Genomic DNA, 72089 nt, shown 5'->3' with positions numbered 1-72089 from the left:
TACCGAGATTTCCTGATATGAACGTTATATGCTTTATTGCTCGTCACTACTGCTCAGTCTTTATTTATTGCTATTACTTACTGAGTTGGCGTACTCACGTTACTCCCTGCACCTTGTGTGCAGATTCAGGTATAGCTAGACATGGTAGCGATTATTGATTGTTCTGGTTGCAGATTTTCTTAGAGATAGCAAGGTAGCTGTTTGGCGATCGCAGCCCCTGCTCTTCTCCTTCTTATCTTCCTCTAGTTGTATTTAGCTATTTTCCAGTCTGAGTTAGCCTTAATATTGTTAGATAGATTGTAGTAGATTCTCATGACTAGTGACACCCCGATGTCGGGGTTTTCCTTCCGCACTTTTATTTTGATTGGAACTCTTTTACGGAGGTTTTTTTGTTAAATAACATTAAAATTTTCTTTGAAATGAAAATATCAATTGTTTTGGAAATGAGTCGGCTTGCAGTTCCACGATAGGCGCCATCACGACAGGGGTTAGTTTGGGTCGTGACAAATTGGCATCAGAGCCTAGGTTACATAGGTCTCACGAGTCATGAGCGGGTTTAGTAGAGTCTTGTGGATCGGTACGGAGACGTCTGTACTTATCTTCGGGAGGCTGCAGAACCTTTAGGAAACTACACATTCTGGAATTCTTGTTGTGTGAATTTGTTGATTCTAGTAACTAAACATCTGTTGTTTCATTCTCTCATAGTTGGTGAGGACTCGTGCTACCGGTCAGGAGGGCCAACCACCAGTACCACCAGCCAGGGCCGCGAGGGGCCGAGGTCGTGGTAGGGGCAGAGGTGCAGCCCGTACAACAGCTGGGGCAGTACCTGCAGATCCACCGGTTGTCCTAGATCAGGACCAGGTTCTAGTTGTTGATGCACCAGCTCAGCACCACCTGTGCCTATTGTGATTCTAGGCCTTCAGGAGGCCCTAGCTCATATTCTGACAGCATGTACCGGCCTTGCTCAGGCGGTCTCTATTTAGATAGCCGCAACCACTTCTCAGGCCAGGGGAGGCACTCAGACTCCCGTCGCTCGCACACCCGAGCAGGTTATTCAGGGACTTCAGACACCGGAGGCACCACCAGCCCAACCGGTTGTAGTTGCTCAGGATTATGTGGTTCCTGCTATGACTGAGGATGATCAGCGTAGGTTGGAGAGGTTTGGGAGACTCCAGCCACCATCTTTCAGTGGCACGGAGAGAGAGGATGCTCAGGACTTCTTAGACAGATGTCAGAGGATACTCGGTACTGCTGGTATTCTGTAGACTTGTGGGGTCTCATTCACTACTTTTCAGTTTTTTGGGGCTGCACTCAGATGGTGGGAGACTTACAAGAGGCGTAGGCCTGTTGGCGCAACACCCCTTACTTGGCAACAGTTCTCCGTGGTCTTTTTGGAGAATTTCATACCTCGATCCCGCAGAGAGGAGCTGCGCAGACAGTTGGAGCGGCTTTGTTAGGGTGATATGTTTGTGACACAGTATGAGATGCGGTTCTCTGAGTTGGCCCGTCATGCTATCTGGTTGTTTCCCATGGACAGGGAGAGGATTATGTGGTTTATTGATGGTTTCACTTATCAGCTACAGTTGCTCATGACCAGAGAGAGGGTATCGGGTGCTACTTTTGATGATGTTGTCGACATTGCTCAGAAAATTGAGATGGTTCGTGGTCAGGAGAGGGTTGAGAGGGAGGCTAAGAGGCCTCGTGGTTAGGGTGGATTCAGCGGTGCTCCTTTTGGGGGTCAGTTCCAGCACGGTAGAGGTCGTCATTTCAGACAGGCTCAGTCAGCTTGGCCATTTCATCGGGGTGCATCATCTGGCCATGGTTCTCACAGTTCTCATCAGGGCCACTCATTGCTTAGTGCCCTTCTAGCTATGAGTTCATCTCGTGCTCCACATGTTCAGGGCTCTTCCATGCCAGGTTCTTCTACCAGTTCATCCCGGTGCTAGGGGCTCCCTTCAGTTTTCGCCACCAGCACCAGGGAGTTGTTTTGAGTGTGGGGAGCTTGGGAATATGTGGAGGCATTGTCCTCGTCGTCATGGAGGTCTATCTCAGCAGAGGAGTTAGCCTCCAACTACAGCACCAGTTACCTCAGCACCCGCCCAGTAAGCTCGGGGTGGAGGTCAGTCAGCTAGGGGTCGCCCTAGAGGGGGAGGCAGATTAGGGGGTGGCCAAGCCCGTTTCTATGCCCTCCCTGCTAGACCAGATGCTATTGCTTCAGATGCTATGATTATAGGTATTTTCTCAGTTTGTCATAGAGATGCCTCAGTATTATTTGACATTGGTTCCACGTATTCATATGTTTTCTCGTATTTTGCCCATTTTCTGGATATGCCTCGTGAGTCTTTAGTTTCATATGTACATGTATCTACTCCTCTGGGCGATACTATTATTGTGCACCGCGTATATCGGTCATGTGTGGTGACTATTGGGGGTCTGAAGACCCAAGTTAACCTTTTGCTGCTTAGTATGGTCGACTTTGATGAGATATTGGGTATGGATTGGTTATCTCTATGTCATGCTGTTCTAGATTGTCACGCTAAGACGGTGACGTTGGCTATGCTGGGAATTCCGAGGGTTGAGTGGAGCGGTTCTGTAGATTATGTACCAAGTATGGTGATTTCATATTTGAAGGCTCATCAGATGGTTGAGAAGGGTTGCCTATATTATTTGGCTTTTGTGAGGGATGTTAGTGCAGAGACTCTTGTCATTGATTCTGTTCTGGTGGTACGTGATTTTTCGGATGTGTTTCCTACAGACCTGCCAGGCATGCCGCCTGCCAGGGATATTGACTTTGGTATTGAGTTGATGTCAGGCACTCAGCCCATTTCTATTCCACCGTATCGTATGGCACCGGAGGAGTTGAAGGAATTGAAAGAACAGCTTCAGGAACTCCTTGATAAGGGGTTTATTCGACCTAGTGTGTCACCTTAGAGTGCACCGGTTCTATTTATGAAGAAGAAAGATGGTTCCATAAGAATATGTATTGATTACAGGCAGTTGAACAAGGTCACAGTCAAGAACAAGTATCCTTTGCCTCGTATTGATGATTTATTCGACCAGCTTCAGGGAGCGAAGATATTCTTCAAGATTGATTTGAGGTCCGGTTATCACCTACTGAAGATTCGGGATTCAGATATTCTTAAGACAACCTTTAGGACCCGATATGGCCATTATGAGTTCTTGGTGATGTCTTTTCGGCTGACCAATGCCCCAGCAGCGTTCATACATTTGATAAATAGTGTATTCCAGCCCTATTTGGACTAATTCGTCGTTGTATTCATTGATGACATCCTGGTGTACTCTCGTAGCCAGGAGGAGCACGCTCAGCATTTGATGATTGTATTATAGAGATTGAGGGAGGAGAAACTTTATGAAAAGTTCTCCAAATGTGAGCTTTGGCTCAGTTCAGTAGCATTCTTGGGGTATGTGGTGTCCAGTGAGGGTATTCAGGTTAATCCGAAGAAGATAGAGGCGGTAGAGAGTTGGCCCAGACCATCCTCAGCCACGGAGATTAGGAGATTTCTTTGTTTGGCGAGTTATTACCGTCGCTTTGTGGAGAGATTTTCATCTATTGCATCGCCCTTGACCAAATTGACCCAAAAAGGTGCTCCATTCAGGTGGTCAAATGAGTGTGAGGAGAGCTTTCAGAAGCTCAAGACTGCTTTGACCACAACCCCATTGTTAGTTCTGCCATCAGCTTCAGGTTCTTACACCGTGTATTGTGATGCCTAGAGAATAGGCATTGGTTGTGTTTTGATGTAGGAGGGTAGGGTGATTGCCTATGCCTCGCGCCAGTTGAAGACCCATGAGAAGAACTATCCTGTCCATGATCTTGAGTTGGCAGCCATTGTTCATGCCGTGAAGATTTGTCCCCATTATCTGTATGGGGTTCATTATGAGATCTATACTGATCACCAGAGTCTGCAGTATCTGTTAAAGTAGAAGGATCTTAATTTGCGTCAACGGAGATGGTTGGAGCTTCTTAAGGACTATGATATCACTATTGTGTACCATCTGGGGAAGGCCAATGTGGTGGCTGATGCTTTGAGTCGCCGGGCAGAGAGTTTGGGGAGTTTAGCATATCTTCTAGTAGTAGAGAGACATTTGGCATTGGATGTTCAGGCCTTGGCGGGCCAGCTTTTCAGATTGGATATTTCGGAGCCTAGTCGGGTATTATCTTGTGTGGTCTCTAGGTCTTCTCTTTATGGCCGTATCAGGGAGCGTCAGTATGATGACCCCAACTTGCTCGTTCTTCAGGATAGGGTTCGGAGATGTGATGCTAGGGATGTGACTATTGGTGATGACGGCGTGCTGAGAATGCAGGGCCAGATATGTGTGCCTAATGTAGATGGGCTTCGGGAGTTGATTCTTGAGGAGGCCCACATCTCGCGGTATTCCATCCATCTGGGTGCCGCGAAGATGTACCAGGAGCGGGTGGTTTGAGCCGGGTGAGTCTAGGCTCTTAGGTATAGACTTGGTCCAGGACGCATTAGATAAGGTGAAAGAAATTGATTCAGGAGAGGCTTCGCACAGCGCAGTCTAGGCAGAAGAGCTACGCAGATAGGAAGGTCTGTGATGTGTCTTTTATGGTTGGGGAGAAGGTTTTGCTGAAGGTATCACCCATGAAGGGTTTTATGAGGTTTGGGAAGAGGGGCAAGTTGAGCCCCCGGTTCATTGGGCCTTATGAGGTGCTTCAGTGGATAGGGGAAGTGGCTTATAAGCTTGTCTTGCCACCCAGCTTGTCGAGTGTGCATCCAGTGTTTCATGTTTCCATGATCCGGAAGTATATTGGAGATCTGTCCCATGTTTTGGATTTCAGGACGGTTCAGTTGGAGGGTGATATGACTTATGATGTGGAGCCGGTGGCTATTTTGGATCGGCAGGTTCGAAGGTTGAGGTCAAAGGATATAACTTCAGTGAAGGTGCAATGGAGAGGTCTACCTGTGGAGGAGGCCACCTGGGAGACTGAGCGGGAGATGCGGAGCAGATATCCACGCCTATTCGAGACTCCAGGTATATTTCTAGACCCATTCGAGGACGAACGGATGTATAAAAGGGGGAGGATGTAACGACCCGGCTGGTCGTTACGAGAGTTATAGCCCCGTCTCTCCCATTTCTATTTATTTTTGTGTTATTCAACTATACTATATTATATTATATCGAGTTAGTTGGTTCGGGACCACAGTGGTTTCAGAGTGAATTGAGACACTTAGTCTCTTAAGTAGAAACTTAAGTTGGAAAAGTCAACCGGATGTTGACCTATGTGTAAATGATCTCGGATTTGAATTCTGATGGTTCTGTTAGCTCCGTTAGGTGATTTTGGACTTAGGAGTATGTCCGGAATGTGATTTGGTAGACCGTGGTAGAATTTGGCTTGAATTGGCGAAATTGGAAATTTAGCAATTTCGGTCGGTAGTTGAAAATTTGATATCGGGGTCGGAATGGAATTCCGGAAGTTGGAGTAGGTTCGTAGTGTCATTTGTGACGTGTGTGCAAAATTTTAGGTCATTCGAATGTGGTTTGTTTTGTTTCGGCATCGGTGGCCGAATTTGGAAATTTAGAAGTTCTTAGGCTTGAATCCGAGGGTAATTTGATGATTTGATGTTGTTTTGAGTGATTCGAAGGTTCGACTAAGTTGGTATGTTGATACATGACTTGTTGGTATTTTTGGTTGAGGTCTCGAGGTGCCTCGGGGTGATTCCCGGTGGTTAATGGATTTGTCGAAGTTGGAAAATGCAGATGAAGTTGCTCCTACTGCTATTTTCGTACTTGCGGAAGTAAGAGTCACAGGTGCGAGGCCGCTGGTGCGCGTGGGGAGTTCGCAGGTGACGACAGTTCTGGGCTAGGCAGTATGCGCAGGTGCGAGAAGTTTGTCGCATCTGGGACCCCGCAGGTGCGAGACCAGGGGTGCAGATGCGGAAAGGGAGACGTTGGGCAGGCTTCGCAGAAGCGGAGGAAACGCGCAGGTGAGCTTTTGCAGGCACGAGAATTTTCTGCGTAGATTCGGAAAAATGTGAAGCCAAGGCTGGAGCGCAGGCGCGAAGGATTTGGCCACACCTGCGAGCCCGAACGTGCGAGGCTTAGAGCGCAAGTGCGGAAGCTGGGGAATTAAGTGGAGTTCGCGGATGCGGCACCTTCACCGCAGGTGCGGTCCCGCAGGCGCAGAAAAAGAGCCCGCAAGTGCGAAAACCTGGGCAGAAACCATAAATAGAACACTTCGCGAATTTGGTTCATTTCCACCATTTTCAAGTCGGTTTGTGGACGTTTTGGAGTGATATTTGAAAGGTGATTCAAGGGCTATTAGTGAGGTAAGTTGCTTGAGCCCTAATACTCCTATATATGGTAATTTCCCGTTGTTTAATCATGTAATTAGTGAAAATTAGGGGTTAGGGCTTGGAATTTTAGAGAGTAATTTAAGGATTTGAAGGACCAAACGATGTCGGATTTTGATGAATTTGGTATGGTTAGATTCGTGAGTGAATGAGCTTTCTAGTTTTGTTAATTTTGTCGGATTTTGAGATGTGGGCTCGGGGGCCGGGTTTGAGCCAATTTTGGATTTTGGTCTAATTTTGTAACTTTTCTTGTGGAATTCATTCCATTAGCGTATATTGATGGTATTGTACTGATTGTGAATAGATTTGGAGCATTTGGAGGCTGAGCCCAGAGACAAGAGAATTGCGGGGTAGAGATTTGACCGGTTTGAGGTAAGTAACGATTGTAAATCTAGTCCTGAGGGTACGAAACCCCAGATTTTGTATCATTCTACTATTTTTAGTGACGCACATGCTAGGTGACGGGCGTGTGGGCGTGCACCGTTAGGGATTGTGACTTGGTCCGTCCTGTGGCAACTGTAAGGTTATATACTTTGTTGAAACTATAAGATACTTATAGGTTTTAAAAAGAGTTTCTATAAATTGGGCTGAATGCCATGTTTGGGCCTTGTGCCAGTGCTGTTTAGACCCTTAGGGGCCTTTTCTTACTATCCCCTCACTGTTTTCGATTGATATCTACACTCACTCATGTTTATACTTGTTTACCACATAACTCAGTTTTATGACTCTATTTTGATGCATATAAAAGTTTTGGGCCAAATGCCCTGTTTTACTAAAATGCCCGAGTGGCTTGAGAGGTTTATGACTAAATGAGGCCGAGTGCTTGCTTTGTGAGGATATTTATGGGATCGAGCTACACGCCGCAACATGTTGCATATTTATGGGATCGGGCTGCACGCCGCAGCATGTTGCATATTTATGGGATCGGGCTGCACGCCGCAACATGTTTGATATAGGCCGAGGGCCTGAGTGATTTATGCCATGATTTGGCTTGATATAGTGCTTGGGTTGAAGGAGCCCCTCCGGAGTCTGTACATACCCCCAGTGTCCGCAGATACCTACTGAGTGCGAGTGCCGAGTGCTGAGTGACTGGGAGGCATGAGCGATTGTGAGGTATACCCGAGTGGCAAGAGTGATTGTGAGGTATGCCCGAGTGGCACGAGTGACTGTAAGGTTTGCCCGAGGGGCTGTTTATGATTTCATTATTTTTGCTCACCTTTGCATTTTTCCTCTGTTTGGAAACTGTTGAAAAAAAATATATCTTTAAATGATTTTTACTGGAACTGGGTTTAAACGAGATGTTTTGATTCAAATCCTGATTTTAAAAGCATGTGGTATTTTACTAAGATTTCCTGATATGAACATTATATGCTTTATTGCTCGTCACTACTGCTCTATCTTTATTTATTGTTGTTACTTACTGAGTTGGCGTACTCACGTTACTCCATGCACCTTGTGTGCAGATTCAGGTGTAGATGGACACGGTAGCGGTTATTGATTGTTCTGGTTGCAGATTTTCTTGGAGATAGCAAGGTAGTTGTTTGGCGATCGCAGCCCCTGCTCTTCTCCCTCTTATCTTCCTCTAGTTGTATTTAGCTATTTTCCAGACTGAGTTAGCCTTGATATTGTTAGACAGATTGTAGTAGATGCTCATGACTAGTGACACCCTGATGTCGGGCTTTTCCTTCCACACTTTTATTTTGATTGGAACTCCTTTACGAAGGTTTTTATGTTAAATAACATTGAAATTTTCTTTGAAATGAAAATATCGGTTGTTTTGGAAATGAGTCGGCTTGCCTAGTTCCACGATAGGCGCCATCGCGATAGGGGTTAGTTAGGGTCGTGATAGATTCTTGGAGGGATTTTCAAGGAATTGATTAAGGTAAGTGATTCTAACTAGGATTTGGTTAATATACATGAATATATTATTGTTTTCATCATTTATTTAGTGTTTTGGGTTGGAAAAATGGGGTATCTGCATAGCTAAAACCTGTCAATATTTATATTTAGCCCATATACACACTCGTCACCTTGCGTACATGACTTCCACACATCACAATTATCACAAAACAATACCAATCCTAAGGGGTACCTCGGTAGTGACTCTTGTTGATGCTATACTATTACTTCACTTGTGTTTTGGTTGCTTTGTTTCCTTGGCATAACATTCCTTGTTTTCTTTTGTGATGCATTATTTTCCTTAGTTTAGTGTAGCCAATCTTGGTATATTTCCTAGGGCCAATCTTGGTATTATTATTATTTGAGTGTAGTCAATCTTGGTATTATTCCAGTAGTATTGGTATTGTTTTGAGATAATTGTGATGTGTGGAAGTCATGTACGCAAGGTGACGAGTGTGTACACAGGCTAAATATAAAAATTGACAGGTTTTAGCTATGCAGATTCCTTTTATGCCTTATTGAGTTATCTTAACATGTTATATTCATCATCATTAGTCTAGCTTCATATGCTCTGCTTTTTTTATCTCTTAGTTGTTAATTGCCTTTTTATGTTTAGTTGATGTAGTGTTTCCTCTATTCCTTATTCATTATTTAACCGTTGAGTTCTTTACTTGAAGTTGTTATATGTGGAATAACTTGTTGTTGAAATTGGTATTGAGTTATAAAGGCCCTGATCTACATTGAGGCAAAGTTGTAAAGTTGTAAAATACTATTCTTGTTGAGTTATTCACTTCCGGTTGTTATGTGAGACTCTTGTGCATATTGTGGTTGAGCCATGGGCTATTTGATGTGATAAACTATTGTTGTTGGTTTCTTGGCAAGCTGTGCTATTGGGCACCTGAGGTGCGATTTGTGATACGTTATGATATCGATACACATGCGGTGGTATAAGGTTTTGGGGTTGAAACACATGCGGTGAGATAAGGGGAACTACTTCAAGCCATGCGGTGTAATAAGGTGGGCTAAAACGCGAGAAGCTATTTCGAGAAAATTGATTTTCAAAACTAAATGCAAGGCTCCCGCAGTGATATAAGAAAAGATTGTGAATAGTTTTTGTGATTTGAGACTACGAGGCGGTATATCGGTAGTGACTCTTGTTGATGCTATTCTATTACTTCACTTGTGTTTTGGTTGCTTTGTTGCTTGGCATAACATTCCTTATTTTCTTCCGTGATGCATTATTTTCCTTAGTTTAGTGTAGCCAATCTTGGTATATTTCCTTGGGCCAATCTTGGTATAATTATTAGTTGAGTGTAGCCAACCTTGGTATTATTATTACACTATTAATTACTCGTTCAGTTTCTTATTATGTGTTATGTATCGGAGTTGTTTTGGTATGAATCGGCATTAGTTTTGGAAGTTAGAATTTCATAAGTTCATTAGGCTTGAATCAATGTGCGATTCGTGGTTTTAGTTTTGTTTGATGTGATTTGACTCTTCGAGCATGTTCTTATGATGCTTTAGGACTTTTTGGTATGTTTGGGTGAGGTCCCGGGAGCCTCGGGTGTGATTCGGATCATGTTCGTCGCATTTTGAACTTGGAGGGATTGCTGATTCTTTTGTGATGGTTTCCTTATATGCGATCGCGAGTGGGGAATCGTGATCGTGAAGAGTCTTGCAGGGAACTGGGGAAATTTGTGCTATGCGTTCGCGAATAAGTGTCTGCGATTGCAAAGCTTTGGGAGTCAGTGAATCGCGAACGCGTGAGCTAGGCCGCGTTCACGAAGAAGAAAAGAGGAGACCGGAGTTCATGCTATTTGTTCTTCGCGATCGCGTGAGGTGGTTCGCAATCGCATAGGTCAGGGTGTCTTTGTATCGCGTTCGCAAACCTTGGTTCGCATTCGCAAAGTGTACTTTGAGGGCAACTTAATTTTTGTTCTTCGCGATCGCGCGGGTATTTCCGCGATTGCGAAGAGGAACACCTGGGCTGAATATAAGTTTCCAAAAACTAAGGTTAGAGTAAAATTTCATAATTAGACTTTGGGAGCTCGGATTGAGGTGATTATTGGAGGGCTTTTCAAGGAATTGATTGGGATAAATGATTCTAACTCGGATTTGGTTAATATACATGAATATATCATTATTTTCATCATTTATAAGTGGTTTGAGTTGGAAAATTTGGGAAAAATTGTGAGAACTTCTTAGGCTAATTTTTGGGGATATGAAAGGCAATTTGAAATCGGATTTGAGTAATTCTTATATGGTTGGACTCGTTATCGAATGGGTCTTCAGATTTTGTAATTTTGGTCGGGTTCCGAGATGCTGACCTAGGTTGAATTTTTGAGTTGACTTTTTATTTCTTTACAAAGATCATAATTTTATTGTTCGAAATAGTTTCCTATAGTTTATATTTATGGTATGAAGTTGTTTTGGTTAGATTCGATCCGTTCGGAGTTGGATAATCGAGGGAAAGGCTTACTAGTGGATTGAGTAGTGTATTTTGAGGTAAGTGCCTTGCCTAACTTTGTGTGGGTGGGTGGGAATTACCCCTTAGGATTGGTATTGTTTTGTGATAATTGTGATGTGTGGAAGTCGTGTACGCAAGGTGACGAGTATGTACACAGGCTAAAAGTGAAAATTGACTGGTTTTAGCTATGTAGATTCCTTTCATACCTTAATTGAGTTATCTTAACATGTTATATTCATCATCATTAGTCTATCTTCATATTTCTACTTGTTTTATCCCCTAGTTGTTAATTTCCATTTTATGTTTAGTTGAAGTATTGTTTCCTCTATTCCTTATTCATTATTTAACCGTCGAGTTCTTTACTTAAAGTTGTTATTGATGGAATAACTTGTTGTTGAAATTGGTATTGAGTTATAAAGACTGTGATTACATTGAGGCAAAGTTGTAAAGTTGTGAAATACTGTTCTTGTTGATTTATTCGCTTCCGATTTTTATTGTGAGACTCTTGTGCCTATTGTGGTTGAGCCATACGCTATTTGTTGTGAAAACACTATTGTTGTTGGTTTTTAGGCAAGCTGTGATATTGGGCACTTGAGATGCGATTTTTGATACGTTGTGATATGGATATGCATGCGGTGGTATAAGGTTTTGGGCTTAAAACGGATGCGGTGAGATAAGGTGGGCTTGATACGCGTGTTGCTAGTAGGGGAACTACTTGAAGCCATGCGGTGTGATAAGGTGGGCTAAAATGCGAGAAGCTATTTCGGGAAAAATGATTTTCAAAACTAATTGCAAGGCTCCCGCAGTGATATAAGGAAAGATTGTGAATTATTTTTGTAATTTGAGACTACGAGGTGGTACCTCGATAGTGATTTTTGTTGATGCTTTTCTATTACTTCATTTGTGTTTTGGTTGCTTTGTTTCCTTGACATAACATTCCTTGTTTTCTTCCGTGATGCATTATTTGCCTTAGTTGAGTGTAGCCAATCTTAGTATATTTCCTAGGACCAATCTTGGTATTATTACTAGTTGAGTGCAGCCAATCTTGGTATTATTATTACACTATTGATTACTCGTTCGGTTTCTTATTTATTCCAGTAGGGCCTTGATCTAACCTCGTCAATACTCTACCGAGATTGGGCTTGACACTTACTGGGTACCGTTGTGGTGTACTCCTGCTACGCTTCTGCACATCGTTTTGTGCAGATCCAGGTACCTCCTACCAGTCCATGCATTAGCGAGAGCTCAGCTTCGGAGACTTCAAAAAGATAGATGACATGAGAATATGTATTGAAATATTTTCTTTTTATATTCTTAGATTATTCTATTGACTTATTTTCTTGCAATAAGCTGAATTGTTTCTTTCCTGGGAAAATATATAGACGCCCTTAAATTTGGCTCCAGTTTCAATTTTGAAACTTTAACTTAGCGCTTTTCCTATTAAACACTTTAACTGTATTTTGGACTATACAATTTAAACAAAACACATGACCGGCCAAGGAGCGTTAGTTCCACACATGGTAAGCGCGTGAATGTTATTATTTTTTGCTTAGGTGGATATTCCAACAGTAAAAAAACAATCCACTCGTTAGACCCACTTTAAAACCATCACGACCCCAATTCTCCTCCGTAGGATGTCATGATGGAACCTAATCTGTATGACTAGGTAAGACTAACAATAAATCATAACTAAACATATATAATTAACAAGTTACTAAAATTAACTGAATAGTTGATAAAAACTTCCGGAAAATAGAATCTCATAATACACACCCCAAAGCCGGTGAAACTCAGTCATAAGCTTTATAGAATAATTCAAAAATATCTAATACATCACTGTCTGAAATAAATACAACAGGAAGTAAAATAGAGAAGGTGACTCTGAGGCCTGCAGACGTAGAGGAGGTATACCTTGAAGTCTCCCAAGCAACAACTACAGACAATCTCTAACGACTGGCACGAGCAGACGTGCCTAGATCTGCACAAAAAATATGGAGAAGCGTAGTATGAGTACACCATAATGGTACACAATAAGTATCAAGCCAAAACTCAATAGAGTAGTGATGAGGCCAGGTCAAGACACCCACAAGGATATAAAATAGACAGTATGAAAATATAGTACGGATATGTAATGGAAAATGAAGAAACAACTGAAACGAAACCAAGATAATAGGATGAACTAGTACCGGAAAACAACAATGGAAATAACATAAAACAAGCAACTAAAGGCTACAATGATCATGAACGGACAATAACTGCTAGAATAATAAAGAATGAGGCAACAAGAAATACTCCTACCAAAACACTTTGCAACATGAAATGAACAGCAAGAATCACAACGAGGTACCATGTAATGACCCGGCCAGTTGTTTTGAGTATTATAACCCCGTTCCCCCATTTACTACTCAATTTATGCTTTATAATTATTTTATGACTTACCGGGTTAGTGGGTTCGTGTCCGGAAGGAATTCAGAGTGAAATGAGATACTTAGTCTCATAATTGAAAATTTAAGTTAGAAAAGTGGATCGGATATGGACCTATGTGTAAACGACCTCGGATTTGAATTTTGATGATTCCAATAGCTATGTATGGTGATTTTGGGCTTAGGAGCGTGTCCGAAATATTATTTGGAGGTCCGTAGTGGAATTAGGCTTGAAATGCCGAAAGTTGAATTTTTGGAAAGTTTGACCAGAGGGTTGACTTTTTGAAATCGGGGTCGAAATCCGATTCTGAAAATTTGAGTACCTCCGTTATGTCATTTAAGATTTGTGCGCAAAATTTGAGGTAAATCAGACGTGATTTGGTAGGTTCCGAAGTCGTTTGTAGAAATTAGAAATTTCAAAGTTTATTAGGCTTGAATTGGGGTGCAATTCATGGTTTTAACGTTGTTTGAGGTGATTTGAGGGTTCGACTAAGTCTGTATGATGCTTTAGGACTTGCTGGTATATTTGGTTGAGGTCCCGAGGGGCTCGGGTGTGTTTTGGATGGTTAACGGATCATTTTTGGCCTTGGTGAGATTGCTGATATCTGCTGCTGCATTTTTCTGATTTTCTCTTTTGCGTTTGCAAAGAGTGTTTTCTGAGTGTGAGGTTTTGTTCTTCGCGTCCACAAAGGGGAGGACGCGAACGTGAAGGTATGGTCTGTGTGTGCATCGCGAACGCGTGAGAGGTGTCTTGTTCGCGAAAAGAAGTGAGGCTATTGGGGACCCCCGGGTCCTTATTCTACGCGTTCACAAGGTGGTGGTTACGTTCGCAAAGGGTTAAATTTGTGGGCAGTCGAGTTGTGCTTCGCGAACGCGAGGGACCTGTCGTGTTCGCGAAAAAGAGAGGTCTGGATAGAGAGTTTAGGTTTTGAAAATGGGACTCAGTTTTTGACGGATTTGAGCTCGGGAAGAGGCATTTTTTGGGAGCTTTTCAAGGAAAACAACGGGGTAAGTGTTCTTAACTCAATATTGGTTAAATTACCCGAATCCATGGTTGTTATTATCATTTAATTGGCGAATTAAGATGGAAAAGTTTGAAAACCCTCTTAGTTTAAATTGAAATTTTGAGAGTCGAGTTGGGATCGGATTTTGACAAAATTGATATGGTTAGACTTGTGGTTGAATGTGCTTTCGGATTTTGTAAATTTTGTCGAGTTCCGAGATGTGGGCCCCACAGGCGATTTTTGAGCTAAAATTCAAATTTTTATGGAAAATTTAGTATTTTCTTATGAAGTTAATTCCAATAAGTTTTATTGACTTAAACAAATTATTTGTGACTAGATTCGAGGCATTCGGAGGCCGATTTGCGAGGCAAAGGCTTAGCAGAGTAAAGAATTTCACGCTCTGAGGTAAGTAACAATCTTAAATCTGGTCCTGAGGGTATGAAAGCCCGAAATTTTGTGTCATGTGATTATTTTGGAGGTGACACACATTTTAGGTATAATTTGTTGTTAGCTATATGCTCTCTATGTGTTGAAGAAATTTGACTATAAATCATGTTAGAAATCATGCTTAGGCTATGTGATAGTACTGTTGGGACCCACAGAGGGCACATACTTATTGAATTGATTGCTAATTTCTATCTTGTGCTCAGTCATGATTTTACTTGCGTATAATACCTCAGTATTTCTTGATATTTGTTGATGCATTATGTTATATTTGTTTGGGCTGATCTTTGTGATTTCTGAAAACCCGAGTGACTAGAAAGGTTGAGGACTGAGTAAGGCTGAGGGACAATCGGTGAGGTAAGGATATTATGGCACGTGAGTTGTCCGTGAGTCTGTACACCCCCAGTGAGCGCGGGTATCCATTGAGTGTGAGTGCTGAGGGCTGAGAGCCGAGTGATGAGTTGAGTGACTGTAGCCTGAGAGAATGTACTTGCTTTGAATTTGTTATTGCACTTGATTGTTATCTGTCATTTGTTGTGAAATCTCTAAAAGATTTTATATCCGGATTACATGAAATTGAACTGTATAAAAATTGATTTGACTTAAACTACCGGATTTGAAAGCATGTCTATTCTTTGCTAGAATTACTGAAAGTGAACTGTAACTGTGTAGCTCGTCATTATCTTCAGTTTCTTAGTTATTATTGTTACCTGCTAAGTTGGTTTTACTCATACTATACCCTACACTTCGTGTGTATATCCAGGTATTCTCAGACATAACGGGTGTTGATCATTTCGCGCAGTTAATTTTCAGGAGATTCAGAGATAGCTGCCGTGTTTCGCAGACCTTGTCTCTCTTTCCCTATCTTCTTGTTTATTGTATTTTGGTCTTAGACTATTATAGACCTTATGTTCCAGATTTGTATCCATATTAGATGCTCATGTACTCAGTGACACCAGATTTTGGGGAGTGTTCGTGTCAGTATTTATGGGATTTTGTATTGTACTAAATTATTGTATTATCAAACTGAATAGAAATTGTGGTTTATAGAGATTATTTGCTTGCCTAGTATCGAGATAGGCGCCATCACGACAGGTTAGGATTTTGGGCAATGACAAGTTGGTATTAGAGCCTAGGTTACATAGGTCTCACGAGTCATAAGTAGGTTTAGTAGAGTCTTGCGGATCGGTACGGAGACGTTTGTACTTATCTTCGAGAGGCTGCGGAACCCTTAGGAAAATTTCACTTTCTTGTATCCTATCGTGCGAATTTGTTGATACTGGAAACTAAATTTTTGCTATTCTATTCTCTCATAGATGGTGAGGACATGTACTATCGGATCGTACGGTCAGCCACCAGTGCCACCAGTTAGGACCGCAAGAGGCAGGGTCGTGGTAGAGGCCGGGGCCGAGGTAGAGGTAGAGGTGTAGCTCGTACCACACTTGGACCAGCACCTGTATTACCACCAGTTGCTCTACCTCAGGAGTAGATTCTGGATATAGCTGAGCCGACAGGATCAGCTCAGGCACCAGCTGTGCCCATTGAGATTCCAGGCCTTCAGGAGACTTTGGCCCAAATATTGGCAGCTTGCATTGGTCTTGCTCAGGTGGTTTCGGCTCAGGCTGTACCTGGCGCTTCTCAGGCCGGGGGAGGTACTCATACCCCCGTTGCCTGTACTCCAGACCAGGTAGTACAGGGACTTTAGATACCGGGTGGCACTACCAGCCTAGCCGGTTGCAGTTGCTCAGACCCCGGTAGTTCCTATTATGGAAGATGATGAGCAGAGGAGACTTGAGAGATTTGAGAGGCTTTGACCTCCACCATTTAGCGGTACTGAGTAAGAGGATGCCCAGGGTTTTCTGGATAAGTGTCAGCGGATGCTTCAGACATTGGGTATTCTAGAGACCAGTGGGGTCTCATTCACAATTTTTCAGTTTTCTGGGGCTGCCTTCAGATGGTAGGAGTCTTACGAGAGGTGTAGGTCGGTCGATGCAGCACCCCTTACCTGGCAGCAGTTCTCCGGTCTATTACTGGAGAAGTTCGTGCCTCGGTCCCGCAGAGAGGAGATGTGCAGGAAGTTTGAGCAGCTTCGTTAGGGTGATATGTCCGTGACACAATATGAGATGAGATTTTTAGAATTGGACCGTCATGCTATCTAGTTGATTCCCACATACAGGGAAAGGATCAGGAGATTCATAGATGGCATCACGTTTCAGCTGCAATTACTCATGACTAGAGAGAGTGTCAGGTGCTACTTTCGATGAGGTTGTCGACATTGATCATCAGATTGAGATGGTTCGTAGCCAGGAGCGGGTTGAGAGGGAGGCTAAGAGGCCTCGTGGTTCCGGTGATTTCAGCGGTGTTCCTTCAGGGGGTCAGTTTTACCGCGGTAGGGGCCGTTCTTACAGACTCGCTCAGGCGGGTCATCTAGCTCATCGTGGTGCATCAGCTAGCCACGGTTCTTACAGTGCTCACTCAGGCCAGTCTTCATTCAATGCACTACCAGTGCAGAGTTCTCATCATGCCTCGTCTGCTCAGGCTTCTACAGGTAATTCTTCAGGTTATCAGGAGCACCAGTTCCGTCAGAGGAGGGGTTGTTTCGAGTGTAGAGAGTTGGGTCATTTTAAGAGATATTGTCCTAAGCTGTTGAGTGGGGCTCCACATCAGAGTTCTCGACCAACGGCACCAGCACCAACAGTTACATCACCCGCCCAGCCAGCTCAGGGTGGGGGTCAGGCAGCTAGGGGTCACCCAAGAGGGGGAGGTTTATATGGTGGCAGACAGGCTCGATTCTATGCTTTTTCTGCCAGGCCAGATGTTGTTGCCTCAGACGCAGTGATCACTGGTATTATTTCAGTATGCCACAGAGAGTCTTCTATATTATTTGACCCTGGTTCCACTTATTCATATGAATCATCGTATTTTGCTTATTACCTGGATATGCCCTGTGAGTCCTTAGTTTCACTTGTTTGTGTATCTACACCGATGGGCGATATTGTTACTGTGGACTGTATGTATCGGTTGTGTGTGGTGACTATTGGGAAATTGGAGACTAAAACTGATCACTTATTACTTGGTATGGTTGATTTCGATGTAATCCTGGGTATGGATTGGTTGTCTCCATGTCATGCTATTCTGGACTGTCACGCAAAAATCGTGACATTGACAATGCCGGGGTTTCCAAAGGTTGAATAGAGAGGCTCTCTAAATTTTTTTCCTAGCAGGGTAATTTATTATTTGAAGGCCCAACGTATGGTTGAAAATGGATGTTTGTCATATTTGTCCTTTGTGAGAGATCTTGATATTGATACTCCTATTATTGATTCAGTACCGGTCGTGCGAGACTTTCCGAATGTATTTCCTGTAGACCTGCCCGGTATGCCACCCGACAGGGATATTGATTTCGGTATTGACTTGGTGCAGGGAATTGAATGCCTATTTCTATTCCTCTGTATCGTATGGAACCAGCTGAGTTAAAAGAATTGAAAGAGCAACTTTATGAACTCCTTGAAAAGGGGTTTATTAGGACTAGTATGTCAACTTGGGGTGCACCAGTTCTGTTTGTGAAAAAGAAAGATGGTACTATGTGGATGTGCATTGACTATAGGCAGTTGAACAAAGTGATGATCAAGAATAAATATCCTTTGCCGCGTATTGATGACTTATTTGACCAACTTCAAGGAGTGAGGGTGTTCTCAAAAGTTGAATTGAGATATGGGTATCACCAGTTGAAAATTTGGGATTCAGATATTCTGAAGACGGCATTCAGAACTCGTTATGGCCACTATGAATTTCTTGTGATGTCTTTTTGGCTAACCAATGCCCCAGCAACATTTATGCATTTGCTGAATAGTGTATTTCAGCCATATCTTGATTTATTTGTCATAGTATTTATTGATGATATTCTAGTGTACTCACGTAGCTAGGAGGAGCATGCACAACACGTAGGTATTGTATTACAGAGGCTGATAGATGAGAAATTTTATGCCAGATTCTCTAAGTGTGAGTTATGGATTAGTTTGGTGGCATTCTTGGGACATATAGTGTCTAGTGAAGGAATTAAGGTGGATCCGAAGAAAATAGAGGCAGTTCAGAATTGGCCCAGACCATCCTTAGTTACTGAGATTCGGAGTTTTCTTGGCTTGGCCGGTTATTATCGTCGTTTCGTGGAGGGTTTCTCGTCTATTGCATCACCTATGACTAAATTGACCCAGAAAGGTGCTCCATTCAGGTGGTCGGATAAATGTGAAGAGAGCTTTTAGAAGCTCAAGACAGCTTTGACTACAGCTCCAGTATTGGTGTTGCCTACAGGTTTAGAGTCTTATACTGTATATTATGATGCGTCGCGTATTGGTCTCGGTGCAGTGCTGATGCAAGATGACAGGGTGATTACCTATGCGTCCAGACAGTTAAAGGTAAATGAGAAGAATTATCCATTCCACAATCTTGAGTTTGCAGCTATTGTTCATGCCTTAAAAATTTGGCAGCATTACTTCTACGGTGTCCAGTGTGAGGTATATACCGATCATCAAAGTCTACAGCACTTATTTAAACAGAAGGATCTTAACTTGCGACAATGAAGGTGGTTGGAGTTGCTTAAGGATTATGATATCACCATTCTCTATCATCTCAGAAAGGCCAATGTGGTGGCCGATACCTTAAGTCGTAAGGCAGAGAGTTTGGGCAGCTTAGCATACTTACCAGTAGCAGAGAAGCCTTTAGCCTTGGATGTTCAAGCCTTGGCTAATCAATTTGTTAGATTGGATGTTTCTGAACCAAATAGAGTTTTGGCTTGTATGGTTTCTCAGTCTTCTTTATATGATCGCATCAGATAGCGCCAGTATGATGATCCACATCTGCTTGTCCTTAAGGACACAGTTCAGCAAAGTGATGCTAAGGAAGTCACTATTGGAGATGATGGTGTATTATGGATGCAAGGCAGGCTATGTGCGCCTAATGTAGATGGTTTGCGTGAGCTGATTCTCCAGGAAGCTCACAGTTCGCGGTACTCTATTCATCCAAGCGCCGCGAAGATGTATCAGGATTTGAGACAACACGATTGGTAGAGGCAGATGAAGAAAGATATAGTTGGGTTTGTATCTCGGTGTTTAAATTGTCAACAGGTAAAGTACGAGCATCAGAGACCGGGCGGATTGCTATAGAGACTTGAAATTCCGGAGTGGAAGAGGGAGCGTATTACCATGGACTTCGTAGTTGGACTCCCACGGACTTTGAGAAAGTTTGATGTTGTTTGGGTGATAGTAGATCGGTTGACCAAATCTGCGCATTTTATTCCAGTCGGTACTAATTATTCTTTGCAGAGATTGGCTGGGATTTATATTCGCGAGATTGTTTGCCTACACGGTGTGCCGGTGTCCATTATTTCAGATCGGGGTACGCAGTTCACCTCACAGTATTGGAGGGCAGTGCAGCGAAAGTTGGGCACACAGGGTCAGTTGAGTACATCATTTCACCCTCAGACGGATGGACAGTCCGAGCGCACTATTCAGATATTGGAGGATATGCTACGCGCTTGTGTAATTAATTTTGGGGGTTCTTGGGCCAATTTCTGCCACTCGCGGAGTTTGCTTATAATAATAGCTACCAGTCAAGCATTCAGATGGCTCCGTATAAAGCTTTGTATGGGAGACGGTGCCGGTCTCCGGTGGGTTGCTTTGAGTCGCGTGAGGTTAGGCTATTGGGTACTGACTTGGTTCAGGATGCTTTAGAGAAGGTCAAAGTGATTCAGGAACGACTTCGCACGGCACATTCTAGACAAAAGAGTTATGCCGAAAGGAAGGTTCGTGATGTTGTTCACATGGTGGGGGAGAAGGTTCTGCTCAGATTTCACCCATGAAGGGTGTGTTGAGGTTCGAGAAGAAGGGCAAGTTGAGCCCTCGGTATATTGGGCCTTTTAAGATACTTAAGAAAATTGGAGAGGTGGCTTATAAACTTGCTTTGCCACCTAGTCTATCAGGTGTTCATCCAGTGTTTCATGTATCCATGCTCCGAAAGTATGTCGGGGATCCGTCTCATATTCATGATTTCAGTGCAGTACAATTGGACGGTAATTTGACTTATGACGTGGAACCGGTGACTATTTTAGACCGGAAGGTTAGAAAGCTGACGTCAAAGAGCATAGCATCAGAGAAGGTGCAGTGGAGAGGCCAGCCAGCCGGAGAAGCTACTTGGGAGATTGAGCCGGAGATGCGGAGCAAATATCCACACTTATTTGAGACCCCAAGTATTGTTCTAAACTCATTCGAGGACGAACATTTGTTTAACAGGGGGAAAATGTAACGACTCGGCCGGTCATTTTGATTATTATAACCCTGTTCCCCCATTTACTGCTCAATTTATACTTTCTAGTTGTTTTATGACTTACTGGGTTAGTGGGTTCGGGTCCGAAAGGAATTCGGAGTGAAATGAGACACTTAGTCTCATAATTAAAAATTTAAGTTAGAAAAGTGGACCGGATATGGACCTATGTGTAAAAGACCTCGGATTTGAACTTTGATGATTCCAATAGCTCCGTATGGTGATTTTGGGCTTAGGAGCATGTCCGAAATATTATTTGGAGGTCCGTAGTGGAATTAGGCTTGAAATACCGAAAGCTGAATTTATGGGAAATTTGATCGGGGGGTTGACCTTTTTGATATCGGGGTCGAAATCCGATTATGAAAATCTGAGTACCTCCATTATGTCATTTATGACTTGTGCGCAAAATTTGAGGTAAATCAGACGTGATTTGGTAGGTTCCGGAGTCGTTTGTAGAAATTAGAAATTTCAAAGTTCGTTAGGCTTGAATATGGGTGTAATTCATGGTTTTAGCATTGTTTGAGGTGATTTGAGGGTTCGACTAAGTCCGTATGGTGTTTTAGGACTTGTTGGTATATTTGGCTGAGGTCCCAAGGGGCTCGAGTAAGTTTTGGATGGTTGATGGATCATTTTTAGCCTTGGTGAGATTGCTGATATCTGCTGCTGCATTTTTCTAATTTTCTCTTTCATGTTCGCGAGTGGGCCCTCGCGTTCGCGAAGAGTGTTTTCTGAGTGTAAGGTTTTTTTTTCGCGTTCGCGAAGAGGAGTGAGGTTATAGGGGACCCTCGGGTCCTTGTTCTATGCATTCGCGAGGTGGCGGTCACGTTCGCGTTCGCGAAGGTCTAAGCTGGTAAATCTTCATGTTCGCAAAGACGTGGTCGCATTCACGAAGGGTAAGAATTGCAAAGCTTCGCCTTCGGGAAGCCACGGTCACGTTCACGAAGGTTAAATTTGTGGGCAGTCGAGTTGTGCTTCGCGAACGCGAGGGACCTGTCGCGTTCGCGAAGAAGAGAGGTCTGGACATAGAGTTTAAGTTCTAAAAATGGGATTTTGAGATCGGGAAGAGGCAATTTTCGGGAGTTTTTCAAGGAAAACAATGGGGTAAGTGTTCTTAACTCAATATTGGTTAAATTACCTGAATCCATGGTTGTTATTATCATTTAATTGGCGAATTAAGTTGGAAAAGTTTGAAAACCCTCTTAGTTTAAATTGAATATTTGAGGGTCGAGTTGGGGTCGGATTTTGATAAAATTGGTATGGTTAGACTCTTGGTTGAATGGGCTTTTAGATTTTGTAACTTGTGTCGAGTTCTGAAACATGGGCCCTAACGGCGATTTTTGTGCTAAAATTTGGATTTTAAGAAAAATTAGCATTTTCTTATGAAGTTAATTCCAATAAATTTTATTGACTGAAACGAATTATTTGTGACTAGATTCGAGGCTTTCAGAGGCCGATTTGCGAGGCAAAGGCATAGCAGAGTAAAGAATTTCACGCTCTGAGGTAAGTAACTGTTGTAAATCTGGTCCTGAGGGTATGAAACCCCAGAATTTTGTGTCATGTGATTATTTTGGAGGTGACGCACATGCTAGGTGATGGGCGTGTGGGCGTGCACCGAGGGAATTGACTTGGTCTATCCTGTAAAATTGTAAAGTTGAATAATTTGTTATTAGCTATATGCTCTCTATGTGTTGAAGATATTTGACTATAAATCATGTTAGAAATCATGCTTAGGCTATGTGATAGTACTGTTGGGACCCACAAAGGGCATATACTTATTGAATTGATTGCTAATTTCTATCTTGTGCTCAGTCATGATTTTACTTGCGTATCATACCTCAGTATTTCTTGATATTTGTCGATGCATTATGTTATCTTTGTTTGGGCTGATCTTTGTGATTTCTAAGAGCCCGAGAGACTAGAAAGGTTGAGGACTGAGTAAGGCCGAGGGCCTGTCAGTGAGGTAAGGATATTATGGCACGTGAGTTGTCCGTGTAGGATATTATAGCATGTGAGTTGTCCTTGAAGCACGTGAGTTGTCCGTGTAGATTATGGCGCTTGGGCTGTAGGAGCCCCTCTGGAGTCTGTACACCCCCAATGAGCGCGAATACCCATTGAGTGTGAGTGCTGAGGGCTGAGAGTCGAGTGATGAGCTGAGTGACTGTTGCCTGAAAGGTTGTACTTGCTTTGCATTTGTTATTGCACTTGATTGCTATCTGTCATTGTTGTGAAATCTCTGAAAGATTTTATATCCGAATTACATGAAATTGAAATGTATAAAATTGATTTGACTTAAACTGACGGATTTGAAAACATGTTTATTCTTTGCCGGAATTACTGAAAGTGAACTGTAACTGTGTAGCTTGTCATTATCTTCAGTTCCTTAGTTATTATTGTTACTTGCTGAGTTAGTTGTACTCATACTACACCCTGCACTTCGTGTGCAGATCCAGGTATTCCCGGACATAGCGGGTGCTGATCATTTTGCGCAGTTGATTTTCAGGAGATTTAGAGGTAGCTGCCGTGTTTCGCAGACCTTGTTTCTCTTTCCCTATCTCCTTGTGTACTGTATTTTGGTCTTAGACTATTATAGACCTTATGTTCCTTTTGTATCCATATTAGATGCTCATGTACTCAGTGACACCAGGTTTTGGGGAGTGTTCGTGTTAGTATTTATGGGATTTGTTTTTGTACTAAATTATTGTATTTTCAAACTTAATAGAAATTGTGGTTTATCGAGATTATTGGCTTGCCTAGTATCGAGATAGGCGCCTTCAAGATAGGTAGGGATTTTGGGTCGTGTCATACCGCCTCGTGTATAATGAAATCAAACCAAAGAACTGCCTCGTATAATCAAGAATCACAACCGAGGTATCGCCTCATATTCACATTTCTCAATTTCAATCACAATATTTCTTTATACCGCCGCGTGAGCCTTACATTTGAAATAGGTTTTGAAAACAGTTTTCCCGAAATAGCTATACGCACTTTAGCCCACCTTATGATGCCACGTGAGTTCACGTAGTTCCCCTACAAGCAACACGCACATAAGTCCCACCTTATACCACCGCATGCACATTAACCCCAACCCTCATACTGCCGCATTCGCGTCAATATCATATCAAAATAACAATTCGCACCACAAGTGCTCATATATCACAATTGCCAACAACAACGATATCAATGTTACCACAACAATGGCCCATGGCTCCACTACAATGTATACAAGAATATCCACAACAACAATGAATGAAAAATGCTCAATAAGATATATGTTTCAACAATAACCAACATCGCTTCAACGTATTAATGACTTTCAAAACTACAACACCAAATAACTCAACAATTGGAGAAATAATGTATAACCACGATACTAGATAAATCTAACTCACGATAAGGAAATCAATAAGTAAATGGATAACATGAACAATTACTTCAAGTAACGAAGATCAATAATGAAAGGGACTACGTGAATAATGACTTCAAATAGTAATAATTAACAATGAAGAGATTGCATGTAACAATAAAAGAGGCAAGAAGTTCAACTAAAGCATGAGAGCAATTTAGCAAGTAGGATGTAGAACAAGTAGTAGACAAGTCATTTAAGGCATGTAAGGATAGCCTAATACAATTAAGAATAAATTGACTACGATATTTTAGAACATCATACGACATTTATATTAAAGCATGGAAATAGTCAAAGCTGCTTAAACCAGTCAAATACCACGTAGAATCTGTGTATCCACTCTACGGATTTCACTTAGCACAATTGAATCAACAATACCAATCCTAAGGGGTAGTTACCCCACATGAAGTTAGGCAAGACACTTACCTCAATTAGGCCAATTCAATACTCGAAAATAGCTTTTCCCTTAAAATCTGCCTCCACACAGCTCAAATCTAACCAAAATCGATTCAATATCATCAAACAATGCTAGAGAATTCAATTGCAATAGATAAAGTTATGATCTTTACAATTTTTCCAAAAAGTCAACAAAAGTCAACCCGGGGATTGCCCGATCAAAACCCAGGTCCAATGGTAGAATCTGTCTACCCATGATCCTACGAGTTCATATATGTGATTAGTTTCAAATCCGAGTCCAAATCGGCTCTCAACACTAAATTTCTTAATTTTAATAAAACTTGACAAAGTTTCACCAATTTTCACTTTGATTCACATGATTTTGATGTTAAAATCTAAGATATGTTGATGGAATATGATTAGAAATGATTAGAAATAGATTAGAATCCTAACTCTTTAACCAGCTACAGATGTCGCATTTGCGACACAGGGTTTGCATTTGCGAACCCTCGCAACTGTGAACCAGGGCTCACATTTGTGAACCCTGGCAGACTCAACATACATCGCAATTGCGAACCGGGGAAACATCGCAAAAGCGGACAATTGTTCGCAATTACGAACTTTGTAAAATTCCTAATATCTTCGCAAATGCGAAGTTGAGGTCACATTTGCGACAACTGCTCATCACATGTTACCTTCGCAAATGCAAGCCTGGTGTTTGCATTTGTGACACAAGAGAACCAGACATTAGGTTTCTGAAATTTTCAGTACAAAACTCTCTGGATCATGTCCGAAACTCATATAATCCCTCGGGGCTCCAAACCAAACATCCACACAAGTATAAAAACTTCATACGAAGTCTTCGCGCAACTAAAACACAAAAATAACATCTAAAACTACGAATTGAACTCTAAAATGCATAAAAACCAAAGAAATTTTCAAGAACTTCTAGAATTATAACTAAGCGTGCGAATTCTATTGGATCAGCTACAAATGACACAAAATTTTGCAGACAAGTTCTAAATACCATAACGGACCTATTCTAAGTCCCAAAATCAAATTCCGAGCTCGATAGCTAAAAGTCAACCTACGGTCAAACTTTTCAACTTCAAATTGTCAAATTTTGGCTAATCAACACAAATCAACCTACGGACTTCCAAAATCACTTTCGGACATACGCCCAACTCCAAAATCACGATATGAACCTATCAGAGCCATAAAAACATAGTTCCGAGGTTGTTTTAACAAAAGTCAAAGTTTGGTAAACATTTTCAAATTTAAACTTCTAAGTCAAGAATCAAGGGTCCAAATCAACCCGAAAGCTTCCCAGAATGAAACTAACCAACCTCGCAAGTCATAAAAGCATAAACACACATATGTGAAGCAATAAAAGGGGTAACAAGGCATAATTACACAAAATGACAGATCGAGTCGTTATATTCTCCCCATCTTAAAACAAACGTTCGTCCTCGAACGTGCATAAGGACATACCCGAAGTTGATGAATAGATTAGGATAACGACTCTGCATGTCGTGCTCGGTTTCCCAGGTCTCCTAATCGACCGGGTGAACCCTCCATTGAATCTTCACTGAAGCGATATCTTTTGATCTCAACTTCCGGTCCTGCCGGTCCAAGATAGTCACATGCTCCTCAATGTAAGTCAAATCCTCATCCAATTGGACTGTGCTGAAGTCTAGAACATGTAACGGATCACCATAATACTTCAGGAGCATAGAGATATGGAACACCGGATGAATCGCAAATAAACTAGGTGGCAAGGCCAGCTTGTAGGCCACCTATCCAATCCTCTCAATGATCTCAATGTCACGACCCAAAATGATGGGCCATGACGAGTGCTCGAGTTCTACCTGCTGAACACCCCCAAGCATACGTTTAAGATATAAACATGAAATAAGTGTAGGTCATGTATAACGTCTGGTAATAAACTACTAATTCATGTGAATAACATTTGGGGGGAAAACATGCCCAAAAGACATATATACATATATATACGGAGCACGGTAGGGCGAGCCGATAAGGCCACATACTATCCAACAATACATAACTGTCTACAGACCTATAATAGAGTGTACAACTGTATAAAGGATGGGACTAAGCCCCGTCATACCCATATATGTATACAAAAGTATCGTACCAAAACCCAATAGCAACTCCGGATCAAATAGAGTACACCAACTCTCGCTGAGCAAGGATCCTAAGAAGGGGACCGTCAGCCTGTCTACCTGTACCTGCGGGCATGAAACGTACGCCCCTAGGCAATAGGGCGTCAGCATGAATAATGTACTGAGTATGAAAGGCATAAAAATCAGTATATAAAAGACATGAAAGAAACATGGAGTAAAGGACTCAACATGTAAGTCTGAATAGCTTCGGTGAATCATGAAATATTTATAATGTCATTCATATGCGCATAAATTTCATATCATGCATAGGTATATGCGTACATAACATTATCAAGCCTTTGAGGGAAACCAATCATATCATCTCGACCTTGATGGGCGAAATTATCAACGTATGCCAGCTGATCAGGTGGTGGTGCATGTATAACGCCATAACCTTTCCACATACCCCATATACATATACTATACGCATGGGTCATGGGTCAATGTACATGTATAAATGAATGCAATGCATAATGAAGTATGTCAATAAGATCTCTCGGGATGTCATACGATCAATATGCCTTCGTGTAATATCACGAAATAACTTTATCAGCTTACATATTTTCTAAAACAGAATCATTTGTGAAAGTAGCGTGCTTTCTCGTTTCGTTGTATCATATGGATCATCCCAAAAGGAAAGAAGGTATAACCTTAATATACATTATAGAAATTTGTTCAATAACAATGCTAAACTCAGCTCACTGCACTTTAATCTACAATAACGACAATGAAGCTATTGTCAAGTTACGAATGACTCTATCATTTATATAAAGAGAGTAACTTAATATGTAACAAAAACAACGGGCAGCATTTCCCTTGATTTTACTGCTCCCTCAAGCCTACTTGTCACGACCCAAAATCCTAACCTGTCGTGATGGTGCCTATCTCAGTACTAGGTAAGCCGACAACATCAATAACCCACGATTTTCTTTAAATTTTTTAAAAAAAATATAACGTTAAATACAATACCAAAAATCTAGCAATTTCTGATACAACACTCCCAAAACCCGGTGTCACCGAGTATATGAGCATCTAATATGAGTACAAGTCTGGAAAATACGGTCTATAATTTTCTGAGACCAAATATAGTAAACAAAGAAATAGAGAAGGAGAGACAAGGTCTGCGGAACATGGAAGCTACCTCAAAATCTCCTGAAATTCAACTGCGCGAAATGATTAACACCCGCTATGTTTAGGAATACCTGGATCTGCACACGAAGTGCAGGGTGTAGTATGAATACAACCAACTCAGCAAGTAACAATAATAACTAAGGAACTGAAGATAATGACGAGTTATACAGTCATAGTTCACTTTCAGTAGTTCCAGCAAAGAATAGACATGCTTTTAAATCTGGCAGTTTAAGTCAAATCAATTTTATACAGTTCAATTTCAAGTAATCTGGATATAAAATCTTTCAGAGATTTCACAACAATGACACATAGCAACCAAGTACAACAACAAATGAAATGTAAGTACAGCCTCCCAGGCAACAGTCACCCAGCTCATCACAACAGCTCAACCACTCGGCTCTCAGCCCTTTAGCACTCACACTCAATGGGTACCCGCGCTCACTGGGGGTGTGTACAGACTCCGGAGGGGCTCCTACAATCCAAGCGCCATAATCTGCACGGGCAACTCACGTGCTGCACGGACAACTCACGTGTTATAATATCCTGCACCGACAACTCACGCGCCATTATATCCTTACCTCACTGACAGGCCGCCCTCGGCCTTACTCAGTCCTCAACCTCTCAAGTCTCTCGGGCTCTCAGAAATCACAAAGATCAGCACAAACAAAGATAACATAGTATATCAACAAGTATCCAGAAAGACTAAGGTATAATACGCAAGAAAAATCATGACTGAGTACAAGACAACAATTAGCAAATAATTCAACAAGTACGCGACCTCTACGTGTCTCAACGGTACTATAACATAGCCTAAGCATGATTTCTAACATGATTTATAGTCAAATTTCTTCAACACATAGAGATCATATGGCTAACAATAAATTATTCAGTTTTACAGTTTCTCGGGATGGACCAAGTCACAATCCCCTCAGTGCACGCCCACATGCCCGTCACCTAGCATGTGAGCCACCTACAAAATAATCACATGATACCAAAATTCGGGGTTTCATACCCTCAGGACCAAATTTATAATTGTTACTTATCTCAACCCGTGTAATTATTTATTTCACTATGCCCTTTCCATGAGAATTTATCTTCGAAAGCCTCGTATCTAGCCACAATTAATTTGATTCAGTCAATACCAATTATTGTAATTAATTCCGTAAGGAGATACTAATTTTTCCAATAAAATCCGTCATTAACTCAAATATTGCTCGTGGGACCCATGTATCAGAACCCGACAAATGTTACAAAATATGAACGCTCATCCAACCACGAGTCCAACCATACAAATTTCACCAAAATCCGACACCAACTCGACCCTCAAATCTTCAATTAAAGTCTATGAAGATTTCTACCATTTCCAACCCAATCCGTACCCATTTGAACTTAATAATCCTTCCACAACCTTATTGGTATGTATACATAATACTCTTACACCCAAGAATCATACTATAAATCACCCATTTTTACTCCAAACCCGAAATTGAAGGATTGAGGAAAGAAATTCTTACCTCTTTGAAGCCCTAGCAAGATCCTTGTGAAATCTTCAAACCTTGAACAAGAATTGATGGTTAAATGACTAAGTCTTCACTTTCGCTCTCTAAAATGCTCTCACCTCTCTCTAAAATATTAGATTTTTGCTCAAAAATGAGCTTCAAGGGCTATAAATCGAAGTTGGGTCGGGTCAAAAATTAGAAAGAATGGAAGCTCCGATGCAGTTATGCGGTCGCATATGCGATCGCATAATAGGTATGCGGTCCGCATACCGGCCGCATAATTTGGCCTCCAAAGCTGGGCGTTACTGACCTGTTCTGCGGTCATTATGCGGTCCGCATACTTATTCTGCGGTCGCATAATGCACCGCAAAACAGGTCTGCCGTCACATAGTGCACCGCAAATTTTCCTCAAATCTTGCCCTCCTCCTGTTCCACTTTGCGACCATTATGCGGTCCGCAGAGTGATTCTGCGAACGCATAGTGGTCGCAGAAATGACCCTTTTCCGACAAAAGTTTCCTTTACATATCGGTGCATTGTTCAACCCAAACCTTAATTTTCTTAGCAAAATTTCTCCGGGGTCGTTACACATAAGTTAACATCCGGTCAACCTTTTCAACTTAAATTTTAAATCTTGGAACTAAGCGCTCCAAATCATTTCAAAACCTCACCGAACCCAAACTAATGACCCCGGCAAGCGAAATAACAGCTATAATTCACAATTTGAACAGTAAATAGGGGAACGGGATCGCAATAGTCAAAACGACCACCCGGGTCGTTACATTCTCCCCCTCTCAAAAAAATGTTCGTCCTCGAACTGGCTTAGAATCATACCTGGAGTCTCAAATAGATGTGGATATTTACTCTGCATCTCCTGCTCAATCTCCCAAGTAGCTTCTCCGACTGGATGGCCTCTCTACTGTGCCTTCACCAAAGCTATGTTCTTTTATCTCAACTTTCGAACCTGCCGGTCTAAAATGGCCACCGGCTCCACATCATAAGTCAAATTACCATCCAACTACACTGTACTGAAATCCAAAATATGAGACGGATCCCCGACATACTTTCAGAGCATGGATACATGGAACACTGGATGAACACCTGATAGACTGGGTGGCAAGGCAAGTTCATAAGCCACATCTCTAATTTTCTTAAGTATCTCAAAAGGCCCAATATACCGAGGGCTCAACTTGCCCTTCTTCCCGATCCTCAACACACCCTTCATGGGTGAAATCTTGAGCAGAACCTTCTCCCCAACCACGTGAACCATATCACGAACCTTTCTGTCGGCATAACTCTTCTGTCTAGACTGTGTCGTGCGAAGCCGTTCCTGAATTACTATAATCTTCTCTAAAGCATCCTGAACCAAGTCTGTACCCAATAGTCTAACCTCACCTGGCTCAAACCAACCCACCGGAGACCGACACCGTCTCCCATATAAAGCTTCATACGGAGCCATCTGAATGCTTGACTGGTAGCTATTATTGTAAGCAAACTCCGCGAGTGGCAGAAATTGATCCCAAGAACCTCCTAAATCAATGACACAAGCGCGTAGCATATCCTCCAATATTTGAATAGTGAGATTGGACTGTCGGTTCGTCTGAGGGTGAAATGCTGTACTCAACTGAACCTGTGTGCCCAATTCTTGCTGCACTGCCCTCCAAAACTACGAGGTAAACTGTGTACCCCAATCTGAAATAATGGACACCGGCACACCGTGTAGGCGAACAATCTCGCGAATATAAATCCCAGCCAACCGCTCCGAAGAATAATTAGTACCAATTGGAATAAAATGCGCGGATTTGGTCAACCGATATACAATCACCCAAACTGCATCAAACTTTCTCAATGTCTGTGGAAGCCCAACTACGAAGTCCATGGTAATACGCTCCCATTTCCACTCCGAAATTTCAAGTCCCTGAAGTAATCCTCCCGGTCTCTGATGCTCGTGATTTACTTTTTGACAATTTAAACACCTAGCTACAAACCCAACTATATCTTTCTTCATCCGCCTCCACCAATAGTGTTGTCTCAAATCCTGATACATCTTCGCGGCGCCTGGATGAATAGAGTACCGCGAACTGTGAGCTTCCTGGAGAATCAACTCGCGCAAACCATCTACATTAGGCACACATAGCCTACCCTGCATCCGTAATACACCGTCATTTGCAATAGTGACTTCCTTGGTATCACCGTGCTGAACCGTGTCCTTAAGGACAAGCAGATGGGGATCATCATACTGGCGCTCTCTGATGCGATCATATAAAGAAGACCGAGAAACCACATAAGAAAAAACTCGATTCGGCTCGGAAACATCCAATCTAATAAACTGGTTGGCCAAAGCCTGAACATCCAATGCTAAAGGCCTCTCTGCTACCGGTAAGTATGCTAAGCTACCCAAACTCTATGCCTTACGACTTAAGGCATCGGCCACCACATTGGCCTTTTCGGGGTGATAGAGAATTGTGATATCATAATCCTTAAGCAACTCCAACCACCTTCGCTTCCGCAAATTAAGATCCTTCTGTTTAAACAAATGTTGTAGACTCCGATGATCGGTATACACCTCGCACTCGACACCGTACAAGTAATGCCGCCAAATTTTCAAGGCATGAACAATAGTTGCTAACTCCAGATCGTGGACTGGATAATTTTTCTCATGTACCTTTAATTGTCTGGACGCATAGTCAATCACCCTACCGTCTTGCATAAGTACTGCACCGAGACCAATACGCGACGCATCACAATATATAGTATACGACCCTGAACCTCTAGGCAACACCAATATTGGAGCTGTAGTCAAAGCTATCTTGAGCTTCTAAAGATCTCTTCACATTCATCCGACCACCTGAATGGAGCGCCTTTCTGGGTTAATTTAGTCATAGACGATGCAATAGACGAAAAACCCTCCATGAAACGACGATAATAACCAGCCAAGCCGAGAAAACTCTGAATCTCAGTAACTGAAGATGGTCTGGGCCAATTCTGAACTGCCTCTATTTTCTTCGGATCCACCTTAATTCCTTCACTGGACACTATATGTCCCAAGAATGCCACCTAACTAAGCCAGAATTCGCACTTAGAGAATTTAGCATAAAGATTCTCCTCTCTCAACCTTTGCAATACAATGTTCAAGTGTTGTGCATGCTCCTCATGGCTACATGAGTATACCGGGATATCATCAATAAATACCACGACAAATGAGTCAAGATACGGTTGGAAAACACTATTCATCAAATGCATAAATGCTGCTAGGGCATTGGTTAGCCCAAAAGACATCACAAGAAATTCATAGTGGCCATAACGAGTTCTGAATGCCGTCTTCAGAATATCTGAATCCCTAATCTTTAACTGGTGATACCCAGACCTCAAATCGATTTTGGAGAACACCATCGCTCCCTGAAGCTGGTCAAATAAGTCATCAATACGGGGCAAGGGATATTTATTTTTGATTGTAACTTTGTTCAACTGCCTATAATCGATGCACATCCGCATAGTGCCATCTTTCTTTTTGAAAAACAGAACCGGTGCACCCCTAGGTGACACACTAGGCATAATAAAGCCCTTTTTAAGGAGTTCCTGAAGTTGCTCTTTCAATTCAGCTAGTGCCATAGGACACAGAGGAATAGAAATAGGTTGAGTGCCCTGCACCAAGTCAATACCAAAATCAATATCCTTGTCGGGCGGTATACCCGGCAGGTCTGTAGGACATACATCAGGAAAATCTCTCACTATCGGTACTGAATCAATAGTAGGAGTCTTTGCATCAACATCTCTCACAAAGGCCAAGTATGACAAACATCCCTTTCCAACCATACGTTGGGCCTTCAAATATGAAATTACCCTGCTAGGAACAAACTCTAGAGAACCTCTCCACTCAACCTTTGTCAATCCCGGCATAGTCAACGTCACAGTTTTTACCTGACAGTCCAGAATAGCATGACATGGAAACAACCAATCCATACCCAGGATTACATCGAAATCAACCATACCGAGTAATAAAAGATAAACCCTAGTCTCCAGTTCCCCAATAGTTACCACACACGACCGATACACACAGTTCACAGTAATAATATCACCCACCGGTGTAGATACACTAACATGTGAAACTAAGGACTCACGGGGCATATCCAGATAATGAGCAAAATACGATGATACATATGAATAAGTAGAACCAGGGTCAAATAATGTAAAAGCCTCCCTGTGGCACACTGAAACAATACTTGTGATAACTACATCTGAAACAACAGTATCTGTCCTGGCAGGAAAAGCATAGAATCGGGCCTGACCGCCACCTGATCGGCCTCCCCTTCTTGGGCGACCCCTAGCTGCCTGACCCCCACCCCGAGCTGGTTGGGCAGGTGGTGTAACTGCTGGTGCTGGTGCCGTTGGTCGAGAACTCTGCAGTGGAACCCCACTCAACAGCCTACGACAATCTCTCTTGAAATGACCCAATTCTCCGCACTCGAAACAACCCATCCTCTGATGAATCTATTGCTCCTGATAACCCGAAGAATTACCTGTAGAAGCCTGTGCAGACGAGGCATGATGAGAACTCTGTGCTGGCAGTGCACTGAATGAAGACTGGCCTGAGTGAGCACTGTACGAACCGTGGCTAGCTGATGCACCACGATGAACTGGACGACCCGCCTGAGCGTGTCTGTAATAATGGCGCCTACCACGATAAAACTGACCCCCTGAAGGAATACCGCTGAAATCACCAAAACCACGAGGCCTCTTAGCCTCCCTTTCAACCCGCTCCTGGCTGCGAACCATCTCAATCTAATGAGCAATGTCAACAACCTCGTCAAAAGTAGCACCAGACACTCTCTCTCTCTCTATTCATGAGTAATCGCAGCTGAAAAGTGAGGCCATCTATAAACCTCCTGATCCTTTCCTTGTTTGTAGGAATCAACCAGATAGCATGACGGGCCAATTCTAAAAATCTCATCTCATACTGTATCATATACATATCATACTAACGAAGCTTCTCAAACTGCTTGCGCAGCTCCTCTCTACGGGACTGAGGTACGAACTTCTCCAGGAATAGACCGGAGAACTGCTGCCACATAAGGGGTGCTGCACCGACCGGCCTACACCTCTCGTAAGACTCCCACCATTTGAAAGCAGCCCCAGAAAACTAAAAAGTAGTGAATGAGACCCCACTGGTCTCCAGAATACCCGTTGTCCGAAGCATCCACTAACACTTATCCAGAAAACCCTGAGCATCCTCTGACTCAGCACCGCTAAAAGATGGAGGTCGAAGCCTCTCAAATCTCTTAAGTCTCCTCTGCTTATCATCTGCCATAACAGGAACTACCGGGATCTGAGCAGCTGCAACCGGCCGGGCTGGTAGTGCCCCGGTATCTGAAGTCCACGTACTATCTGGTCTGGAGTACAGGCATTGGGGGTAAGAGTACCTCCCCTGGCCTGAGAAGCGGCAGGTGCGTCCTGAGCCAAAACCACCTGAGCCAGACCAGTGCAAGCTGCCAATATCTAGGCCAAAGTCTCCTGAAGGCCTGGAATCTCAATGGGCACAGTTGGTGCCTGAGCTGAATCCTGTCGGCTCAGCTATATCTGGAATCTGCTCCTGAGCTGGAGCAACCGGTGGTACTACAGGTGCGGGTCCAACTGTGGTATGAGCTACACCTCGACCTCTACCTCGACCCCGGCTTCTACCACGACCCTGGACTCTCGTGGCCCTAACTGGTGGCACTGGTGGTTGACCATATGTGAGAGAATAGATTAACAAAAAATTAGTTTTTGGAATCAACAAATTCGCACGACGGAATACAAGAAAGTGAAGTTTTCCTACGGTTTCTGCAGCCTCTCGAATATAAATACAGACGTCTCCGTACTGATCCGCAAGACTCTACAAAACCTGCTCATGACTCGTGAAACCTATGTAACCTAGGCTCTGATACCAACTTGTCACGACCCAAAATCCTAACCTGTCGTGATGGAGCCTATCTCAGTACTAGGCTAGCCGACAACATCAATAACCCATGATTTCCTTTAAAAAAAATTTTAAAAATGTAACGTTTAATACAATACCAAAAATCTAGCAATTTCCGATACAACACTCCCCAGAAACCTGGTGTCACCGAGTACATAAGCATCTAATATGAGTACAAGTCTAGAAAATGCGGTCTATAATTGTCTGAGACCAAATACAGTAAACAAGGAGATAGAGAAGGAGAGGCAAGGTCTGCGGAACATGGCAGCTACCTCAAAATCTCCTGAAAATCAACTGCGCGAAATGATCAACACCCGCTATATTCAGGAACACCTGGATCTGCACACGAAGTGCAGGGTGTAGTATGAGTACAACCATCTCAGCAAGTAACAATAATAACTAAGGAACTGAAGATAATGACGAGCTATACAGTCATAGTTCACTTTCAGTAGTTCCAGCAAAGAATAGACATGCTTTTAAATCTGGCAGTTTAAGTCAAATCAATTTTATACAGTTCAATTTCAAGTCATCCAGATATAAATTCTTTTAGAAATTTCACAACAATGATAGATAGCAACCAAGTGCAACAACAAATGCAAAGCAAGTACAGCCTCTCAGGCAACAGTCACTCAGCTCATCACAACAGCACAACCACTCGGCTCTCAGCCCTTTAGCACTCACACTCAATGGGTACCCGCACTAACTGGGGGTGTGTACAGACTCCGGAAGGGCTCCTACAGCCCAACTGCCATAATTTGCAAGGACAACTCACGTGGTGCACGGACAACTCATGTGCTGCACGGACAACTCACGTGCTATAATATCCCGCACAGACAACTCACATGCCATAATATCCTTACCTCACCGACAGGCCCTCGTCCTTACTCAGTCCTCAACCTCTCAAGTCTCTCGGGCTCTCAGAAATCACAAAGATCAGTCCAAACAAAGATAACATAGTATATCAACAAGTATCCAGAAAGACTGAGGTATAATACGCAAGAAAAATCATGACTGAGTACAAGACAACAATTAGCAAATAATTCAACAAGTACGCGATCTCTACGGGTCTCAACAGTACTATAACATAGCCTAAGCATGATTTCTAACATGATTTATAGTCAAATTTCTTCAACACACAGAGATCATATAGCTAACAATAAATTATTCAACTTTACAGTTTTTCGGGACGGACCAAGTCACAATCCCCTCGGTGCACGCCCACATGCCCGTCACCTAGCCTGTGCGCCACCTCCAAAATAATCACATGATACCAAAATTTGGAGTTTCATACCCTCAGGACTAGATTTATAATTATTACATTCCACGAGAATTGATCTCCGAAATTCTCGTATCTAGCCACAATTAATTTGATTCAGTCAATACCAATTATTGTAATTAATTCCATAAGGAGATTCTAATTTTTCCAATAAAATATGAAATTAACTCAAAAATCGTTCATGGGGCGTATCAGAACCCGACAAAAGTTACAGAATATGAACGCTCATACAACCACGAGTCCAACCATACAAATTTCACCAAAATCCGACAACAACTGGACCCTCAAATCTTCAATTAAACTCTATGAAGATTTCTACTATTTCCAACCCAATCCGTACCCATTTGAACTTAACAATCCTTCCACAACCTTATTGGTATGTATACATAATACTCTTACACCTAAGAATCATACTATTAATCACCCATTTTTATTTCAAACCCAAAATTGAAGGATTGAGGAAAGATATTCTTACCTCTTTGAAGCCCTAGCAAGACCCTTGTGAAATCTTCAAACCTTGAACAAGAATTGATGGATAAATGACTAAGTCTTCACTTTCTCTCTCTAAAATGCTCTCACCTCTCTCTAAAATATCAAATTTTGGCTAAAAAATGAGCTTCAACGGCTATAAATCGAAGTTGGGTCTGGTAAAAAAATTAGAAAGAATGGAAGCTCCGACGCAGTTATGCGGTCGCATATGCGATCGCATACAGGTATGCGGACCGCATACCGACCGCATAATTTGGCCTCCAAAGCTGGGCGTTACTAACCTCTTCTGCGGTCATTTTCCGGTCTGCATACTTGTTCTGCGATCGCACCGCAAAAGAGGTATGCGGTCGCATAGTGCACCGCAGATTTTCCTCAACTCTTGCCCTCCTCCTGTTCTACTTTGCGACTATTATGCGGTCCGCAGAGTGATTCTGCGACCGCATAGTGGTCGCAGAAATGACCCTTTTCCGACAAAACTTTCCTTTACACATCGGTGCATTGTTCAACCCAAACCTTAATTTCCTTAGCAAAATTTCTTCGGGGCCGTTACACATAAGTTAACATCCGGTCAACCTTTTCAACTTAAATTCTAAACCTTAGAACTAAGCACTCCAAATCATTTCAAAACCTCACCAAACCCAAACCAATTACCCCGGCAAGCCAAATAACAACAGTAATTCACAATTTGAGCAGTAAATGGGGGAACGGGATTGCAATAGTCAAAACGACTGCCCAGGTCGTTACACTACTATAGGCGAGACAACAGCACAATACAATCAACAACTCAAAAATAACCTAACTATAATTCAGGACCTTTAATACAATAAAACTCCCAAATATACCATAACACACCCAATCAACACATTATCAAGTAGCTTGAAACTGCAACGATGAGCGACCAGCCTACTACCCTACCACGTATGGCGTTTATCCATGACATTTATCATTCAAAACTCCATAAATCAGAAGCAAAAGAGGCCAACATGAGTGGACTAGAAAACAGTCCACTAAAAGTGGAATAAATCGAACTCACGGCTTTCGATCACCATCCCGTGAGTTCTAACTGTTAGAAAATGAATTTATCAACCTTTCTTGATACATAAAAGCTTAAATACTGAAAGTAGGTATTTTCTTAACTATGACGTACCTTCCAAAACTCAAAATATAAATAAAAAGAGAGGCGATATAGCGATACTTACGTCGTAAGGATTATTCTAATGTTATCGCTTCTTGATTTCGTACCCGGGATGTTAATCTTCTTTGAAACCTATGTAGAGATATTAAGGGTAGGTTTATGGTCTTATTTTGGTCGTGGTCAGTGGGAAAATGTAGAAAGAGACGACATAAGCGATATATATACATAGCCACTTTTGAAAAGTCAAAGAGGTGCTAGCTTAGCACCATAGCATTGGCCCTTCTTCCGACGCTTATATCATTTTATCCGGATGTCGTATGGTCAAACGGTTAAGAGAATTGAAAACTATATTCCAGGACCTTCAATTTTATATATAATATGTCCCAAAAAGATTTCATATAACACACTAAATGTATTTCTCAAAAAGCTTCATTACAAGGCAAATCCTTAGCCGATATTTTCACAACTTAAAATCGATTTTTTCCAAACTTTATATTTTATATCCAAATATCATATATAGTAATATTATGACTTTAAACTTATTTAAATCATGATTAATAAGTCTCATATTCATTATACGTCACCTTGGGACGCACGACGTGTAACAATCTTCCCCCTAAGAAACATTCATCCTCGAATGTTAAACTCCCAGAGATCTATAGAAATATTGGTAGAGTCTTCTCTATAACGGTACTACTACCAACCTGTCAGGATTTGTTGATGCTGGTGGTTTGAAGAACAATGTAGAATTTTTATGATATGTTGGTGATAATGGTGTTGTAGTTGCTGCTATTAGTTCAAAAACAATGTAGTATGTTAGAAGTGGGTACTAGGAATTTGGCCTTTTATTAATGTACACTATCTTGTTATGAATGAAATGGCAATGGCCAATTTTTAATACAAATTTAAGCTCAGCTACACTTCCATATTGTGTTATGAATGAAATACAAAGTCATATTCATGAACTAAAAAAATAACTGCCCAAACATATTCATGAATTGAAAACATAAGTGCGCAAACATTCGATTGCATAATGTGATGAACTAGCATTATATCGAAGCTAAAAAAACAGAGCATTGTTTTGGTCTACAAAATACATAATATTCAAGATGATAATAGAGACTTAATGTATAAAATATAGCATAACTGCCCAAACATTCGATTGCATAATGTGATGAACTAGCATTATATCGAAGCTAAAAAATAGAGCATTGTTTTGGTCTACAAAATACATAATATTCAAGATGATAATAGAGACTTAATGTATAAAATATAGCATAACTGCCCAAACAAAAAGCTGCCAGACCAAACAGAGCATAACTGTTCAAACAACTAAGCTCCAATAGAGCATAATGTATCAAACAGAGCATAATTGCCCAAACAAAAAACTGGCAGTGACATCTTAGATAACATTAACAAAAATTGGTCTGCTTCACAATGTAGATACAGCTGAACTTATTTGACTTGAAGGGCCTTTTTTACTTGTTGCACTCATCTGCTGAAGTTGTGACTTGTCACTACATTACTTCCTTTAAACTTCAATCCAGGGGCTTAAACCAATGTCTATGTTAGTTGTAGATATATACTTGAATGTCCCAACTGATATGACTCTCTCAGATGATATACTGGACTGTAAAATGCAATGAATTAGTAATAAATAAATAGATATGTTCCAGCCCACAAACTGCATTACGATAAAATTATACACCCCTACATTCTGGATAGTAGTTCCAGTCATAGTATTTGTGAAAATCCCAAAATCACTATGCCTTGGCCTTTTATGTCCAATGGTTGCTGCATTAGCCAAGCCTCCTCCTAGTGAAGTTTCTTTTCCTTTTCCCCTGCCTAGTCCAGGGCCTCATGTATATTGAGATGTTGAAGGTTGTGTGCTAGTAGAGCTTCTTGTAGCAGATGTGAATACACTCCTACCAATGCCAAGTGCAATTCCTATTCCTTTTCCCCTTCCTAGTCCATGGCCTCTTCCTCTTCCCCTACCAAGCCCGGTTGATTGATTGTTGCTTTGTCTTTTGACAATACTTTTATCCTCACAAATTGATGATGGATTTCTTTGTTGAGATGGTATTTCCCGAGATGATCTTGGTGGAGGTGGTGCCATATTTTGACTTTGTTGACTAGCACTTCTTGGAACATGGTGAAATAATAGTAAGAAAAGAATGTAAAAGAAATAGTAAAAAGACAGAAGTACAAATACCAAAACTTACCATGTTCCTACATCCAGATTTGTTGTGGCATGTTTGTTGGCAATTTGAACAAGTCATCTTTATCCCTTTCTTTGATAGTTTACCATGCTTTTTCCTTGGCTCATCCTTGGCTTTTCTCCTACATCTCTTTGGTCTACCTGGCATAGGTTTAGATTCAGGAGGCTCTATACATGGATTTGTTGATTCTTGCCACATCTTCATATTGGGAATTGGTTGAATGAAATGCTGGTAAGTTTTAAGGAAAGTTTCCTTCCTATACCAGTGGGAAACATAATCATCTGGGTCAATTTCTCTATCATATAATGCACATAGTGTATGTTGACATAGAATGTCCCTCAACATCCATGATCTACAAGTATATGTCATGGTCCTAAAATCAACAATAAATCTGTAAACATCTTCATTAACCTCAAACCCATGTTTTGCATTCCACATAACCGTACACCTCTTAGAGAGGGCTTTATTCTCTTCCATTATCATCCTAGCCATTGGTACAATGTCATTAACCCAAGTCTCAACAAACTTCCTCATTTCAATAGTCCTATTCATGATTTTGTGTCTAATTTCTTCCAACATAGTTATAACAGACTTGTGTTTAGGACCGACAATCCAAGAATAGAATATTTCACACATGTTATTCTCAATGACATCTCACTTTAAATGTTCTCTAAAGTATGCCCTACACCAATACGTTTTATTATACTTCAACAAGTCTTCACATATATGATAACCAAGATTATTCATTGCTTCCAGTTCTTCCTTGAATTTCACTTCATAAGATGCTTTGGCACATCTCCAAAATTATTTCCTCCTTTCTTCACCTCTCTAGTTTTTGGATCAGTTAGACCAAATATGTCTAGCATACATTCTATGTTCTACTATGGGTAGTAATTCCCTTATAGTTGGTACTAGACCCTGCAAAAAAGAGTAATAAATGTTAGTAGACAGTATATATAAAGAAAGAAAAAATAATAATTAAAAGTTGACTGTAACTTCACCTTTTGCATATCTGACTTAACAGTTAAGCCAACGCCATCTCCTAATTATAAATTTACAATCAAATATGTGATGAACCAACTTCAAGAGTGTTTTAGCTTGATAAACTACAGCCCATACAATAGGAAATATTTGATTGTTCCCATTTCTACTAACTGCAACAAGTAACTCACCCTTGCAGATTCTCTTTAGAAAATAAGCATCAAAATCCTATGATCCTTCTGCACCCTTCTAACCATCCCCTTTTCAAAGAATCTAAATAGATAGAAATAAACAAACAGATTCTTGCCAGAAAAAGTCTCACTATCTGTTCTATCCAGCGAGAACTCCCAGGATTTGTTTGCTTAATAATATCAGCATAATCAGCAAGTCTGTTAAATTTTATTTTTCAGTCACCCATGAATTGACTTATAACACTACACGTAGCCTTAAAACAAACAGTCCTTCCAACATACAAACCTAACTTATTCCTGACCAAATCCTGAATCTCCCACAACTTAATATTTGGATGGAAAATAATCATATCTTTATACTTATTGGCAATGTACTTAGAAGTACATAATTTGTTCTTGTTTTTGGTGTTGCACTTATGAGCTGGATGGTACTTCTTCACGGTAAAGTCACATGAATCCCCATAATTGCTTGCATACAATTCCCATTTACACTTCATACCTTTACACTTAACTCTAACCCTATCCTTTTCATTATGCATAATTGTTAGTTGCACTTTGTTCTCCACAGAATATGAGGCCACTACTTTTCTAAACTCCACAACATTTTTAAATACCATACCAAGATTAAAAATAGCAAGGTAACAGTCAGAGTCAAACCTTACCTTTTTACTTCTCCTTCTAGGAGGTAAGTCAACACCCCTTTCAGCTAAAACATCTAAGTCATCTTTGTAATCATCACTTCCAATATCAGAACTAGTGTAGTAGTCTTCATCCCCTCCTAATTTCCCAGCAAACCTGTCCTGCTAAGATGGCCAATATCCTCAAAGCCTTTATCTATTCCAGCTTCACCCAGAATAATCTCTTCTGTTGGAGTAGGTTACTTTCTCTGTTTCTTCTGTTTTTTCTTGTTTCTTATTTCATGCCTTAATGAAGTGAGCTCTTTATTCACATCACTATCATCACCATCAGGTATGTTATCTAATTCAGACTCACTACTTGATAGATCTGATGCCAAACCAACATCTATCTTTGTTGTTTCTTCAACCCCTTGTAAATTCTCACCTGCAACCCCAACATCAGCTAGATTTCCCTCAGCCACAAATGTGTTGTCTGCAGCACTTTCTTGGATATTTATATTCTCTGGAACAGTAGATGTTGCCCTAGCCTCTTTATTTAATATAGTTTTACTTGGTTCAACAACTTCTGGCCCATATAAAAGGCTATATAGGACAGTCTCATCAACCAATAAAGGCTCATTTACTACATGTTTAATAAACAAATCCAAATGATCAAGATGAATAAGGTGACAAACTATATTATACAGTTGTTCATCATTTTCAATCAAGACAAAGACATTAGATTTTAGATTAATTAAATAGAAACCCTCAACCTCAGCATACCCCATATCCTTTGTGTAGGGCATAAGCTCAAAAAGAGAAAAGTGGTTCTTGTCTATCATGTGACCATCCTCACTCCTCTCTCCTACATATCTCGGGTCAGGATCCTTGACAATTTTTTCACCATGGTAAAAATCAATAAGAATATATTCGTCTGCAAACATGACTAGATTTACCAACATGACTAGACTTACCACTGTATTGAAAAACCAAATAGCGAAACAAAGGAGGTTAGTAGATTCCCCGAACCGAAATTATAAAAAAAACCCTAATTTTCACAAACTCCAACAAACTAAATTACAACAGCCAAAAACAACTAAATATCATGTAAATAAAAGCTTACCACGAAGGAAAACTTCGATTGAAAGAGCATAAACTACGAAACTTCAGTCACGGCCAACTCCAGTCACGACCAACTCCAGTTACGACCAACTCCAATCACCACCACAGTCGAAAGAAGCAAATAGTTACTCGTATTAATAATATAATTGACCAAGTTGTTGACAGACAATTGAATCTAACTCAAAATTGATGAAGAATCCACGGGAAATCGGTCTCAATATAGTTCATTAGTGTTTATTAGGCTAGGAAAAGGGGTTTTGGATGGAAGATCGATTAAGGGAGTCGAGGTAAAATGTGGGTAAGGTAAAAAAGGGTGGTTTTATCTGGCTTGGATAAATAAACACGTGTTAGCATTTTATTGGTATGTTATTTCACGTGGGAAGTGTTTTAAAACACGCGCTTAAGTTTTTACAGCCCGGTCATGCGTTGCGTTTAAATGGTATAATCTAAAATACAGTTAAAGTGTTCAATAGGAAAAGCGCTAAGTTAAAGTGTCAAAGTAGAAACTGGAGACATGTTTAAGGGGTCGTACACTTATTTGGCCTTCTTTCTTTTCTTTCTTTTCCTATTTTCATTTGGAGGAGGGTGAGGAATTAGTTGGTGCCAATCCTAACATACACAACTTCCTTCTCTTCTTTCTTTCACGTCATATTCTTTGAAGTTTGAAGCTTATAATCTTCACAAAACTCAGACAAATATTGTGCTCATGTGACAAACTAAATTTGATTGTTTACTTTGCAGATTCGGAGTAGTACACATTCATCTCCCTCGAGTTAATTTTTATATCTATTTCTCCTGTTTAACTCGTTATTTTCGTCACTAATGTCAACGGAACTGATATGCTTAGTTTCTTAATTTTATTTACGTGTGTGTACTTTAAATTTGAAGACTTCGATTCTTATTTAATAGAGTCAGCTATATAAAATAAAAATATATTCCGTACATCCCAACAAGGATGATGCTTTTCAATTTTTGACTTTTTCATGTCTTTTATATTTTCTAAAATATTAATTATTATAATTTTAGTACTTTTTATGTAGTTTTTAAAAATATAAATTTTATTTACAAAAACTTAAAGATTCTATATTCGAATTTACGGTTAAAATTAAGAAGTTTAATTTGAAACTCTCAAAATTCGAAAAATATCTTTTTGGAAATAAGGAAGTATCATTTTTCTGCAACCTAAATTTTTTCCCTTAACTTTTTTTTTATATAGTTCAAAATATATTCTTTGCTAATATTTTATGCAATTTTTAAAAAGATCATGCTCATTAGCAGAGACGAAGCTATGTTGTCCTAAGGATAGTCAATTGACCACCCTTTGTCGAAAAATTACATTGTGTATATAGGTAAAATATTAAATTTTAGAGGTATATATAAGTTGAAATTTTTTTTTTAATTTTTTTTTTAAGTTTGAACATTTTTGAAAAAATTTCTTGCTTTGCCGGGGTTGCGCGTGCCCAAAAATTAGCATACATATGGAATACTTTTCACTTGTCAGAAGGATGTAAAAAGTAGAGAGTAATAGGTCATGGAGAAATCGTAAAGACCCATCATGTGGATGATGTCATTTCCCTTTAGATGTTTCGCACCTAATTGTGTCACGGGTGTCTTTAAGGTCATATCAATGCTTATGAGTGTTGTATGTAAATATTACAGCACGTTTATTTCTGGTTTTATTATTTTGCTTAAAGCAAAGAAGTTGCTATTAATTGGAAACAATTAAACACTTAAATATGCAAAGACACTGTGGTGAAAATCATTTACGACATACTAAAATGAGTCATAATCCAAAATCCCTCAAAGTTTCAATGAAATTAATGGAATCCCATTTTCCATAGCATTTTTCAGGTTATTGGTTACTTAATTCCTGAAGCAAAAAATAGGAATTGAATTTAAAAGGTATTAGTTAATTTCCTGCTCTATGTTTGTGACGGATTAATTAATTTGCCCATAAACTTGTTGCATTATGATTATATTATCGTGGTGCTTTTTTAATTCCCAGAAATACAAGACCTATACTAAATAGATTTTGAAAGACATCATATATATAATTATATCACGTGTGGCTATCATTAACTTTTCAAGGTCAAATTAACTCATAAGGGATAATCACAACCCAAATGTTCCCTACTGCAGTATGATAATGTTAAATTTTGCTACAGATTTCTTTATTCGATAATGTTCCGGATCGTGTTATGCAGAACACACTAAGGGAATCGTTCCTTATTTAGAGCTTTTCGGAGCTTGAACCTGAAATATGGAGGAGTAAATTTATCTATCCCGCCACAATTCTTAAGAAGCAATTAACACAATTAACTTCTACAAAAAAGACTGTCACATGCACTAAGCTCTCATTATGCGCGGGGTTCGGAAAGGGCCGGACCACAAATGTCTATTGTAAGCAGTCTTACCTTCTGCAAGGGTTAATGGTCACATGACGGCAACTTTACCATATAAATCATTTCAATTAAGACAATAACTTCTACAAAGTCAAAAATATATAATAGAAAAGGTGGGGAAATAAAACTAGAATCTAAAGCAAACTCTCAACTCAAAGCACACTTGGTAATATAAACTTGAAAATGCCATATCAACATAATTAAGGAACTTCAAATTGGAAAGTGAAAGGCTTACCATTTAGCCAATACATAGGTATAATATATCTTCAAACTCCATCTCAAAGTATCTCCACAACCCCAAAATAACAGGATGAAAAAGAAACAAAAGAGAATAAAAACCCTCCAAGAAAATAACGTAAGACAGACTTTAACAATCTTGAATAATAATTAAGGGCACTGGAAGCCAGAAGGAGCCTCTTTAGAGCAAACATTAAGAAGCAAACTAAGTGAAATAGGTACATTAAGATTAATGCCCAAAATGTTAGCCTTAATAGCAGTGCAAAGGCAAAGAGCAGCTTCAACATTAGCAAGTCCAGAGAGAAGGCTGCAGCAAGGAGTGACTGGGGGTGAGCCAATAACAGCATTCACCAATCCAAGAACATCAGCACACACTCCAAGCTTAAGGGTATCAATGGGGCATGTAGCTGTTTCTGAAGAAGGAGGAGGAGGACATGGTTTTGGCTTAGGTTTAGGGCAAGTACGACACCCAGAAACCATCGAAAACAAGACGAGGTTAAGGCAAAGGAAAAGAGCAACACTATGCTTGGAAGCCATTGCTGTGTTGAAGTGGTTTTTGCTTGCTCAAGTAGTGAGTGATGCAGATTTATGCAAGAAGTAAAGCGTATTTATAGATTTGAATAATGTTTTCTTCTCTTTTAGTCCCTATATGTCTTGGTCCATTATAATTAGGGGCCGGTAATTTCACGGAGGGTTGCATAAAGTTGTAAAACTAATTTTTGTCGTAAAAATAATAACTCAACTACGCGTATATATTACAACGTAACTAAAACATCTAAAAATGCTAAATATGGCCCCCATAAAAGAAAGTAGATAGTTATCGTGTATAAAATATAGTCATATATACAACTCACCTCACGTAATGTGCACATCAAATAACAAAAACCCATCTTTTGATCAAACCCAACCGATTGTTTTCACCACTTGGCACATTATTAGTGTTTCATTTTTTAAAGTGGGTCACAGATTTTTTTTTTTTTAAACTTTTAAGTGATACTACATGGATATTATGTAACCTGAATTGTTGGAGTGGCAGCCTGCTTATATTTTGGGACACGATTTAGTTTTTTCATGTCTCTCTTATTTTATGTGATATAAATGCGCGTAGTTGAGTAATTATTTCATTATAAAATTTAGTTTTATATATTTTGTATAATAAATAAACTATTGTTGGACTAGCTACCATCTATGAAATTACCCGGAAAAAGCAAGTGGAATAAGCTCAACATTTGCCATCCTTAATGACATTTTAGTCCTTTAAATTCCATTTATCCAGAAGAAGAAAAAAACTAGTTTAGTCCATCTAGGGATGATAGTAAGTCAAATTTGCAACCTTACTAGTTTCCAATTGCCTATCATTCCCTTAAGCACCATCACAAAATTGAAAACTATAACATGTAGGGCTCAAGGACGGGATTTAAAAAGCTAAAAACATGTAGGGCTCAAAGGTATTTTTGTCGACTAATAATTTTTTGTTCTAAGATTGATCCCATTATTATAGCCAATTTTAAATTGTTTATCATACTAGTAGAGTTGCCAGTTCATTAAGTGATTTTATCCAGATATTTTACATTATTAAGGAAGTTACGATAAAGGACTCAAAGTTGCTTGTAGGATAATTAAGTATCGTATGGGGATGAAGATTTATTTTTTATTTTAAAGGCTTCGTGCAAAAGGTCTACATTTAGCTTAATCTACCTTAGACAACATTGATTAGTAGGGAAATAAAATCAGAACTAAGTCTCATAGACTAAAAGTTAAACCTTTCGCTTTCTCTAATTAATTACTTTGATGTTAACAAGCATATGATAAAGAATATGAAGAAAGAAAAATAAATGTAGCACCCATGTGCCATAATGGCAATACTTTTGGCTGTATGCACAAAAACAGCCGAGATTTTGGAGGTTAGTGAAAAGGTTAGGAACACAAGCACAAGTTGGGTTCTGGATTTCTTGGTCTGTTAATGATCAGATTCAAGAACAGTGATGTGGTGCAATTCTTTTCCAGCTAATTAGAACATATAATTCTAGAGGGGCTATATCCTATATGTGTATGGTACAATATGTTCATTGTCCTTCTCACATGAGTGGCTGAAGGTTCCTCATGCAAGAAAATATCTTTTGTTCTTTGAGGATTAATTGGAGTGTTGCTCCAAAAGATTCTACTTGTTCTAATTTCTTAGAGTCAGAAAATGTGTTTTTTTCAACCAGAAGAAAAATGAGAATATTGTCAATAATGGGAGCTGTTCATAGAAAACTTATGGGTTCATTCAAGCCCATTCAGATCCTGTATATGTGTTAAACACCCAAATAATAGATTTGAAACCGTAAAAACAAATGGGTTATGATGAAGTTCCGATCGTACCCATAGTATTCAAATCCTGAATCTATGTTTGACTTGCATTTTTAGAAAATTGTGGTAAAGGCAAAGGTTTATCGGACAGAAGTTACTGCTCTTTATTTCCCCAAACACACTTTAACCTTTAAGATTGAATTGGTGTTCTAATAAGTCAGTATGTAAGCATGACATTAGATTATATGCTAAAGGCAACGAATGAAATAAATTAAGAAAACGACATAAGAAATGAATGAATGAAAGAAAGGATTTAATTTGCATACATTGACATTATAAAAATTCTTTTACACTATGAGCATAGTTTAACCTATTATAGCATGTCAGTTGCCATTTTATTTATTAGGTTATCTTCTTCTTCTTCTTTTTTTTTTAACTCAAAACCACCTTCACGGGGAGGGGTTAGGCTTGATCCCTACCTTATATATTAATACCCAAAAATGAAATACATGAGCAAGATGTATAAAGTGCCTAACCTCTTCAAAATATATATTTAAGACAATGGACAATTCTATTGCTATACATTTTCGTAATTAACCGAGGCCTATACATGGTACATTCACAAAAATTACAAGCATAAGGCTTTGAGTAGTTTATGAGAATGTCATTCTCATGATCACTGTTAAGCAGACAAAAAGTAAAACATAGCTTATACTTTTGATGCTACATCAGAGAGCTTTATATCTTTGAGTTTTTGGTTCCTTACTCTGAAATTAGAAAATCACCCTTTGTCCATGTTTATTAGCTCTTTCACATGTCTAGGGAGATGATCAGTAAAGGTAGTGTAGCCCTTAGTAGTCTGTGATGTGTGACTTAGAGCCGCAAGATGCTCTACTACCTGATTTGCTTTCTGTAGCAGTGCTGGATGGTACTACCCAGTAGCCTTCTAATTTGAAGGTCTCTTTCATCTATGATAATAAAAGCATGGAACCAGTTTTCAGTCTCAGGGCTATAAAACCATTTAGAATACACCACTGTATTCCAAAAAAAGAACCTTTGTTTCTGCCACATTACTGGTTCCCTGTATCGGTAAAAATTACCCTCTTCACGCGACCTGACCGAAAAGTCTCACATGGCAATTGAGACCTAGTGAGCAAGTGATGGGACCCGTTGACGAATTCGGAGGAAATGGTCATCGAAGGGTCAAGTATTCGAAGAGGTGGTTGAATAAGTTCGGAGACTCACTCAACCTGATCCTTAGATTGTGGATATCTATGTTACGCCGAAACGGAAGCCAATATCGAGGATCACTACCAGAAAATCGTAAATTTCCTACTGAAATTTATTGTAGAAAATTTCCGACGGAATCCGCCGGAAATGTCAAAAAAATATCATGTATGTATTTTTAAAACATTTTCGACCATATTTCCGACCAAATCGGTCACAACTTTTGGTGAAAAATTTCGTTTGACTTGTTTGACTTTATTTCCGTCCGATTTGGTCGGTAGTATTTTTAAAAAAAAAGAATATTTAAAATGACAATTCCGACAGATTCAGTCGGAATTTTGTTTTAAAAACCCTACCCGACCCCGTCCCCAAAAACAGAACTTCTCTTTTCTTCCTCCTTCTCTCATCCTCCTCTACTCTCCCTCTCATCCTTCTCCTCCGTCCCCCAAAATTTGCCCTTTAAATGTATTTTCGCTCTCTCTCTCATTTCATCCTCCCTTCTCCCTCTCCTTTCTCCTCCCTTTTTCCCTTAATTTATTAATTTTTTAAAATCTATTTTGTAGTAGTGGTTCTCCGCGCGGCGGTGGGGGCATCGGCTCAGTCGACTTCTCTGGCATTTTTTCCGTCGAGGTAAGTACTTCACTGACATATATATCGTATTTTTATTGTTAAATTTGTAGTAATTTTCTATATATGAACATCCTAGCTAGTTGAAGTAGATATGGTTGAAATTTTAGAGATTTTAGTTTTTTAATGATACATAATATAAAACAAATAGAGAGAATATGCTGAATTAGGTATGGTTGAAAATTTGGATTAAACAAGATATGTTAAGAAATCCTAAATCTAATTTTAAATTTGTTAAGAATATGTTGAATTTGTGTTTGATTAACTTAATTATTTTCGAAATAAAAAAGGTGACATGTTGGCATAAAGTAATTGAGAAAACAACGATAGGAAAGAAGGAAAACAAACTTTCACTTTCACTTCCAACGATAATTATATTAACTACTTATAGTTTAAAACTTTTGTATAAAGTTTGTTGTACTAGGTTCATTGTTGCTTGTTAGTTTTATTATTAGAATGATATTAAATTTAAATTTTTTCAATTTCAACATTAAGATTAATTTGTAAATTTAAGAAATCATTAATTAATTTGGATTATATGAACATTTAAGAAGTTATTCAAATTTAATTATTATAGTTAAAGACTTATATTATTTAGAATAGGGATTAATGTGAGATTTCGAGTGTTAAAAAATATTAATTTAAAAAATAAAATATTTCAATTAAAGTGCTTTGACACAATTAATTGTATATATCTAAAACGAACATTTGAAAGAGTATAACTTTGTAACTAGTTTAAATAAATTAAATTATTTTAAATATCTCATTTCTCGATTTCTATTTGTGTAGATAGAATTTGTGCATCATAGATGGATGTATAATAGGAATCATCCTAATCGTGCGGGGTTGAGGGATGAATTTATTGAAGGGGTTGCTGAATTTATTGCTAAGGCTCAAACACTTGATGATTTTTTTATTGGAGGAAGGATTAGGTGCCCTTGTGTGAAATGTAAGTATGTTAAGTTATTGAAAACAAACGAAGTTAAAGTTCATCTCTACAAGAAAGGGTTTGTAGAAAATTATTATGTGGACTGTTCACGGGAAGAATCATGCTAGTTTAGATGATGTTAACTTTCATAATTCTTTTGTTGGTGAGGGTAGCCCCATTGCAGAGCATAATGTTAAAAATTCTCGATACAATGAAATGATGAGGGATACTTTTGGGATGTTTCCAGGGGTTTAATCCGAACCAAATGATGAGGCTAACCGTTTCTATGAACAGTTAGCATATGCGGAACTTTTCTCGCAGAAGCGGCTTCACAGAAGAGTCAAAGTAACCACAAATGCAGAAATTTCGCATAAGCGTTTCTAGAACCACAAAACGTAGTCGCATAAGCGGTCAAACATCCGCAAATATGACTCGTCGGGTAAATTTTAAAGATCCAATACTTCTTTCATCAGGTAACACTCTAACCCATCTTCCCCTAACTCAAAACCCCTCTCATCTCTCACACTCGAATCTTATTGTTCACACACAAAGAAGTCAGATAATCATCTTGTTCCTTCTCTCTCTTAGTTGCTCTCTCTTCTTCCTCGATTTTCTTCTTCTCTCATCATCATATACTCTTCTCCATGGCCAAATTTCCATAGTCCCGTTTCCCTTCTTTAATCAACGTTCATTTTAGGGGTGAGGGAAATTGGTTGAGTGTAGTTGTGTATATTGTTATTATTGAAAAGAAATTGGGGAAGTTTAAGTACCCAATTGCTTCAAAGAATCAAATATCACTCTGTGCTTGTCACGTGTTCGAAAAATTGTCTGAAAGATATTTTATTGCTAAGTACCTTAAAATCATGTTTAATCAAGTCGTGTACTATTGTAGAGCATAAATTTAGAAGTCTTGAGTATAAATATTGTGTCAAAAATATAATTTGAATTGAATAGAGTCAGAAGTTTCTGAGCCTTTGAAAGTCTAGTGAAAACCGCTTTTGCAAAGAAAAGCTACAGATGCGGCCTCGCACCTATGTTGACTATTCTGCAAGTGCGAAAGTGGCTGCAATGTGAAAAAAACTGCAGAAGCGGGAATTTACCGTAGATGCGGAATCGCACCTGCGATGAAAGTTCTGTAGGTGCGAGTTTATGTTGAGCTGTGAAAATCGCAAAGCGAATCCTTTTAAGAAGAAGTGGAACCTCACCTGCGATTATTTTTTCGCAGGTGCGATTACTGGCATAATTTGGTAATTCCAGTAGCTTTGAAAATGAAGCTTTCGAAACTCGTTTGGCTTGATTATTTTGCCTAATTGTAGTTTTTTAAATTGCCTAACATAATTTTAATGCCCTACTAACTTGGTTTTGATTTTTTTAGGTACTTTGAGCTTCAAAAATGGACACAAACACAAATACAAATGTTGAGGATTTGAACTATGATACCAATAGATTCATGTCTTCCGATTGTCAAAGACGATATTTTTATAATCTCCTCACGAAAAAGCTCAAACTTGAGAAAGAAATTGCCGATGACAAAGTGGCTGAGCTCCTTCCGGATTTTCATGGTCAGATAGTTTGAAGAGCCTGGACATGCTTCATCCCAACTCCTTGCAAGGTCAATGCAGAATGGATGAGGGAATTTTATGCAAACTTAAAGCGTACACATTTTCGAAACCATGAACTTACAATAAAGGGAATGATTGTGAAATTTAGACTTGAGGAGATAAATGGTATCTATGGGCTTCAAAATCACCGGCTTGAGCCAATGCGAGAAAGAGATACATGTGACAATGGTGAGTGGCTAGTCTCAAAACTCTGTCCTGCAGGCAAAATAGTGAGTAGGGCTAAAAAGAAGAAGGGCATCAAATTTGGTAATTTTACAGCTGAACAAAAAATGTGGTTGTATATCATTACGAGCAGAGTGTCTCCTTCTGGGAACGGTTCTGATGTCCCATATACTAAGGCCCTGATGATTGCTTGCATCCTTGATGGCATTCCAGTGAATGTCAGTTATTACATCGTTCAGGAGCTGAAGGAGTACATGCTTCAAGGTAGCTCGACATTGATGTTTCCGTCATTGATTATAGAGTTATGCCGGCGTACGCAGGTTGATGAGTATAATGGAGATCATTGGACACCAGCGACAAACCCTTTCACCCATTGAGAGTGACCGCATAAGGCAGTGTTCTAAAGAGCAAAAAAAGGAAAATGGAGATTTCTTTAGGTGAAGGGTCCTCCTCACAAGCTATACAACCCGAGGGACCTTTTGGGGTGCTGAATTCCCAGATTACCTCTATTTGTGACTTAGTATCACAGCTCCTTAGTGGACCCTCACACTCCCAGCCTATGCTTGAGTATTGTACTAGGGAAGAAATGAAGACTTACTTGGAAGCCCAGAAAAAGCAGGCAGAGTTTCATGAGAAGTTAGCAGCTTCTGTTACCGGGCTCGAGGAATCACGAAGGAGAGAGAGAGAAACAAGAAGAAAGGCAAATTTATGATAAAGATATGGAGATGAATCAAGGCCATCTTTAAATTGGGGCCGCCGAACAAGAACATACTGGTCAAGGACAAGGACGACAGTAAGGGGTATTCCTTCTTATCGGATGATGCTGATGCTGATGATACCGGTGAGGATGAAGCCGAAAGCTCTACACAGCAAAGATGAGCTTTTTCACGCAGTTTGCTAGTTTGATGCAGACTTCAGGGAGACCCTCAAACTACTCTTATTTTATTCTGATACTGTGCAGTGAGGACACTGCAGTGTTTTTAGTTGGGGTGGATTTTAGGGAGTATACTTCATTTATACATCAATGCTTTACTGGTACCCTTGCCGGGATTGTGATTTTGTATGGAGCTCACAGGCTGAATCATTCCGAAGTACGAATGCTCTCGAGATTCAACAACTCTAGTGAGATGACCCATAAAGAAGTAACATTAGAGACCAATGCTGAAGGGGTATCTAAGGATACCCCGTTTCAAGTCATCGCAGGAGATATGGCCTACAACAACATCCTAAGAGGCCATGGATTCATGAGATGGATGCGGTGCCCTCAACTTTGCACCGGGTGATAAATTTCCCATCCAAATAAGGGATACCACAGGTCCGAGGAGAATAAAGAGCGTCTCGGGAAGTCAACTCAATTGTCGTTGCTAACACTATCTCTAAAGAGGATAGCAATATCTCCAACGAGAAAACCGCCGAATACGAACCTCAGCAACAAAGGGAGGGAATGTGGCTGACACCACTGAAATAGCCCCCCCTCCATATAGAATCGTTGAACCCAAAGAAGATGATGCCTCCTCCCCAATGGTAGAAGAACTAGAAAAAGTGATCCTCTTTATTCACTGGCCGGACGGGAAGGTCTACATTGGCCCAAGACTGAGTCCTGAGTAGAAACATAAGTTAATTAAATTTTTGCAAGATAATTCAGATTGTTTTGATTGGTCTCATACATATATAAAGGGAATTCTAGTGGATATCGTAGTACAAAAATTGAATATGGACCCAAACCACCGACCTGTGAAGCAATAAAAGAGAAACATTGGACAACGATCCCGAGCGACGGAGGAAGAGGTCACCAAGCTACTAAAAAATTGTTACATCTGCAAAGTGAAATACCTGAAATGGCTAGCCAACATCGTCGTGGTTCCATAAATAACGGCAAATTGAGAGTCTATGTCGATTATCAAGACCCGAACAAAGCTTGCCCAAAGGATTGCTTTCCTTTCACGAACATCGATCAACTCATAGATTCCACAACTAGTCACGAATTATTAAGCTCTTTGGATACATATTCAGGGTACAACCAGATGAAAATGGACCCTAGGTACCAATAAAAAGCTTCATTCATTATAGATAAGGTAACTTACTACTACAACGTCATGCCATTCGGCTTAAAAAATGCTGGAGCAACGTACCAAAGACTAGTCACTCGAATATTCCAGGACTACAGTGGAAAATTCATAGAAGTATACATTGATGATATGTTAGAAAAACTAGTTCAAACCAGAGATAATCTGAACCACTTGCAAAAAGCCTTCGAAGTCTTTCAAAAGTATAGCATGAAACTCTACTCGGAAAAGTGTGCCTCCGGGGTCAGTTCAGGTAAGTTCCTCGGTTTTCTGGTTTCAAATAGAGATATAGAAGCTAACCCCATGTAGATCAAAGTGATTGAGAATATACCCAAAGTGCTAAAAAGTCAAAAGGAAGTGATGAGGTTGACCGGAAGTGTAGCAGCGCTCGAGTGATTCATATCTCGTTCCTCCGAGAGTCTCACAAAATCTTTGCAGCACTAAAGAAGAACAAGAACTTTAAATGGATTGCTGAGTGTCAAAAAGCAGTGCGAGACTAGAAAACTTACTTGTCTATACCACCTCTTTTGTCAAAGCCCGAAGTGGGAGAACGACTCTTTTTCTACCTGGCAGTAGTGGAAACCGCTTTAAGTGCTTTTTTGGTGCGAGAAAATGAAGGTACGCTGTCTCCCGTTTAGTATGAAAGTAGATCACTAGTAAATGACAAAACTATATACCCATATTTAGAAAAACTTTCACTAGCACTTGTAATGGTTGCGTCATTATATTCAATATCATCCTATTTTGGTGGTCCATGCTTTCCCGTTGAGGAGTATTCTCCATAAGCTAGAACTCTTAGGGTGACTCTCCAAATGGGCAGCTGAATTAAGCGCGTAAAATCACAGGTCTTGGTGGATTTTATTGCCGATTTCAGTACTAATATACTCCCTGAGGCAGAGAATGGGTCACTGATAGCCTCTGAAACCATCTTAGGATTCTGGACCCTATATACGAACGGCTCATCTAATGTTAAGGGGTCTGGTCTGGGGATATTAATCATCACACTGACTGGTGAGGCAGTTCAATAGTCAATAAAGTGCCCTTCAGTAACTAACAATGAGGCAGAGTATAAATTTGATATTGCAGGACTCGACTAGCTCGAGGACTCGGCACCGAATAAGCCGAGCTGAAAATGACTTGCACATGATCATCAAACAGATGCTCAGGACATACATGGCTCGAGAAACACGGATGCAACAATACCTTTTTAGAGTTACTCGGCTCCTAGAACATTTTCAAGAATAGAAGGCAACACAAATACCCCGAGAGGAAAATGCTGAAGCAGAAGCGCTAGCCAACGTGGGGTCAGCCACAAACATCTCAAACACAGAAGCAAGCTTTGTCATCAATTTATTACGATCGACCCTAGATTCCAATCAAGAAGACGTAAATACCGTTAATGTGATTATATATTAGAGCAATGACTTCATTGATTATTTGCAGAACGACACGATACCTAAAGATAAAAAGGCTGCTCAGCAACTCAAGGTTCGGGCGAGGAGATACTGCCTCATTGAAGGATATATATACCTAAGAAACTTTAACAGTCCTCTAGCAAAATGTTTGGGAGAAACCACTTAAGAGATAGGTTGCTAGTTAGGAAGCTGATTAGAGCCAGATACTACTGGACCCGTATGGAACATGATGCTACCAATTTTGTCAAAACATATGAAAGCCCCTGTCATTCTCGCACCGGCTCCAACAGCTGGCCGAACTACTACATTCTATATTGTCTCCTTGGCTGTTCATGAAGTTGGGGGTAAAAATAATGGGACCTTTATCACAAGCTCCAAGCCAAGTAAATTATTTACTTGTATTAACTGATTAGTTTTTTAAATGGGTGGAAGAAGGTACTTATTCACAGATCCGAGAAAAGAAAATGATCAACTTTGTATGGAGGAATATCATATGAAGATTTGGTGTACTGAACAAAATTGCTTGTGACAATGGACCACAAATCGTAGGAGCTAAAGTGACCAAGTTTTTTTGAAGAATGAAAACTAAAAAGAATTACCTCCAGACTCCATCACCCCGGAGCTAACGGACAAGTTGAGTCTTCAACCAAAGTCCTACTTGAGTATTTGAAAAAAGGTTAGAAATAGAAAAAGGCAAGTGGCCGAACGAATTGCCCGGAGTATTATGAGCTCATCGCACAACAGCAAAGTCGAGCACCAGAGAGACTCTCTTTTCACTAGTGTATGAGTCCGAAGCACTGATTACGGTTAAAATAGAGAAACAAAGCCTAAGATTCGCACGCACAACCGGAGACTCCAACGTCGGAGTAGTCACACACATCCTAGACCTGATCGAAAGACGAAGGGAGATGACTTTAGTTCGTATGGATGCACAGAAATAGCGAACCAAAAAATATTACAGCAAGAAATTTAACCTGTATCATGTCAAGGTAGACGACTATGCGCTCCGAAGTGTGTTTGCAGCATCCTAGGAGCCGAACATGGGAAAACTAGGTCCGAATTTAGAAGGACCCTATAGAATCACCGATATAATGCTCAAGGGATCGTACAAGCTTGAAGAAATGGATGGAAATCCAGTAAAGGCAAATTAGAACGCTACATATATGAGAAAACTGCTATCTTCTTTGACTGTGATTCTACTAGACTTTCATGATTAGTACTCTTGTATCTAAAGTCTTTTTTAGGATTATATGGATCATAATTCGATTTGAAATTCTACTTGGAATGGTTTGCTATCTTACAGTGCTTAATCCTGTTACTGTGAACATATTTGTTTTTGGAAAATATAACATGAACTTGCTTCACATGTGTCTTGTGTGCCTTTAAATTTAGCATGATCCTGTTTATGTGTTTTGGCCAGACCTGTTGATGGCTACAGCTTTAGGAACTAAGTGTTTAAATTGTTTAATAAGTATTTCATGACTTGTATAATCTGGAATCCATTTGGGTGAGTAAGTTATAAATTGGGCCTGGGATTGGTCCATGCATATTGTTGGACCAGGGAACTGAATTCAGGTGCACTCTAGTTGTCTTGTGAGCATGTGATTTGGACTTGCTGTTTGTATGGAGAAGGCCTAAGGATACCCCTGGCCGATTACTTTTGTAATGGGCCTGTAATTAGTTTAGTGGGCTTATATTTATTTCAGTATGTATTTTGTCATATTCAAGTTTTTATTATTTCATTCTTGGGTCTATAATAACTTGTAATAAACAACAGTTGGGGATTAGTGAAAGCTGGAGGCCTTGGATACTCTATCTTCGCATGAATGGGTAGAAAGCATGTCTATAGGGATATAATTGTTTATTTGCTTGACATGTACAATCTTTGGGAATTATCTGCATAACGTGTTGATTGCCTATTCACCTAGAAAGCATGAATTAGGGTTAATATAATTCTTTAACTTGCAAACATTAGTAAGTATGCTTATAAGGTCTGAAATTAGACTTGTTGCGCTTAGATATCATGCCTATAGGAATTCAATGCAATGACTAGAAATGCATGCTTTCACGAACTTCTTTCAATCACGTGACTCATCTAGATACTGTGGCTATTAACTAATTAATCAGTTGCTTCTGTTACTCTCATTATACTGCCCTACCAAGATGACATGCCTATAGGGGTAAAGTATTATAAAAGCATGTTTGAATGCCAATTGTTAGAAATACTGCTTATAGGATACTCTCCCTCGCCTAGAAAGCTTGTCTATAAAATCAGCGCTGACAATTCTACATTCACAAACTTTTTCACTGTCTTGCTGCGCAAATCATTTAGAGATCATGCCTATAGGGTTTGCAATACCTATAATCTGCAAATTCATTAGTTTAAAGCTGCAATACTACCTGTACAATATTGGAAATCAAAATTACCTAGAAATCATACATATAGGATTTAACAACTATAATGCTTCTCAACTCTGAAATTGGCTAATGCCTAATCTGCTGCATGCATTCTCTGTTTATTTGTGGGGGTTAATTTGAGTCTTTTATTGCATTCATGTGAAGTCCTATATGTTTTGAATGTGCGCTAGTTTTATCATTTTTGATCATCCTAAGTAGAGTCTACAACCCCCAATAATAGGTCCAAAACGTCCTAGACTATAGGGATGGGAGGGGTAGTGCACGCGCAGGATACGATCTAGAATTGAATTAGAGCGCCCTTAAGTAAACAACTTTAACATAGTAATCGAGTAGCAGGAGATGTTAGTCTGTCCCTGCTGAATAATATGAGCAACCCCTACCTCAAGGGAGTTGCGGAGTATTATTTATGTTTCACGGGGTGATCCTTTAGGCTAAAGAAACTTAGGAACCTCTTCCTTTTATATGTTTGTTGTTCACATTTAGTCATCAAATACAGAATAGTTAAGTCGTACCTTGTAACCTCAAAAGACTTGTATATATAGATTAATTGTCGCTCGATTTAGTTTACAATAGAACCATTAAATTCCATGTCTTCCTTTACTTATATGATCACTTCGCTTAATCACAATACAATAATCCACATAGTGTAACTTCAACCGGGATCCACAGTTGTGGACCTCGAAGAGTGCCTAATACCTTCTCTTCGAGGTAATTTGAGCCCTTACCCGATCTTTGGTGACGCGGACTAGTTAATACTAAGTTATTTGCAAATAGATGGCGACTGTTCTCTTTTAATACGAATTTAAAGAGTTGTCACATGTCGAAACCCGCTTTCACGGGAAAACGGGTTGACATCATGGCGACTCTGCTAGGGATTTTCGACTTACGCTCTTACCATGATGAAGTTGAATTATGTGGATTATTTGATGACATCCCTTTCCTTATTCACTATTTTTGTTGCTATCACATGCACATCCCCGTTTCTCTTTTCTTGTTTAAGACTTCTAGATCATGTCTTTCCCGTCCCCATCTCCCTATTTTCTTCATTTAATTATGTTCTCGCATGTTTTCATGAGTTAAACTGACTTCTCTCTTTTGTTTTTCCCCTTTTCTTTCTCCTGTTTATATTATTTACTGTTTTTATGCACTTTTATCATGTAAATATTTGGCAACGTGGTACTATTTTTGCATAAAGCACGCTCCACATCACACTTCACTCGTACTTATTATCAACATAGCAGTTCTTGATGAGTGTCCGCTCTTCCCTAAAAAAACAACCTTTTAAATCGGGAAGGCTTATTTGCAGTAGACTAGTCGATCAGCGGTGCAGTCGACAGTCCCGTGCCTTTCCCTCTCAGGCTCAGGTTGTCCACTTGAGAGTATCAATCTAGACCTTTCTAGAAACCATACTCCGATCTTAAATGTACATGCATCATGCTAAACCTAGTATGGATTGAGACATCATTGATGTAACAACCCGTTTAGATGAACCTTGTCCAAAGTCCAATGGGATTTCCATAATCCCAAAGGACACCATCATATTATGTGCATTACTTGGAGAAAACGTGTCAACATGCTGATCATTATTGTATAAATAGTCAAATCTGGAAGGGGAGAGGGCTAACTTTTATTTGTTTGCAGAAAATGAAGCATAAAATCCCCAGGTTCGCTATGGTCCAGAATATCCTGCCTCTGCTAATTGACTAGTGGAATGACCTTGCGCCCTTTGACAGAAATCATGTGAGAAAGGTATTGGGTAACCTGCCATCCTTGCTGAACATTCAACCAAACAGGAAACTGATCGAGGCTGCTACCATGTTCTGGGATGAGAAGAAAGTTGTTTTCCGATTTGGCAATATAGAAATGACTCTTCTCCTAGAAGAAATAGGGGGTTTCGCCAAATTACCATGGAATAGTCCAGGACTATTGGTGCCAAAGAATCGCACTCCACGCGGTTTTCTAAAAATGCTCGATTTTAAGAAGAATGATGAACTAGTCTATCTGAAGAAATCATGCATCACCTTTGAATTTCTCTATGAGCGTTATGGGCATAGCAAATCATATCGCCTTCATCATGAGGACTTATCCATTACCTCTTTGGGATGCGTGCACCACCAAGTTTATGATTTCATAGCCTGTTTCATGGGTTTGTTGATCTTTTTGATGCAAGGGGGAAAAATTCATACTCGCTTAGCCATGGTCGCCAAGACCTTAATGGAGGGTATTGAGAGTAAAAAGTACACTATCATCCCGATGATCTTAGCTGAGATATACCGTCCTCTGGATCGGTGCACGCATGGGTGCGGTCATTTAGAGGGTTGTAATCTCTTGCTACAAGTTTGGCTGCTGAATGACTACATAGCCAGTCATCATCCAAAAAAGATGACGTTCATTCTAGACAGGTTTGCAAAGCCTGAAAATACTGTAGGATCGGTGCATTTCTTCAGTAGTCTGACAGATGAACAAGTGCATTGGATGTTTGAATGGTTTCCTAGTAGTGAGTTCATCATCAGATCCAAAGGAACTACTCACTTAGTACTGATCGGGCTGTGAGGCATATTCCCTTACGCTCGTATAAGAGTAATGAGGCAAGCTGGGAGGAAACAAGTTATACTTCAGTTTTCTAACATGGTTCAGTATAAAGCAGATTTTAAAGGAGATGTTATCCCATTCAAGGTTGAGGCCTAACACATATGGAACCAAGAGATCATCGTGGAAGGAGAGAATATTGACCCGGACAGGTATCACGCTGGTCATATGTACTACTATCTCTCGTGGTTGGAGGACAACATAGCTGGGGACGTCAAACCGGGAGTCAATCTGAAAGATAGGATCATAGATAAGGTGGATGAGGCACAGGTGAAGCATAAGAGGCTCCATAAAAGGGTGTTTGACTCAGAAGCTAAGAATCTGGAACAACATAAAGTGAACATGGAGGCGATAAGAGAATGGAAGGAGATTTCCAATAAGTCGACAAAGAGGTTAGAATATCTAGAATAAGGATTTATGGAACTAGAAGGAAAAATGAGAACGAGGCTTTGGGATTGTCAAGGCATGGACGATGATGAAAGAGGGAAGATGACAAAGGCTTACTTGCTACTAGACACGCGCAATCTGGGAAATGTGATTGACGGGGTCAAGAGAGCCAAGCATGAAGAAGGTCCTTCAAGGAGCAATTAGACTAGGAGATAATGTCCTTTACTGCTTTCTAGATTAGATTAGATTTTGATGTAATAAGGGTTAATGGCATTATTGACTTTATAATTATTGTCGATTTAGTGAAATATTGATTTGGCTTATTTTCGCACTAATGGAATGAGGCAAACATTGGCATGAATTTTTTTCTCCAAGTCTATGTTTTGCTTAGGTTTACCTCAGGCATAATGAGGTCTCCAAAATTAGGACACGAATTATTGCATGACCTTATGATATATGCTTAAATATTGCAAACACTCTTTTACTTCATTTTATTGACTTGGTTACCTTTTGTTTTTTTTCCTTTCTTTGATTACACTCATTCCCAAAGGTTGGTTCTTGAATTCTGGCATTATAAACTTACCACACCAGATACAGAGGTCCTCCACCTCACCTAGCGATCCGAAAAACAAAGGCAAGGGGAGGATGGATGATCAAAGTGGTAGCCAAAAAGACAATGTTACCATGGCAGAGAATGTTGAAACCTTGGATGGAAGAAGTATGCCAGGATATAATGAGTTGGTCTTACGTTTGGAGAAGAAAATCCTAGAGCTGTAAGGTGAGCTTGAGCATGTCCGAAATCTGGAAAACCTCTCCCTTACCCTAAATGTTCCAGACATCAAACAGAAAAGCACAACCACTCAGAACCAAACACCGCCGCAAAATACACAAAACAAAAATCCACCACACATAGCTTAGAATCCTCCCGCAACGCACCAGTATCACAATCCCGCACCTCACCAAAACATTAATCCACCACCAGTGCACACCCCTCAACAACAGCATCAATACCCAACCCAATATTCACAAACCACCACTTATCACACTCCTTAAAACGCACCACAACTTACCCCTGATCCCCCTCAAATTTCAATCAATGATCACCCATATACCTAAGTTCTTGGAACTCATCAAGGCAACCCGATATTTGTATAAACCTTACCCCATACCCCACAACAAACCCTATACATACGTGAGCCAACCGAGAAGGACCTGCTCATTCGAAACATGGCAGAAGAACTCAAGACACTGGAGATTCCAGAGTGTTGAATGTGGGAAGGGTGTTGAAGATATAAACTACAAAGATTTGTGTATCCAACCAGATGTAGAACTATCGGAGGGTTACAAACCTCCAAAGTTTGAGATGTTTAATGGCACTGGTGATCCAAAGGTACATCTAAGAACCTACTGCGACAAGCTTGTAGGAATGGGTAAGAATGAACAAATTCACATGAAACTGTTCATGTGAAGTCTTACAGGAGACGCATTATCTTGGTATATCAGTCATAATCCAAAGAAGTAGGCGAATTGGGTTAGCATGGCATCCGATTTCATGAACAGATTCAGGTTGAATGCAGAGAATGCACCAGACATTTTCTATATCCAGAACCTCAAGAAGAAGCCGACAGAAACCTTCCGCGAGTATGCTACTCGTTGGAGATCAGAGGCTGCCAAGGTAAGGCCGCCACTTAAAGAAGAACAAATGAACAAGTTCTTTGTTAGAGCTCAGGATCCGCAGTTTTACGAAAGGTTGATGGTTATTGAGAATCAAAAATTCTCAGACATCATCAAGTTAGTAGAAAGGATAGAAGAAGGAATCAAGAGTGGTATGGTGACCAATTTCGAGGCATGACAAGCCATAAACAAAGCCTTGCAATCAGGAGGTATCTCGAAAAAGAACGAAGTGGGTGCCGTGATGGTAGCCCAAGGCCCCAAGTCTCCCCTTACGTACCAAACACCTCCAACAACATATCAACCATGACCTCCAAAATAATAATACCCTGCCACCACCTACCATGCCTATAACACCGAACCTGCATATTACCATTCGCCTCCACCCGCCCGCCAAAACTACCCGAAGCCACAACCAAACTTTGATCACAGAACTCCCAAACAATACACCCCAATTGCCGAACCCATGTACAACCTAACTGTATGAGAGACTAAAGGCTGCTGGTTATGTCATCCCTATTCTTGCTGTTTCTTTTTAGAACCCTTCCCAGTGGGTTAACCCCAACAAAACTTATGCCTATCACTTAGGCATGAAGGGTCATACCATTGAGGAATGCTGCATGTTGAAGAACCAGATTCAGACACTCATCGACACCTATGTTATACAGGCAAAGGAAGCCACACCAAATATCCATAATAACCCTCTCCCGTAGGGGCGAGGGCATGAATGTGATAGAAACTGATGAGGAATAGGACCATGAGGGGTCCATTGGACTTATTCGAGAGGGGGATGCTCCTAAAACATCTTATGTCACCTTTTTGCCAATTGTGGTACAAACCCAGGCACCGTTTGAGGTCGAGATAGCTATGCCTTTCACTGTGATGGTAGCTCCCACACCGTCTTATAAGTCTGGTGCCGTCCCATGGGATTATGTTGCGGAGGCATAAAAAAAAGGAAAAGCCAAGATGGAAGAGACAGGTGTTGCGCAAGGTATGACTAGAACTGGCAGAGTTTACACACTTGAGAATCTTGGAGGAACAAGCAAAGAAAATGTATCTAAGCCACCCGTCATTGAGACGGGCACTGCCGATCTTTGAAGGAAGGTACAAGCAAGAGAGTATTCAGTTATTGATCATCAGAACAAGACACCCGCCCAAATATCCATCTTGTCGCTATTGCAAAATTCAAACGTGCACAAGAACACCTTGATGAAAGTATTAAGTGAAGCTTATGTGCCTGCCGGTATCACTAGTGGTGAGATGGATAACATGGTAAGACAGGTACTGGAGAGTCATAAAATTAATTTCCACGAAGATGAGCTACCACCAGAATGGTTGAGTTACAACAAAGTGTTACACATCACTGTGAAATTTGAAGATAAGTTCATTGCCAGGGTCTTGATAGATAGAGGTTCGAGCTTGAACATATGCCCGCTGACCACTCTGAAAAGACTAGGTAAAGGCCTACATGAGATACAGATGGGAAGCAAGAATGCGAAAGTGTTCGATGGATCTCAGAGAGCCACTATTGAGGAAATCAACCTTGATCTATAGATGGGCCCGACCTAGTTTGATGTCGAATTCCAAGTGCTAAACATATTTGTGACTTACAACCTGTTGTTGTAACGATCATGGATACACACAGCTGGGGTAGTCCCTTCTACTCTACATCAGGTTGTGAAGTTTGAGTGGAATCATCAAGAGGTGATCATTCATGGAGACGGAAGCAACCCTATCTACACCAACCAGACTGTTCTAGTTATCGAAAATAGAAGGAAATTGGGTGGAGAAACATAAAACCGCATTGAGCGGGTAAACACATTTGAGAAGGATCGATGGTGGAGCAATAAGATAGAAAGCATATTGATGTGGTTGGGATATGAACCAGGCAAGGGTCTTGGCCGAAAGCTTCAGGGGATCAGAGAACCCATAAAAGCACAATATCATGGCACAACCTTTGGACTCATGCATGAATTTACTGTGCAAGAATACCAGGATTGGACACCGCCATGGTGCACTGATTACTATCCGATAGAACAACCCATATCACCATTGCACTAGACATTCTGCCAGACTAACGTGATTTAAGGATTCGAGGAAGACGAGATTTTCGCCAGTATGAGGAAGCTGTTTTTAGAGGAGGAGGAGGAGGAAGATCTTACCATTCAGACAGTGGGAGAAGGAGCCGTTGTCAATGAACTGGACTGCTGCACCATCCCGAGCTCGTCGAGTATCTTTGTAGCCTTGGCAGAATTAGCATAATTTATTTTTAAAATTGTTTTTGAGAATTTAAGACATTTTCAGTACTTTGTTTTGAAATAATTACTCGAGCCATCAAGTCGTACTTGTTGACAATTTAATGTTTTATTAATGCATTATTGCTTTTCGTTTATTTATTATTATCTTTCTACATTCATTTCAGCGTAATTATTACATATCCCGATGAACCTAGGACTACGACATGTAATAAGACAACGCAACATAAGGAAAATAATTCGGAGGATTTAGAAGATGATATAATACCTGAGAAATTTGTCAAAGAAGTAGAGAATTTTGAGAACAAACCAAAGTCCAACTTGGAGGAAACTGAGGCAGTTAACTTAGGAGATTCCGAAATGGTAAAGGAAACTCACATAAGCATTCATTTATCACCGTCAGTGAGGGAAGAGTACATCCAGTTCCTAAAAGAATAAGAGGATATTTTCGCATGGTCCTACGACGACATGACTAGGTTAAGCACATCTATAGTAGCTCACAAGCTACCTACCAGCTCCATGTGTCCGCTGATAAAACAGAAGCTCGGGAAATTCAAGCTAGATATAAGTCTGAAAATAAGGGAAGAGGTTACCAAGCAAATCAAATCCAAGGTCCTTCGAGTGGTCGAATACCCGACCTGGTTAGCCAACATTGTGTCGGTTCCGAAAAAGGATGGGAAAGTTAGGGTATGTGTTGACTATCGAGATTTGAACAAAGCAAGTCCTAAGGATAATTTCCCGTTGCCCAACATACACATACTGATCGACCACTGCGCCAAATATGAAATCCAATTCTTTGTGGATTGCTTCGCAGGGTACCACCAGATTTGGATGGACGAAGAAGACGCCAAAAAGACAACCTTTATCATGCCATGTGGGATATATTATTACAAAATGATGCCATTTGGTTTGAAGAATGTTGGGGTCACCTACATGAGAGCCATGATGACTCTTTTCCACGATATGATACACAAAGAGATAGAGGTGTATATGGATGATGTTATCATCAAATCTAAGAGAAGTTCAGATCACATAGCAGACCTGAGAAAGTTTTTTGACAGACTTTGAAAATACAATTTTAAGTTGAACCCTGTAAAATGTGCCTCGGAGTGCTTATTGGGAAGTTGTTAGGCTTCATCGTCAGCCGGCATGGTATTGAGCTAGACCAGTCAAAAATCAAAGCTATTCAGGACTTGCCACCGCCAAAGAAGGATATGATGAGCTTTCTAGGACGCCTAAATTATATCAGCCATTTATAGCACAATCAACGGTGATATTTGAGCTGATCTTCAAGATGCTAAGAAAAGATGTTGCGACGGACTGGACCAAAGAATGTCAGAAAACTTTCGACAAAATTAAGGAGTACTTATCTAAACCGCCCGTATGGTCCCGCCAAAGCCAAGAAGACATCTGTTACTGTATCTATCCGTGTTGAATGGAGCCTTTGGTTTCGTTCTGGGGCAACATGATGAAACCGGGAGGAATGAGTAGGCGATATATTATCTGAATAAGAAGTTCACACCTTACGAGGCCTGTTATTCTTTACTAGAGCGCACCCGTTGTGCTTTGACATGGATAGCCCAGAAGTTGAGACATTATTTCTGTGCATATATCACATATCTCATATCAAGGATGGACCCACTAAAATATATCTTTCAAAAATCCATGCCTATAGGTAAGTTAGCAAAGTGGCAGATATTGCTAAGTGAGTTCGATATCATTTGTGTGACTCAAAAGTTAGCAAGGGGCAAGCATTGGACAATCACCCCGTAGATTGAGAATACAAACCATTAAAGATGTATTTTCTAGATGAGGAAGTGTCGTTTATAGTGAAGATATTGCCAAAACATATGACGGTTGGAGGATGTTTTTTGATGGAGCAGCAAACTTCAAAGGAGTGGGCATCAAAGCTGTTTTAGTTTTAGAAACTGGCTAATATTATCCAATATCCGCAAAACTCAGGTTCACGTGTACCAACAATATGGCGGAATATGAGGCATGCATCTTGGGACTCAGATTGGCCAAGGACATGAATATTCAGGAATTGCTAGTAATCGGTGATTCAGATCTATTGGTACAGAAAGTATTGGGAGAATGGTTTACTACGAACACTAAAATATTGCCATACTTGCATTATGCATAAGAGTTGATCAAGAGGTTCACAAAGATAGAATTCAAACATGTTCCAAGGATTCTGAATGAGTTCGCAGATGCATTGGCAACCTTGTCTTCCATCATACAACATCGAGACAAGAATTTTATCAATCCTATCCCGATAGAGATTCGTAAACAGCCAGCTTATTACGCTCATGCTGAAGAGGAGTTTGACGGAAACCCATGGTTTCACGATATCAAGGAGTATTTGGAGAAAGGGGAATACCAAGAAAATGCCACACACACTCAGAAGTGCACGCTTCGAAGATTGGCCAACCACTTCTATCAGAGTGGAGGAATTCTGTATAGAAGGACTCCTGATTTAGGATTGCTGTGATGTGTCGATGCCAAGGAGGCATCTAGATTGCTTGAAGAATTGCACGCCGGAACCTGCGAACCTCACATGAACGAGTTTGTTTTGGCCTAGAAGATATTAAGGGCAGGGTATTTCTGGATGACTATGGAGACAAACTGCATCAAATATGTTCGAAAGTGCCACCAATGGCAGGTACATGCTGACATGATACGGGTGCCGCCCAACGAACTCAATGCAACGAGTTCACCCTGGTATTTCTCTGCTTGGAGCATGGATGTCATTGGACCAATTGAACCCGCTGCTTCAAATGGACATCGGTTCATTTTGGTGGCTATAGATTACTTCACTAAAAGGGGTTGAAGCCACTTCCTATAAGGCTGTGACTAAGAAGGTCGTAGCGGATTTCGTCTAGGATCCTATCGTTTATCGATTTGGAATACCTGAGTCAATCATTACTGATAATGCCGCAAATCTCAATAGTGATCTGATGAAACTTATGTGTGAAACATTCAAGATCAAGCATCGGAATTCTACAGCATACAGGCTGCAGATGAATGGAGTCGTAGAAGCCGCAAACAAGAACATCAATAAGATATTGAGGAAGATGGTGGACAACTACAAGAAATGGCATGAGAAGCTACTGTTTGCTTTGCTCGGGTACCGCACCATAGTTCGTACATCAACTGGAGAAACCCCCTATCTACTGGTATATGGTACCGAAGCCGTTATTCCCACCGAAGTGGAGATTCCTTCCATAAGAATCATACAAGAGGCCGAGCTCAGCGATGCAGAATGGGTACGGAGCTGGTATGAGCAACTTGATCTCATTGATGGTAAGAGGATAAACGCAGTATGTCAACAAAAAGGTCTGATCGAGGCAATTCACATTGGGGCAATTGATGTTGAAACGGATCTTCCCGCATCAGGACGGAGCAAAAGGGAGGAGCGCTTATACTCGCAGAGATGGATGTAGAAATATGTCCAAAACCTATCAATTCAGACGCAGTCAAGAGATATTATGTTTAAGGTTATGTTTGCACTTTCTATTTGATGTAACTTGAACTACGCTTGACCTGATTCCCATTTTAGAGGGGATACGTAGGCAGCCTTGTGAGTTCAGTCACATCATAATAAAATCCTCATTCCCCTTTATGGTCAGAAACTGGGGAAAGATTTCGAGTTTGTCAATCTCATTATGTCAAGGATCACCAAGAAATGCATTGTCGGAAGTATGTATTTAAACTGGGATAGAATTTTGAGGAGGGTTCTCAAAATTCCGAGTTGAGGAGGTTGCAATTGTCTCAAAACGTGTCACAGTCACCAATTTGACAAAATTATTTGTTTTATGCATCGTCGCATATTTTGAACAACTGCGTTTTATAAATAATTTATCACAAATATTTCACCTTCTGTAGTAGCCAGACGTTATCAAGGGCGACTCGAACAAGACATCAAGACAAGGAGCAAAGACGAAATGGAGAATCAAAGGCATGGACCAACATTTTCCACGAAACTCACGATTTTTCTTTCGATGCAGGCACAATGTACACGACAAGCACGTCCGCAAATACATACATAGAAGAAGATCACTATCTTCACAAAGACAAAAGTCGCCAAGCACAGATGCGTCAAGCTAAGAATCATTATCTTTCTCATATTTAATATTCATCTTCCTCTGCATATGGCTAAGCACTACCCTCACTGCATTGCATAGGGCTAAGAACTTCCCTTATCATTTCATAAGGCCAAACACTGACTTTCTCTACATAGGGCTAAGCACTACCCTCATTCATTACATCAGGCTAAGCACTGCCTCCATTATTGCATAAGGCTAAACGCTGCCTTTCCTTGCATGAGACTAAGCACAGTATCTATCACATTGCATGAGGCTAAGCATTGCCTACATTATTTCATAAGGATAAACGCTACCTTTCCTTACATGAGACTAAGCACTGTCTCCATCACATTGCATGAGGCTAAGCATTGCCTCCGTTATTGCATAAGTCTAAATGTTGCCTTCCTTGCATGAGACAAAGCACTGTCTATGTTACATTTGCATGAGGCTAAGCACTGCCTCCATTATTGCATAAGGCTAAACACTGCCTTTCATTGCATGAGACTAAGCATTGTCTCCATCACATTGCATGAGGCTAGGCCCTGCCTCCATTATTGCATAAGGCTAAATACTTCCTTTCCTTGCATGAGACAAAGCACTATCTCAGTCATATTTGCATGAGGCTAAGCATTGCCTCCACTATTGCATAAGGCTAAACAATGCCTTTTTATTGCATAAGACTAAGCAATGTCTCCATCACATTGCATGAGGCTAAGCACTGCCTCCACTATCGTATAAGGTTAAACGCCGCCTTCCTCTATATTGAGTTAAGCACTGCCCTCATTATATATAAGGCTAAGTGTTACCTTGTCTCGTTCTCGCATATGACTAAGCATCACTCGTTCCCTCTATCAAATGATAGATATATCCGTATCTTTGAATTTCATGGGTTGAAACATCGCCACATTATTCGAAGGCGTCATAGTCTAAAGGCATCACCCTTATAGCCCGAAGAAATCATGCCATGGCCTGAGGATCTCTCAGAACTGCATATCATTATTCAAAGGCGTCATAGTCTAGAGGCACCATCCTCATGGCCCTAGGACACCATTTCTTGGCCTGCAAATCCCTTATCATATGCTTCATGGCCCAGGATGTCATGGTCTAAGGACATCATCCTCATCGTCCAAAGACAACTCTCATGGTCCGAAGGGAATTTGCATCATGTTTAAATTTCCGCAATAACCCTATATATTTGCATGCATCGTGTTTTAAGCTTTGCAGGTATCTCGAGAGGTAACCATTCTACAAACATGAGCAATTCTCACTTCGGTTTCTATTCACAACGTTCACATCCTTCGATCATAACAAACGTAATCGATGATCAGCAATTGATTATCCTTTATCCCGTAACCGCTCAAATATTCGCCTTACACGTCCGTAATGTTCAAATTCGCATTCATAGCTCCACCTAAAATTATCCGTTACTCATGACACTATCATATCCAAAGCATCATTTTTCGAAACATACGACTACTCTTATAATAACTCCATCAGTTGCCTTCGCCGTTGGATCCAGAAGTACACACGACCTGATTCCCGTAACACCAGGGATATGTAGGCAATTCAGGAACCAGGGTTCGACTACCATTTTTTTCAAAAACACATCATCCTCACTCATTCCGGACAAAATTGGTCCTCAATTTCTTTATCCAATAACTTTTTTATCATTCCCGGGTAAAGAGGGGCAGTTGTTGATACCCAATTCTGCCTTCATATTTTTATAAATATCAAATTTACAAAAGTCATAAGTATTTGCATTATCATCAATTGTTCAAATATTTATTATTATCCTTTAAAATTATTTTGCGATGACTTAATCATCCAAACTTATTATTCACACTCACTTGTATGTCTTATAATATTTTGCTCTATTTCATATAATTATATTTGTATTTTTGAGTTATTTACATAATTTTGCAATAATAGCCTATATTCTACGCATAATTACATTTATTACATTATTCATGCAAAAATAGAATTTTTATATCCTTATAATGTTAAGCAATTATTTTTAACCATTTTAGTGTATAAGTAATATTTTTATTATTTATTAAATACTTTTTATAAATTATTTTTAACAAATTTCATATATTTAATTTATAACCCAACATAGGGCTAATTTCGGACCAAAATTAGGCCCAAAACAGTTAGCCCATCTCCATTTAACCCTTTAGCAGCCCAAACCAAATGACCCAACGGGTCTGCCCCAGTCCACAACCC

At 40.3% G+C, this 72089-nt stretch overlaps 2 protein-coding genes and 1 long non-coding RNA gene across 3 annotated transcripts; 1 reads left to right on the top strand and 2 right to left on the bottom strand.

Annotated features, from left to right (window-relative positions):
• Positions 1 to 39884: 39884 nt before the first annotated feature.
• LOC107815764 (uncharacterized) lies at positions 39885 to 41106 on the bottom strand. Its single transcript, XM_075248614.1, has 2 exons — positions 40576 to 41106; positions 39885 to 39983 (listed from the first exon to the last, which is right to left on the bottom strand). The coding sequence occupies exons 1-2, from the start codon at positions 41104 to 41106 to the stop codon at positions 39885 to 39887; spliced, it is 630 nt and encodes a 209-aa protein (XP_075104715.1).
• Positions 41107 to 46032: 4926 nt separating this feature from the next.
• Positions 46033 to 46725, bottom strand: LOC107815767 (putative lipid-binding protein AIR1B). Its single transcript, XM_016641397.2, has one exon. It carries the CDS (start codon positions 46657 to 46659, stop codon positions 46273 to 46275), a length of 387 nt encoding a protein of 128 aa, XP_016496883.1. The 5' UTR covers positions 46660 to 46725; the 3' UTR covers positions 46033 to 46272.
• Positions 46726 to 48950: 2225 nt separating this feature from the next.
• On the top strand, positions 48951 to 57914 carry LOC107815765 (uncharacterized). Its single transcript, XR_001654791.2, has 3 exons — positions 48951 to 49737; positions 50205 to 50271; positions 52572 to 57914. It is a non-coding gene; the product is annotated as an uncharacterized LOC107815765 (long non-coding RNA).
• Positions 57915 to 72089: the final 14175 nt, after the last annotated feature.

This window comes from Nicotiana tabacum, unplaced genomic scaffold, assembly GCF_000715075.1.
Source record: "Nicotiana tabacum cultivar K326 unplaced genomic scaffold, ASM71507v2 Un00003, whole genome shotgun sequence".
NCBI lineage: Eukaryota > Viridiplantae > Streptophyta > Magnoliopsida > Solanales > Solanaceae > Nicotiana > Nicotiana tabacum.
The sequence above is the reverse complement of the archived record's forward strand: the minus strand, read 5'-3'. Positions and strand labels throughout refer to the sequence as shown.

Bases quoted from the DNA above. Each gene is read 5' to 3' on its own strand.
- LOC107815764 (XM_075248614.1), bottom strand. From the start codon at position 41,106: ATGAGGAAGTTTGTTGAGACTTGGGTTAATGACATTGTACCAATGGCT. The intron at 39,984-40,575 runs GTAAGTTTTGGT...TGCATTTTACAG, and splicing joins AATCTGGATGTAGGAACATG to TCCAGTATATCATCTGAGAG.
- LOC107815767 (XM_016641397.2), bottom strand. From the start codon at position 46,659: ATGGCTTCCAAGCATAGTGTTGCTCTTTTCCTTTGCCTTAACCTCGTC.